Raw genomic sequence first — 71,427 nt, 5'->3', positions numbered from 1 at the left:
GGAAGTTATTGATCTTGGTATGCTGATTTTGTAAGTTGTTATTTTGCTGAATTTGTTTATTAGATCTATCAGACTTTTGGGTTTATTTATGTCTTCTTAGTATGGCATCATATCATCTTCAAATAGTAAAAATTTGATTTATTTTTTCCTATTTTTATCCCTTTATTTCCTTCTCTTGCCTAATTGTTCTGTCTAGAATTTCTAACTCCAAATTGACTAGGTGTGGTGAGAATGGACAGCCTTGTCCTGTTCAAGATTTTAAAGGAAATGCATCCCTAATAAAATAAAAGTAATTAGGCATGATGTACAATCTTCTTAAATGTCATCAAAGGCAATTTGACAATATTTTATCAAAGCTTTTCCTACCTATATCTTTTATCAAAGCTTTTATCAAAGCTTTTATCAAAGCTTTTCCTTCTATATCTTTAAAGATCTTACGGAATTCATTACAGAATCCATCTGTTCCTGGAATTTTCTTTGTTGAATTTTTTTTTTTTTTAACCACTTCTATCTCATTCCTCATTACTGGTCTATTTATCTTTTCTATGTCCTTCTGATCCAATTATGGCAGGTTGTATGTGTCTACATTTTTTCAATTCTTAGAGCATAAGCTTTCAAAATAGTACCTAATGATGCTCTGGGTTTCTGTGATATCTATGGTGATTTTTCCTTTTTGATTTATTATTGATGTGTGTCCTTTCTCTCTCCCTTTCTTTTTGATTAGCCTGCCTAAACACTTACCACTCTTATTCATATTTTCAAGAACAAAATATTTGTTTCATTGATTCTTTGTATTTTATTTTATTCTCAATGTCATTAATTTCAGCTCTGTTCCTAATTATGTCCTTCCTTCTCCTATTTTTGGAAATTGTTTTTCTTTTTTAAGGGCTTTGAGGAACATAATTACATTATTTACTTGGCATATTTTTTATTTTCTTATTTAGGTATTCACAGCTACAAACATTCCTCTTAGAACTGTTTTCATAGTATTTCAGAGATTCTGGTATGTTGTATTACTATTCTCATTAGATTCTAAGAGTTTTTAAATTTCTCCCCTCATTTCTTCTATCACCCATTTATTATTCAAAAGTGTGTTGTTTAATCTCCAAGTGGTTACATAGTTTCTGTAAAGGTTTTTTTTTGTTGTTGTTTTTAGTGTTTGTGTGTGTGTGTGTGTGGATTTCCAATTTTATTTCATTGTGATCTGATAAGATGTAGGGAATTGCATCTTCTTTTTTATATTTGCTAAGAGTTGCTTTGTGGCCTAAAATATGGTCTATTTTGGAGAAATTTCCATAAGCCATGGAGGAGAAAGTATATTCAGTTGTTGTTGAATAAATTGTTCTATAGATATCTGTTAAGTCTATTTGATTTATGGCAATTTTTAAAAAATTGTTTTTATTTTTTCTAATTAGTTTTACATGTCAGTAGAATGCATTAATGAGTTTTGATAAATCATACATATATGGAGTATGATTTCTCATTTTCTGATTGGACATGTTGCAGGATCACATTGGTCATGCAGTCATACCTGTACATGAGGTAATAATGCCTGTTTCACTCTACAATCCTTCCTACACCCATTCCCTCCCTTTACTCCTCTCTACCTAATCTAAAGTAACTCTACTTTTTAAGTCCAAAAAGACTTTATTGTGTTTGTGTGTTGATGATCTATATGTCATTGAAAGAGGTGTGTTGAAATCACCCAGTATTATTGTACTGGGATCTTTCTGATGTTTCAATTTCAGTAGTATCTCTCTTGTGCAATTAAATTCACCAACATTTGGGACATAACTACTTACTATTGTTATATTGTTGGATTTTTTTTTTCTTTACTAGTGTGAAGTGACCTTCTTTGTCTCCTCTGATTGATTTTGTTTTGGCATCTGCTTTGTCAGATATGAGAATAGCTACTCCTGCTTGTTTGGGAGCTCCATTCATATCATACATCAGTTTCCACCCTTTCACTTTCAGTCCACAACTGCCTTTGGCTATAAGATAAGTTTCTTGCAAACGACATGTAACTGGGTCTTGTTTTTAAATCCATCTGCCTGCCTATCTCTTTAATTGAAGAACTGATAACATTTACATTCAATATTATTATAGAGCAATGTTTGCTAATTCCTGCCACCTTCATTTATTTCTAATGTTTTATTTGGTCTTCTTTCTCATTTACTTAGTTACTTTCAAATAAAAGTATTTCATTTTTGAGTTCTGCAGTTTATTTTTTATTTGTTCTGTGTGAAGTATTTCTTTAAGTAAGTTCTGTAGTGCTGGTTTAGTGTCATGAATTTTTTTAGTTTCTGATTATCTTGGAAGGTTTTTACTTATTCTTTGATGGTGAAGAATAGCTTTTTCAGATAGAGCCGTTTTGGTTGACAGTTATTTTCTCTCAGGACTTGAAACATTACAAACTCTCCAGACTTTTAGAATTTGTGAGGAGAATTCAGAAATGATTCTGATTGGCTTGCCTCTAAATGTCACTTGATGATTTGTTCTTGAATCTTTAAAAATTGTATCCTTTTTCTGTATTTAGACATTTTAATTATAATATGTCATTTTTTATGTTCTGTTGGGAGTCATCATTTATTTGAATTCTTTATCTGCTATTTCATCCTCTTCAATGCCTTTGGAGTCAGTCGATGATGAATTATGAAGTTTAGAGGTATAACATTACTTGTTCTCTCCTTCAAACTTCTTGAATTCTTGTGTAGGCTTTTATGTGTCTGTTGAGATGGATTTCGCTTCCATTTTTATGTGTGGGCCACTTTAGAGAACAGCCTTCTCTTATCAAAGACCCAGTGATCCAGATTGAGACCTCCTCATAGTGTGGTATTCACAGACCTGGTGTTAATTCTCTCTGTCTTTGCTAGGAGTGGATGTGCATGGGACATGAGGGCCCACCCCTAGCCATTTCTACATGGGGCCTGATCATTAACTTGAGCTTTTGTCTCTTCTACTATTTGTATTAAAATGTAGTTCCAGTTTGAGTGTTGTTAATTTGTGTGGAGCATGATGTGCTGTCTTTTCACTGAATTTAGTTCAGCAGCAGAGCCTCTACCCTGTGAACTTGTAGTATCCTTGTAGATTCCCAGCATCTCATAGAAAAGGGGAAACAAAAAATAGCAACAAGCAATGCAACCAATATATAGCATTAAAATAAATATGTGGTGTCTACTGTGACATCTGCAACACTAATTACCACAAAAGGAAGAAGTGGTGGGGTCAGCACTTGCCAACAACAAAATCAAAAAGTAACCATCAACTAGATCTGCATTAATGTAAACAATAGGTGTCAACTATGTCATCCATAAGAGTAATAATTTCAACACTACTTGAATGGTGGTGGTAAGAGTTAAATAAACCAAAGATTTCTTCCAAAAAATGGTAGAAAAACAGTTTGTTAAGAAAAAATAAAATGTGATTGGAGGGTAGAAGAGAGTTAAAATATTCAAACAACGAACCAAGAGAATGCAGAGGAGGTGTAACAAGTGATGCTTATAATGAAGGAGGAGACAAAATAGGAAGAAAAGTAAAGGGAAGGAGAGAGAGCAAGAGAATCTGGCAATTAGTGGGAGAAGGGCAGAAAGAAAGAGAAACAAACACTACAAAAATAAAAATAAACCAACAAAAACTCTTAAAAGACAAGGCAAAGAAAACAACTATGTTCAAATAATGCTGAAAATGAGAAGAAAAAGAAACAAATAGATATGAAAGTAACAAACATATAAATATATATTTATATATCTGAATGAAAGATATGTATCCACAAATGAATCAGCATAGCATGTATGGAAGGAAGGAAGGAAGGAAGGAAGGAAGGAAGGAAGGAAGGAAGGAAGGAAGGAAGGAAGGAAGGGGGGGAAGATTCTTAATGAAAAATGAAAGGGTCATTTCCACTGAGGTGGTCAAAACTGTCAAACAAAGATGGTGGTCACATCTGTCCTTTCTGTTTCTTTGTGGGCTAGGTGCTGAGAGGGAGAAAAGGGTTGTTAAGCCCTTCCTCTTTTTGTGGTGCCCACCTAGCTGCCAGCTAGAGTGGCCTGAACCTGCAGCTGGTTGAAATAGTTCAGCTTCCTCTCACCAGTGTGAGGTATGGTGCAGTGGGAAGCACTGTGGATTGGAGGCTAGCCTGGACCACCCTCATCCATGTGCTTCCAGGGTGAGGTTGCTGCACAGTTCCAAGAGGGGAGTTCCAGACTTGGAGTTAGGTCTAATCAAGGCCCCACTGGCTTTGTTAGGTGGCATCTTCTCTAGAAATTAGATCAACACACCTCTACAGCCTAGCAGATGCCCATCTCTCCTGGGAGTCTGGGTCTCAGGAGTTCCCCAGAATTCTATTTGTGGGGCAGGTGCAACAGACTCCTCATGGAAGGTGGTAAGACCTTCCCCAGCCACACGGGTTCCTGGTGAAAGTCCTGGCAGATTCATCTCACCTGGAGACAGGTCCTCAATATATTCCCTGCCACTTGGCTGCTCAGCCCATCAGGCTCAGTGCTCCTTGCCTGTGCCAGTGCAAGTCTAATCCAGTAGGGGTGTCTCACCAAGCATGCACCCTTGCCTCACTGTGACGCGACCTTGATATCCGGTGTTTCCGATCACTTTGCAGACTTTGTCAGTGCTTGCTGCATGAGTAACTAGAGGTGTGATATTTTGCTCATGATGGATTTTTTGTGTTAAGTTTGAATTTTTGCAATAAAATATTATTTATCTTGATCAGTGTATTTTTGGTCACTCCTTAAATTTTGTACCAAAGATTCACACTGAGTGCTTTCTGCTCCAGCCCCAACCCTTAGCCTGATGAATAATACTAAAAGTACCAAAAAATGTCACCTTGATATCAAGTAGCTCAAAGGGAAATCAACTTTTACTTTCTGTTCGGTGCCTTTATCCACAAAATTTAAAATGTCTTCATTTTTACATGAAAGAAAAAAGAAAGAAAGCTGAAGAGTTGTACCAGGTTATTCCAAATCCACACATAAGTATGACAGGAGCAATAAGCTTCCTAAGTAAGTTTTCCTGTCAGATGTGGTTGAAGATCACCAATCAAACCACGACTCAGTTTTTTAAGGTCTCACTAAACGTTTGGTTGCTCACCGCCTCGTCCGTTTAAGGGAAGGGAAGCATGGTGGGCCTAGGATCTCTTTGACCTGGGGCCCCTGCAGTCAGCCCAGCTAGGACCATCTGAACTGAGGCAGAGTGCGCCTCCGTGGGCCTCGATACCCAGGCGGGGGCTTGTCCTGGGAAGAAGATCAGCACCCGACCGTGGCCTGGAATGTGAAGGACAGAGCACGGTCAGCTGTACTTCCTCTTACACAGTAAATATTTTTCTGAAAATGTAAATTCTACTCTATAGGCATTACGGAAAAATACATTTTAGGGTCATTTTATAGGGAAAGTGGTTTAACCCACTTTGTTTATTAAAATATTACATATGGACTTCTTTGTTCTGGAAGAGATCTTTAAAAAGCAGGCCCAGGTAGATGGGAAACCGAGACTCAACAGGAAAGGTCGGCTTTCATCCATAGGATCTCCCCAAATGCCCTTCAGCATTCCTCCGTGGCCGCCGAGCGCCTGAGTGCAGGCACTGGCCCCACAGAGTGAACTCCTGTGTCAGCAAGCTGGTGAGCGGAGCTCAGGGCGGCCCTTCCTCCTGCCACCGTCCCTGCTGGGAAACTTGGCAGTGGCTTCCTCCATGAACGTGGCCCTTCCTCAGGGAAGGGGGCTGCACCTTCAAGGTCCCCTTTCCACGAGGTCACATTTCACCAGTTAGTATATGTCCCATGACTTCCTGGTAGTAGTCAAGGATTCAATTATGCTTCGTTTCTTTATGTAGGTTTTTACTCCACAAAAGCATTAAGTGCTCCAAAACACTAATGCCTTTATAAATAAAAAATTGGGCAGATCTAGTTCATATTGATCACTTAAATTCAGTTTCTGTTTTAGCAATTTAATCACAGTGATTAAAAAATTAATGGGCCAGACGTAGGAAAAAAAAATGCCATAATGCCAGCTGGTCTGAAACCCAACGCTTCTATTACTAAATTTCCCCCAGCACTCTTGGGAGCAATTTGTTGACTGCTTCCCAACGTTTCTGTTTTAGGTACTTCAGGGTGGTATCCCCTGGCCAGTGTGAGTGTGCGTGTTTGCATGTACATATACACACAGGCACATGCATATATACTCTGTTATATTTTACGGGGACATCTATTAACACAAACATTCTTACTGTGAGCTCTCTCAGTAGAATTTAAGGCTGCTATGCTCATCCACGCTCCCTGGCGTAGGAAAGCATAAGGTTGCAGACTGTGAACTCCGTGGACCCGAGGAGTTGCCCAGCTGTCTCCTGGCATGCTCCTCCGGGCCCCCGCTGCTGTCCCTGGTGCAGAGCTGGGCTCTGCAAGCTTGGAGGAGATGCAGGTGGGTGGAATGGGGTAGCAGTGACAGGGCCTGCCTCCAGGTTGGTGGCCAGCACTTGCCGTTTAGAAATTCAGCTGTGAGAACGGAGGGATAGACACCGTCCCTGCACACTGCGTCTCCATGGGTCTCAACACACAGACTGCTGGTCGGCATTTAGCTAGATTCATGTCAGTGAGGAGTGATAAACCATGACTGATGCCAGGGTTTACGTTTTCAACAGTGAACACAACCGGACTTATTCAAATGTTGGACCTTTCCTTTTCTCCAAGATTTGTAGTTGTAAACCTAAGTATCACAGACGTGAGTTCTTTCTTTTTCATTTAATTATCTTTTAGAACTCTGGGGTGCTATTTTAAGGATGCTTAAGGTAGAGCAGTTACAAAGGAATGACTGGGAACGGCTCACCTGGCAGGAGGCGGCCACCTGTGTGTGTCAGGATTCCCAGGCCTGCCTGCTCCCTCCACCTCTGCCTCCTGGCCTCCTGGGCCCCTCCTCCCATCCTCCTCCCTGCCCCATGAGTGAAGGTCAGGGAGGGCATCTCACCTCTGGCTGCCCCATTGCCTGGGTCCCAGGCTGGACTTTGGAGGGCCCTCGTCAAAAGGGACCCCCTTCACAGCAGGACATGCTTTGTCCAAGTAGCTGGGCCAGTAAGGAGACCCTGGACATGTGGTCTGCGGCTCAATACTATTGGAAAACAGTAGCGTTCTGGTAGCAACTACCAAACCAAAGGCCTCAGCCATTCATGCCAGCCTCCCTGCTTCCTGCCATCCCTGTTTGGAAGAGACTCATAGACTCGGTGACCAAGGTAATCAGTATTTCAATGTGCTATATCTGTAAAAACCCAAAATGACAGCGACTTTACCTACAATGAATCGACGTGTTTGCAGGACACGTCCAGGTTCCTTGGCAGCGTGCTCTGTGGGCATGACTGGAAGCCCCCAGTCCTCTTTTTTATTTATTTATTTATTTATTTATTTATTTATTTATTTATTTATTTTTAAAATTTATTTTCATCGGAAACAAATGGGATACATGTTGTTTCTGATTATACATGCAGTAACAGCATACCATTTGCATATTCATACATTTATATAGACTAATGATGTTTGATTCATTCTGTTATTTTTTCCTACCCCCCTACCCCTCCCACCTCTCTTCTCCCTCTATATAGTCCCTCCTTCCTCCATTCTTGCCTCCCTCCCACCCCCAATTATGTGTCATCATCTGCTTATCAGTGAGATCATTCACCTTTGGGATTTTTGGGATTGGCTTATCTCACTTAACATGATATTCTCCATTTTCATCCATTTGACTGCAAATGCCATAATTTTATTATTCTTTATAGCTGAGTAATATTCCATTGTATATATATGTACCACAGTTTCTTTATCCATTCATCAATTGAAGGGCATCTAGGTTGGTTCCACAGTCTGGCTATTGTGAATTGAGCAGTTATGAACATTGATGTGGCTGTATCTCTGTAGTGTGCTGATTTTAAGTCCTTTGGATATAGGCCAAGGAGTGGGATAGCTGGGTCAAATGGTAGGTTCATTCCAAGTTTTCTAAGGAATCTCCACACTGCTTTCCAGAGTGGCTGCACTAATTTGCAGTCCCACCAGCAATGTATGAGTGTACCTTTTGCCCCACATCCTCGCCAACACCTATTGTTGCTTGTATTCTTGATAATCACCATTCTAATTGGGGTGAGATGGAATCTTAGTGTAGTTTTGATTTGCATTTCTCTTATTACTAAAGATGTTGAACATTTTTTCATGTGTTTATTCATTGCTTGTAGATCTTCTGTGAAGTGTCTGTTCATATCCTTAGCCCATTTGTTGATTGGGTTATTTGTATTCTTGGTGTAGAGTTTTTGAGTTCTTTATATATTCTGGAAATTATGCTCTATCTGAAGTATGAGTGGCAAAGATATTCTCCCACTCTGTAGGCTCTCTCTTCACATTGCTGATAGTTTTCTTTGCTGAGAGAAAGCTATTTAGTTTGAATCTATCCCAGTTGTTGATTCTTGCTTTTATTTCTTGTGCTATGGGAGTCCTGTTAAGGAAGTCTGATCCTAAGCCAACAAGGTAAAAATTTGGACCTACTTTTTCTTCTTAAGATGCAGGGTCTCTGGTCTGATTTCAAGGTCCTTGATCCATTGTGAGTTGATTTTTGTGAAGGGTGAGAGATAGGGGTTTAGTTTCATTCTGTTGCATATGAATTTCCAGTTTTCCCAGCACCATTTGTTGAAGGGGCTATCTTTTTCTCCATTGCATATTTTTGGCACCTTTGTCTAGTATTAGAAAATTGTATTTATTAGGGTTTGTGTCCGTGTCCTCTATTCTGTACCATTGATCTACCTGTCTATTTTGGTGCCAATACCATGCTGTTTTTGTTACTATTTCTTTGAAGTATAGTTGAAGTTCTGGTATTGCAATACCCCCTGTTTCATTCTTCCTGCTAAGGATTGCTTCAGCTATTCTGGGTTTCTTATTCTTCCAGATGAATTTCATGATTGCTTGCTTTATTTCTGTAAGGAACGTCATTGGGATTTTAATTGGAATTGCATTGAATCTGTATAGCACTTTTGGTAGTATGGCCATTTTGATAATATTAATTCTGCCTATCCAAGAACATGGGAGATCTTTCCATCTTCTAATGTCTTCCTTAATTTCTTTCTTCAATTTTTTGTAGTTTTCATTGTGGACATCTTTTACCTCTTTGGTTAGATTGATTCCCAAGTATTTTATTTTTTTTGAGGCTATTGCAAATAGAGTTGTTTTCCTCATTTCCTGTTCAGCTGTTTTGTCACTTGTGTATAAAAATGCTTTAGATTTATGCATGTTGATTTTATAGCCTGCTATGTTGCTGAATTCATTGATGAGGTCTAGAAGTTTTCTGGAGGAGGTTTTTGGATCCTGTAAATATAGAATCATGTCATCCACAAATAGTGACAGCTTAAGTTCCTCTTTTCCTATTTGTATCCCTTTAATTTCTTTGGTCTGCCTAATTGCTCTGGCTAGAGTTTCAAGGACAATGTTGAATAGAAGTGGTGAAAGAGGACATCCTTGTCTTGTTCCCATTTTTAAAGGGAATGGTTTCAGTTTTTCTCCATTAAGAATGATGTTGGCCATGGGCTTAGCATAAATAGCCTTTACAATGTTCAGGTATGTTCCTACTTTCCCTATTTTTTCTAGTGTTTTCAGCATGAAGGGGTGTTGTATTTTGTCCAATGCTTTTTCTGCATCAATTGAAATAACCATATGATTCTTATCCTTAAGTCTACTGACATGATGGATAACGTTTATTGATCTATGAATATTGAACCATCCTTGCATTCCAGGGATGAGCCCCACTTGATTGTGGTGCACAATTTTCTTAATGTTTTTGGATATGGTTTGCCAATATTTTGTTAAGGATCTTTGCATCTGTATTCATCAAGGATATTGGTCTAAAATTTTCTTTCCTTGATGTGTCTTTTCCTGGTTTGGGTATGAGGGTGATATTAGCTTCATAGAATGAGTTCGGTAGGGTACCCTCCTTTTCGATTTCCTGGAATGCTTTGAGAAGTATTGGAATGAGTTCTTCTTTGAAGGCTTTATAGAACTCAGCTGAGAATCTGTGTGGTCCTGGGCTTTTCTTGGATGGTAGATTTTTAATGGCTTCTTCTATTTCATTGTTTGATATTGATCTGTTTAAATTGTGTATGTCCTCCTGGTTCAGTTTGGGAGGAGCATATATCTCTAGAAATTTGTCAATGTCTTTGGTAGTTTCTATTTTGTTGGAATACAGATTTTCAAAGTAGCTTCTCATTATGTTCTGTATCTCAGTGGTGTCTGTCATGATATTTCCTTTTGCACTGTGTATTTTAGTAATTTGAATCTTCTCTCTCCTTCTCTTTGTTAGTGTGGCTAAAGGTTTGTCTATTTTGTTTACTTTCTCAAAGAACCAACTTTTTGTTTTGTCAATTTTTTGAATAGTTTCTTTTGTTTCAATTTCATTGATTTCAGCTCTGATTTTAATTATTTCCTGTCTTCTACTACTTTTGCTGTTGTTCTGATCTTCTTTTTCTATGGCTTTGAGCTGTAATGTTAGGTCATTTAGTTGTTGACTTTTCATTCTTTTCTGGAATGCGCTCCATGCAATGAATTTTCCTCTTAGTACCAATTTCATAGTGTCCCAGAGATTTTGATATGTTGTATCATCGTTCTCATTGACCTCTAAGAATTTTTAAATCTCATCCCTGATGTGTTTTGTTATCCATGTTTCATTCAATAGCATATTATTTAGTCTCCTGGTGTTGGAGTAATTTCTCTTTTTTATTTTGTCATTGATTTCTATTCTCAGTCCATTATGATCTGATAAAACACAAGGCACTATCTCTATTTTTTTTGCATTTCCTAAGGGCTGCTTTGTGGCATAACATATGGTCTATTTTTGAGAAGGTTCCATGTGCTGCTGAGAAGAAAGTGAATTCACTCGTTGATGGATGGAATATTCTATATATGTCTATTAAGTCTAGGTTATTGATTGTGTTATTGAGTTCTATAGTTTCTTTGGTTGGATTTTGTTTGGAAGATCTATCCAGTTGTGACAGATAAATGGTGCGTTAAAGTCACCCAGAATCCTTGTGTTGTGGTCTATGTGATTCTTGAAATTGAGAAGGATTTGTTTGATGTACAGGGACGCACCATTGTTTGGGGCATAAATATTTACTATCCTTATGTCTTCCTGATTTATGGTTCCCTTAAGCAGTATGAAATGTCCTTCTTTATCCCTTCTGACTAACTTTGGCTTGAAGTCCACTTTATCTGATATAAGGATGGAAACCTCCGCTTTTTTACTGGGTCCATGTGCGTGGTAGGTTTTTTTCCCATCCTTCCACCTTTAGTCTGTGGATGTCTTTTTCTATGAGATGAGTCTCTTGCAGACAGCATATTGTTGGGTCTTTCTTTTTAATCCATTCTGCCAGTCTATGTCTTTTGATTGATGAGTTTAGGCCATTAACGTTCAGGGTTATTATTGAGATATGATGTGTATTCCCAGTCATTTGGCTTATTTTCGATTATTATCTTGGCTTGGTTTCTCCTTTGAGTGGTTTTTCTCTAAGGTAGATCCTCCCTTTGCTGACCTCCATTGTTGTTTTTCATTTCCTCCTCATGGAATATTTTGTTGAGAACATTCTGTAGTGCAGGCTTTCTATTTGTAAATTCTTTTAACTTTTGTTTATCATGGAAGGATTTTATTTCATCTTCAAATCTGAAGGTTAGTTTTGCTGGGTATAGGATTCTTGGTTGGCAACCATGTTCTTTCAGAGCTTGAAATATGTTGTTCCAGGCCCTTCTAGCTTTTAGAGTCTGGGTTGAAAAGTTGGCTGCTATCCATATTGGTCTCCCCCTATATGTAATCTGATGCTTTTCTCTCGCAGCCTTCAAAATCCCATCCTTACCTTGAACGTTAGGCATTTTCATTATAATGTGCCTTGGTGTGGACCTGTTGTGATTCTGTGCATTTGGTGTTCTGTAAGACACTTGTATTTGATTTTCCATTTCATTCTTCAGACTTGGGAAATTTTCCGATATTATTTCATTGAATAGGTTGTTCATTACTTTGGATTGTATCTCTGTGCCTTCCTCAATCACAATAATTCTTAAATTTGGTCTTTTTATGATGTCCCATAGTTCTTGGAGATTCTGTTCATGATTTCTTAACCATATTCTCTGGGCAACTTTATTTTCAAGATTAAATATTTTGTCTTCATTGTCTGAGGTTCTGTCTTCCAAGTGGTCTAGTCTTTTGGTGATGCTTTTCATTGAGTTTTTTATTTGGTTTATTGTCTCCTTCATTTCAAGTCTTTCCGTTTGGTTTTTTTTTGAGAATCTCTATCTCTTTGTTGAAATGATCTTTTGCTTCCTGCAGGTGCTCTTTCAGCTTATTGGTATTATCATTCATTGCCTGCATTTGCTCTCTTATCTCATCCTTTGCTTCGCGAATCATCTTAATCATGTATAATCTGAAGTCCTTTTCTGACTTTTCTTCTAACATACTCTCATTGGATTCTATTAATATAGATTCTAGATTTGTTTGGATCATTTTCTTCCCTTGTTTTTTCATGTTGTTCATGTATCCTCCCCTCTAGCAGTGCAGATCTGGGGTATTGCAGATTTCCCCCTATAGGCTTATAGTGGCCCTATAGGTTTCCAAAACCCTTTCTTTAAGGGGAGATCAAGATTAGCAGTGCCCAAATTAGACACTATGCAATCCTAGACCAAATAGCCCCTATGGGGACAATAACAGAATTGTCATAATAAACCAAATGAGTTCAAATATTATCTTCAGTAAAACAAACAGATTTGCAATGAGGTCTGCAGTTTCTAATGGAGGACAAAGAGGATGCAGAGGATATAGAATGTGGCTGTTAATGGGATAAGAAAAGAATATACAGAAGTTCTAGATAATAGAAAAGATGAGAGTGTAATCAAAAGAAATCGGATGTTATCATACAAACAAGGGAGAAAGAGACTCTGAGGGAACAGGTAAACAAAAGGAAGAGAGCAAGAAAAGTAAAGAAATAAAAACTTAAATTTTTTAAAAAGGAGAAAAAAGAAAATCTACTGTATCACCCCAGTCCTCTTAAGAAGGGTGTTTGTGCCCGTCAGAGTCCAGGTGGCTCTGTGGAATTAGCAGCTCCCCTCCCCATATGCCAGGCTGCTGTCCCAGAGGCCCCCTCTGCAGAAGCCCACACCCTGAAACCCAGCTTTCCTGGCTGGGCACCTGCAGCGACCCTGCCAGGATTTGCCCCGGGGCTCCGGGGAGCCCTGGTCTCGACGTACAAAGTTGGGGGCTTAGTCCACTAAGTCATCCCCTCCAGCTATTTCAGGTCAGTACTAAGAGCATTAAGTAAATGATGTCCCTGGAGGAATCTGGGGAGAGAGCGATGCCGCATCAATCTTTCCTATGACTTAGGCCTTAAAAAGAAAGAGAAGAAATACGTGCACTAACCATCGAGTCTACAGAAGCCTTTTCTTTTTCGGTCCCCAGGCAATTGAAATTGCAAATGAGCACAGCTGCAGCATCACACCCCCAACGCTGAGCCAGCAGAGCAGCCTGTGAGCCCACGTAGCCGTTTACAGGTGACTGTGACAACTGCTCTCGTGTGTGACGTGCCCTACGCTCCTGCGTCTTTAGGGGTACACCTCGTGGAATCTCCCCATGAGCAGGGATGTCACTACCCACCTCGGGCTACAGTGGGAGTACCCAGAACGAGCACTGTGGCCTGTGCTGGCCCCTGGGGCCTCGCGCTCCTACTGCATGGTAGGCCCAGGACCGTCCCTGAGGGAAGCTCAACTCCTGGCCAGCGTTGCCACCCTCCTGCGGCCCAGCAGAGGCCCGCAACTCCAGACTCGTCCTCCCCAGGTGCTCTGGGCTTCGGATTCCATCCTAAGGGGCACTAAGGTAGACGCCTCCTGAAACCGCCCACCTGGTCACCTGGCTGCCGAGATTTTGAGAGAAGGTGTGCTCTTCGTAGCCTGAGCCATGTCTACTGCTCCTCTCAAGAGTGCTTGGATGCTGTCCGCGCCCTGCTAGTGAGCTGGCCCCCAGTGGCTTCCCGCGGCTTTAGTGACACAGGACCGCAAGCTGGGGCTTGGGAGCCACAGGGCCACTCTCACAGTGCCGAGGGTCAGGAATCCAGTGGCTAGATGGGCGGGGCCTGCTCCCTCCGGAGGCCCCAGGGCGGGGCACCTCCTTGTCTCTTGGAGCTGGCTTCCCGTGGTCACCGGAGAGCTTGGCTTTCTGTCTCTCACAACATTCTCCTCTGATCTTGTTCCCATGGCCTCGCACGAGCCTTCTAAAAGGATAGCACTCACGGGTGTGGGGCCTCTACGTCAGGATGCCCTAGTGTGATCTCGCAGCTGCAGTGGCTCTATTGCCAAGAGTCACAGCCTGGGGTGCAGACGCCGTGATCTGGGGGAGGGCAGCACACTTTTCTCCGATGCTGGAGAGAAGACGCAGGAGTCAGCAGTCCGGGCACCGTGTCTCTCACCGTGGAGGCCAAGCATGCAGGGATGGAGCCCTGCGTGGAGCACAGGCCTGGGCTGCTTTCTGTGGCTCCTGAGGGTTTTGGAAACTCATGAAGATAGTTTGATGTGCATAGAATACATTTTCTTCTTTCTTCAAAGAAGTCTCTTCTAGGTAGACAGACTGGGAAAGAAGGAGGAAAAAGCCTGAGGAGGGCGGCTGGAAGGATAGCTTCCCTGGCCATCAGGGCTTTGCCCCCGTCCTTCACCTTCCTCAGAGCCTCACGGGAGAAACCAGGTTCTACTTCCTGAGGAAACAAAGGGAACTTCCGGGGCCACTTGTGCCTTTGGATTTGGAAATGAGGTGAGCGAAATCGGAGACTGGATGTAACCACCCACCTCTGCTGTCCCTGTCCAGGGCCTTCTGGAAACTTCCTGAGCCTGTGTCTTCTCAAAAGATGTGGGAATCAGGGTGCTTCATTTCAACGATGTAAATTCCTCCTCATGACAGATTCCTGGTGTTCACTTGCTGTGCAAAGAGCTGAAAAGTGTAGAGATCTGTCCTCTTTGGAAGCCCTAGAGTGAGTTAGAACATCGACCCCTGCACCTTCACACGAGCCCGGCCTGGTGCTGGAGAATGAGCCGCTAAGCCAGCTTCCCTGACCTGCTGATAGGACCAACTCCCCTAATCCGAGGCCAGCCCAGGTCTCACGTAACCCACAGGGTAGACAATTTAGCAATCTTCCTCCCAGTGGGAGCATACAGACGGCTTGCTTCTGCGTTTGCAGGAACACGTGGATGCAGCAGCCCACGGGGGTCCCTGGGCCTGGGGTGGCCTCAGGCTGGGAGAGCCTCGTTTCATTCCTAGTGTCTCTGCTTCTGACTTTGAGCCCTGACCTTGAGCCATTCTCGACTTAGACACGCCTCCCTCTGGATTCCCACACAGGCATTGGAACCTTAAACCACACAAAGAAGCAGCCAGATGGTCCACCTCCATTGTCCCCATCCAGGCATCTCATCCCCCAAGAGCGTGGAGTGGAAGATTCCGTCAGTGCCTCCTGGAGTTAAGCCTGCAGCTTGTCCTGCTGGTGTCTCTGCCTCCTAGGAGAGCGTCGGGGCACACAGGGTGGGCACTGCCAACCCCACACCAGGGAGAGGAAGCACCCACACATGCAAGGAGCCTGAGGGGGAAAGCAAGTCAGTCAGAGCAGGGAGAAGCTCTGGGCACAGGAAGGGGCTCCCTGAGCTGCAGGCCATGAGTGCCGCTGGGGAGCATGGGAAAGGGACAATGGCAGGGACTTGCCCTGCCCTAGCCCAGGATGGGAGCAGGGTAAGGGACCCCAGGATCACAGAACCAGAGGGCAGACCAGGGACTCAGAGAGGAGTGCAGTCTCTGCCAGCGTCGCCCAGGCCAGACCCACAGAGCAGGGGACCTGTGATCACTCTGCAGCCCTGGAGCTCAGAAAACTGAGCATTGCTGGTCACGAAGAACAGAGAGCAAGCAAGGCTGCTCCGCTGGGTCTTGTCTTCCCCGCCTTCACCAGTAGCCACGGAACACACATGTGGACTCATCTTTGTTCCAACTGCTTCAAACTGCCATCTCATCGGCCAGATTCACACGCTCACATGTCTGATGTTCTCCCAGAAGTGAGTTCCTTTATGTCTCCTCCAAACCCCTGAACCCTGGTACTTAAGGTGCCGCTAGGTAATGTGTTGCAATGGGAAAGGCTGTGGGGTTAGGTGGAGGCGGGGCTCCCAGCATGGACAGCTCCTCTGCGGGCAGAGGCGAGGCTGCTAGCGAAGAGGCTCTTCTCAGACAAGTCTGCCTGACTTCCATCCTGGCGCATATGGCCACAGGGACAGCACTTTTCCTAAAAGGCACTGAAGGTCCTCGGGTGTTTTCCCAGAAGCCATAAACCCTCACTGTAACAGGCAGTCTATGTATGAGTAACCCTGACTGAGTTGTGGGTGCCCAGATATATGAGGAAGCACAACTCCTGGGTATGTCTGTGGGGGCATGTCTAGATGAGGTGAACACTTGAATCCAGAGACTGAGTGGGCAGACTGGTGTCCCCAGTGGGGTGGGACTCATACAATCAGTTGAGGGCCCAAGTAGAACAGAAGAGAAAGGGAGAGATCATTCTTTCTGGAAAAAATAACTCACCATATTAAAAATAATAGCAAATAACATTATCATAGAAGAACAAATAATATTTTTAAATAAGTAAATATTTTTGAAAACCTGTACTAAATTATAAAAGTTTGTGACGTCAATCTATTCAAAGAATTGAAACTGCTCAAGAATCTCAAAGCTAACAGGTGTCCACTGGCCTCTGGCTGCACCTGGGCTGGCATCTCGCTTCCCAGCAAGTTGCTTTCATTGAGACAAGTAGTGATGTTTTTCAGTGAATTGTACCATGTGAAAATGGATAATTACTTAAGACTGACAATAACGTCATCGGTGGATGACAGAAGACTGCCATACCATAAAGCAGGAAATGCTAGTCCTCTAGGAGGACACTAGAAGCCACTTGTGGCTGCTGGGAAAGAGCTGGCACAAGCCCGCCTCACCCGTTTGCCTGTGTGCGAGTGGCTCTGCTGAGGCTCAGCCTCCCTACCCCAGGTGGAGGCTACCCTCCCAGTCCTAAAGGACCACATCCTGCAAGGTCTGAGCTGGAGCCTAGGGGCACCTCACTCCCAAGAACTTACCTGCTTTCATTTTCTCTACGATTTAAACAGAGGTTGGTTTTTGCGTTCAATCTCTTAGATTACTTAGCTTCCTTATAATTGAATCAAACATGGGCAATTGATAAAAAACTAGATTATAAGAAGAAAAACTTTGTTCTGTTTCTAAATAGTGAAGTGAGGAAAAGCAACAGCTTGCTGATGAAAACCCCAGCTTCCCTGTCTCCCTGAGCCTCAGCAGGGATGGACTGTGAGGTCAAGGGTGGCAGCCAGATGTCCAGACACAGGACGGGGCATGAGACAGTGGGGCACCTGCCCTTGCAGCAGAGGCCCTGGGCTGTGAGGAGGGGTGGGAGGGTCCCTTCAGCTTGAGCAGCCAGCCAGCTCTGCAGGTGCACACCCTGGCCCCATGTGACAGAGGTTTCACAGCCTCCTTTACACACGTGGTTTGGGGCAAGACATGGAGCTACACCTAGATGCGCCAGAGACGTTCTGGAATCTTTCCCTGTCGGGGTCCAGCAGCTTTGAATGCTCTTTGCCTCTTGCAGGGAATGCCCTGCAGCAGCCTCTCCGCGGGACTTCATCCCACCTGAATTGTTTTTGTAAGCGAGACAGTGACAAAAATGAATGAAACGCACTTGAACAAACAAGTAGCTCATCGTGTTGTGAAATAAAAATAATAAGTAGGTATCAAGTAGCTGCTGCTAAGTCTTTCACATTTTTATAAATGTGGAGTTTACATTTTATTTCTGTAAAATGACATTTGAAAAAGTCTGATATTTGGAACGACCCCATTGATTTTACTCCATACAGCAAACTTTCCTAACCTCAAGTCGCTCTTCCCCTTTCGTGTACCTGTTATTACACCTGAACCCACCTCTGACCCTGGCCTCATGTCCACATCTGCATTGCCCTCCCTTCAAGCAGCCAGCTTCAAGTTGCCCCGGCTCGAGTTGCTCAGGTAGCCAAGATGCCTGCCTCTTGCTGCTGACGTCCTGTGGCTCAGGATGGCCTCTGTGCCTTTTCCAAGGTGTCAGCAGAGCTGACTGGGTTCCTAATGGAGAGCCCTGTTTGCACTGCTGGGACTCCACAGATAGGGCCGCGGGGGCGGTTGGCTGAGCACCTGGAGCTTGAAGCTGCACAGATAAGGCACCTGCGCGCCTGCAGCAGGGACCGGGGCCGGCCTCACGTCCTGTGCCCTGAGTTCCCTCCAGAGCTCCCGGCAGTTGCCGGGCAACGCTGCAGCCTGGTCGTGCCTGCTGCTGTTTAGCTATCGCTGTGGGGCCTGACCCATCGCCACATGCTCAGAAAGCCCCCGTTAGGACAACAGAGCCTCCCGAGGAAATAACTTCCTGCTCACCCACCGGTGCTGTGGCAGCTGGGTGCTGGGTTCTGCAGAGGGCTGGAGGGAACCTGCTTCTAGTGGAGCGTGTGACCGCTGCTCCCAGGTCTGGGTCAAGACGTGGGCCAGCCTGGGACTCTGTCGGTAAAGGGCCTCCTTCCCATGAAGTTCCATATTGCCATGGATGCCCCTGTCTTCCAGGTGTTCCAGAGACTTCCCCAAAGAGAAGAGTGAGCCTCAGGCCTGCAGCATCAGCTGCCCAGGCTTCCAGCCACCCTCCTGCCTGTGGATTTTAGGCCGTCAGTCCCAAGCTCCGTGAGTCGAGTCCTCAAGGAAACTTCCGCCTAATGACTGCCTCCTGCATATGTATCTGCTGGAGTGCACACGTGCGCTGTGCGTCCCTCGAGGACCCTGACTGCCTGTCATCCACATCCATGACTCAGGCAGGAGGGCAGAGCCCACACGAAGAGCAAAGACTCTGCCCTTGGGCAACTGACCTGTGAAGCCGGGAAGCACCGCTTACAGCCCTGTGCCTCAGTGGTGGCCACAGGTGGAGGGCGGAGGTCAGCCACGCTTTCTGCCTCCAAGGACACGTGGACTTCGGCCATTATATGATTTGATCAAGGGAGGGTCTGGGAGGACATAAGACAAAGGGAAGCAGACACTGCACTGCACATTCTAGAACGTTCCCTGCAGCCTTCAAGGATACCCCCAATACTCTGCGGCTCTTGGGACTTACCTTTCCTGCACACATACATGACAGGTGCCCACATGTGGACTGCCCAACAACTGGCTGGGCAGCTGGGCCTCGCCTGGTGACCCTGATCATGTCTGTCTGCCTGGCATGGGTGTCATCTCTTCCCAGGAAACCCGGTGCTGTCGGAGCACCAGGGCACCATCTGCGGATCTCCTCGTCCCGTGCAGGCCAAGACATTCTGCCTCCTCACGCATGGCCTGGTTTTATTTGAGAGAATGGGAAGAAGCCCTAAGATGAGCTGAGCAGTGGCTGAGGGAGCAGATGCAGCAGATGACCTGCAGCATCTGCAGCAAGTCCCATGAACTGGGTGGCTCGAAACAGTGGGGTTTGGGCTCACAGTTCTGGAGCCTAAGCGTCCCAAACCAAGGTACTGACTGGGCCGTTCTCCCTCTGGAACTTCTGGGGATATCTGCCCCGGCCCCTCCAGCTTCTGGAGGTGGCTGCCTGTCCTTGGCGATCCTGGGCTCAGGGAGCTTCAGGCCTGCTGCCTCCATCGTCACAGAGCTGTCCTGGTCTGCTGTCCTCTCCAGCCAGTGGTTCAGGGCCCTCCTTGCTCAGGAACACCTCATCCTAACATGGCCCCCAGGAAGACTCTATGTCAAACAAGGTCACATTCTGACATTCCAGGTGGACACGAATCTGGAGGGACAGTACTGGGTCCACCTTGGTGGATCACCTATGGTTCCTTAATTGTGGAGGCAAACCTGTGAGCAAGAGGTAATGAGAGCAAGGCTGTCTCGTGCAGAGTCCCTATCAGTCAGGGTGGGATGAGGAGATTTCCCAGGGCTGAGACCCTTCCCTGGGAACAGATGTCCAGTGCTAGATCTCAACAATCCCAGGTTAACAGGGACAGTTGGTCACAGTTGGCTCTTCTTAAGTAGTGTGGCCATAGGTGAGTCCCCATCCTCCTGGCCCTGCCCTCCTCAGGGTCTTGGCTTCCTCTCAGCCCTGTTGTCCCCTGCTCTGTCTCTCTTCTGCCCTCAGTCTCTGCCCTGTCTTCCTGCACCTGAGCCTCTGCCAAGCTTGGCTATTTGCTTGGTGGCATGAGATGTCCTTCCTGCAGAATCCTCTGCTGCTATTGGAATATTATTTGCTGCTTGTCTTAATCAATTTGTGGCAGCTCTAATGAAATACTACAGACTGGGTGATTTAGAGACAACAGAAATTTGTCCAGCTCACATTTTGGAGGCTAGGAAGTCCAAGACAAAGGTGCTGGCATCTGTGAGGACTGGTCCTGTGTTGTAGCAAGGTTCACAGGCAAACAAGCTGGTGAGACAGAGAAAATATGGCAGAACTCAGCCTTTTTATCATGAATCTGCTTCCATTTCCACTAACCCATTCCTGCATAACTAACCTGCTCCTGCGATAACTTGTCCACACCTAAGGTAACTAATCTACTCCCATGATAATGACAACGGCCCTGATCCACACAGGAGACAGACTGGCCTTGTGACCTGTTCACCTCTTAAAGGCCCCATCTCTTGACACCTCCATTAGCAATTCCATTCCACCATGAACTTGGAAGGGGCAACTGAATCCACAGCACCACAAGGTCATCCTACCAAAACCTCCATTGTTTTCATTTCCTTATTTCCTACTGAAAACTTTATCTCTGCATAACTCTAGTTGAGAGATTGATGGAGACCTCATCTCTCAACTCCTGGTGCTGGGCCGGATGCTGGGCCAGAGCACAGGACACTCCACACACCCCTACCCTGCCTTCGGAGGTCTACAGAAGGCTTAGTTTCTGAAAGGTGAGTTTTCATGGAAGTGAACGTCCTCTTCCTCCAGTGAGGATCCTTGGGGGAGTCACCCCCTGTTCTCTGGCCCCACCCCCCTGAGGTGTCAGGATCTGCAGCAGTGCACGGTGAGTTACAGAGTCTTCATCTACATTTTGGCCCATGACACGTGCCTGTGCTCAAATGGAACCACAGGACGAGGCTATAGGAATATCCAGTTCTCAGCTTCTGCGTGGAGACTTTTCCTGCCCTGAGGCTCATTAAGACAAGTTCCTCCTTGGTTCTTGGCCTTCACAGGCTCCTCCCAAGATTAAAGCCTTGCAGGTTAAAGGTTAAACCCTCCTAACGAATGGATGGTCTACAGCAATGTCCACATGGTACCGCCAGCAGGTCCGTCACATGAAAGTCTGTGTCAGCATTGTGCAAGCGAGTGGCTTGGGGAGAACCTGCTTAGGATGGGGGCAGCTCACCACCTAACAGGAGAGGCTGGGCAGGACCGTTGGGGACTCCTCATGGTGAAGAGCCAGACTCAGAGGCCCGACTCCTCCAGAGGGTGGAGGACATGGACCTGGGGTGAGAGAAGGCAGTGACTGCTCCAAGCAGACAGGCCTTTCAGGTCTTCCATGCCAAGGGCCGGGGCGTCTTGCACTGCCTGACCTCCTGAAGTTGGAGCAACTGCTCATGAGATGGAGTCACTGGCAGGGCCTGTGAGTCTCCCATCGCCTTCACCTGAAGCATCGTGAGCGCGGACTGTCTGCTTTGGCGTTTTCACCACTCCTGCTGACGGGTTCTCAAGAGGACTCGAGATTGTAGAAGCTTCCACGCTACGCTCACCCCTGGTTCTCCTGGCATCCGGTCCTTACAGAGTGATGCAGGTGTGGAGTGGGCAGCTGACCACCAGAGGGATGGTTATTAGAAGGGGACAGCCAGACCAGGTGAAGGCTCAGGGCAGTCACTGTGGAGGGAGGTGGCCACAGCTGGCCTGTGGTGTTCCCAGGGTTGGTTGTGGCAACGCACCCCAGGCAGGAGAGCCGGGCCCCGTCAGGACAGAGGCCAGCCACGCCTGCTGTGCAGAGCTGGCAAGGCAGGATGCAGCTTTCAAAGTCCTGCACTTGGCTCAGTCCTGCCTGAGGTTCAAGGCCTTCCTATCTGGGATGCCAGCAGCCCTTCAGACTGATGGCAGTGCTGACCCAGGTGCAGATGACAGTGGGCCACAGGGACCCAAATGGGCATTCAGACCAAACAAGCCCAGTGTGCCAGGGTCAGACCCAGCCCCTGCTCAAGTGGCAATGTGGCCACAGGACTCCTGGGCACCTTTGTTGATGTGCATTCCAGTCTCCAAGATGGGTGGGCTGCAGGGTGCTTTCCAAGTGTCCCTGCTGAACCCCGGTACATGGCTCCTCCAGGACCAGACGTCAGTAACTACCCTGGGATGGGCGCTCATCTCAGAGGGCAATGCACAATGCTGGGAAGATGCTGGGGAGGAGGATATCAGTGCACAGAGGACAGAAGGGAGTGGACAGAGCTGCATCGTCTTAGAAAGGGTGGCCCATACCAGACCTTCAGTTCACCATGTGCTGTAGGATGCTGTTCTGAACTGCAGGCCACAGGGCGCCTCCTGGCCCTCAGCAAGCCCACTTGCTCTTGCTGGTGCTTTTAAAATTCTCTGTTGCTAGCTTCATGAATGCATGTGCACACACGTGTACATGCATATGTGCAGGTGGGTGTGCACATGTGTGTGTGGACCCAGGAAGTGGGTACTCAGGATAGCCCAGGACTGACCTGAGAACCCCTGTCCCCACCCCACTTGCGTACACCAAGTTGGTCATTTAGGCCAGCTCTGGGTCAGCAGAGCCAGCCTGGACAAACCCTTGGCACTGACCCCTTCGGCTTAGCCCACGCCCCGCGGGGACCTGACACTGTCGAGAGTTGGCCAGTGTAGATCGGGTGCCTTTTCTAAATTTAGGGCAGTCTTCAGAGACTTAGATAAAGACAGCTTTGACATTTTTATCTTAATTGTCTCATTTCCACTAAGTTGTTTAAAACACTGCAATCAAACAGCGAATACAACAGTTGAGGGACTGGGTTGAATTGACAGTAATATAAATGAGTTTGTCCTTTCGGGGAAAGTCTAATTATTGAGGATTAAATACTCTGCTGCTTTCTAAAAATACTAAGCAGGATTCAGAGGGAAGATTCCCAGAATATTGTGACAACCGCTGACAGCGAGCTGGAGCCCCCTGCTTGCTTCAAGGTGTACCTCATTATAATGTGGATTCCTGGTGAACCAGGACACGCATCCCTGGAACAAGCACAGGCATAACTCAGCAGATCCTAATGAAAACGGAATATTCTATGAAGTCAAAAATCAATAGATTTTAGCCAGTCTTATGCTAATGAACCACTCAGAGTCCTTCATCCATCTCTGGGGGTTTAGGAAATTATAAGGCAGACCCTGGCCGGTGGGGTCAGCACTTTCCTGTTGGGGTCTTTCTAATGCTGCTTTTCAGACCTTCGCGGAGGCTGGACATGGCTCTAGCGCTGGGTCACGCAGTATTGATTCAAGGACGCGTTTGTCCTCATCTGCTCAGAAAGCCTGCCGAAAGCGAGCTGCAGCTCTCTCCTAATTGGATTCCGCATGTTTTGTATTAACTAATTAGGAGTTTGCCTTTTTTGTGCTCGATTCTTTTTTGTCCGCTCAGCTATTTTAATCCTCTTTATTCCGTGAAGCTAGGATGGAAGATTCATTATTTTCTTTTTAAATATTTGACGATACACTTTCAGCCCCATGGAGGTGACGGGGGATTCAGGAGAAGTACCCGCTGGATCCTCCGTGCCCTTCCTAGCGTTCTTCCTAAAACCTACCTGGGAGCTCCCCTGCCCCTCCTGCCTGCAACTCAGGAGCCCACAGACACACAGGCACAGGGCACGCGGCACACACGTGGGCACAGTTCCCAGTGACCTCAGGACACGTGTGCGTGTGGAAAGGCTCGGATCAGAACTTGCACAGATATTCCACGCACAGGGTACAAGGGCTTGCAGAGGAGGTGGCAGCCAGTGCAAGCCGCTCCCTGTCAGCCTCAGACTAAGCACATGACTGAGCGGTCCACGTGGCTCAGCCTCCAGAGGCACTGGGTCTGCGTGAGGCAAAGGTTCTGCCACTGCGGTCTCCAGCCCCATCCTGCACGGCTTTAGTCCTTGCTGAGTAACTGAGCCCAGGGCTTCTTTTGAAATCTGTGGACACCTGAGCTTGGGCCAGCCCTGCATTGAAGGGCGTGGAGGGCAAAGGCAGGCCTCTTTGCGGCCCTCTAGGAGGGGACACCTGAGAAGAAGCAGGACACACTCGGAGGTGGGGTGGGGGAGGGCCTTGTGGGGGAAGCGTGCACAGAGACAGACAGGGCTGCGCACGCAGGAGACCAGAGGCCCCCCAGCAGTGAGGGCGTGCTGTAGGCAGGCTCAGCCCATCTGACTGTCCGTGCTGGAAGCAAAGTTCTTAAAATGTAAAACTGTAGGAGCCTGGCTCTGCGCAGGTCACGTCCTAGGAGCTGTCCGTCCCGAGGCCTGATTGGAGGCAGCTTTGCAGTGGAGTACACATTAGGGCTCCACGTGGGCCTCTGGGGTCCAGGGACCTCTCTCTTCCAGGACTGGGAGGTGGCTCCCTTCCTGGCCAGCTGGGAGCTTGCTGGAAGATGCTGTGCCTTATGATCCCATCAGGGCGCAGGCTAAAAGCAACAACTGCCACCTCACAGAAACAGGGAGGCGGCTCTGCAGCCTCTTCTATTGCCTGGAGATCAGAAACTGGGTAGGGTCAGGCAGGTCAGGTGTGGGGGGATAGAGTTAAGGCCAGGGGTAGGTGTAGGACAGGGCTGGGCCTAAGGATAGAGGCGAGGTCAGGGAGAAGGACAGGGCTGAGGGCAGGGGCAGGGTCGGGCTGGCTCATGAGTTAGCTACGTCAGGACAGGGTAAGGTTAGGGTCATGCTTAGTCAGCTGGCCAGAGAGCCGTGAACGTCGTCATCATCACCCTGCTATCCATGTCGCCCGTCTCATGCTCAGCTCATCTGAATGCTGTGCCAGCTCCTGCAGTGGTGACCAAGCCCAGCCAGGTCATCCTTTTGATGTCTGAGTGGCCTGTACTGTCCGCAGGGGTCTAGTGGCTTGGGTGGTGAGGAGAGTAAGGAAGCGACCTCCCCTGGAGGCTGGGTGTGCACTCGCACCCTCCTGGCTCTGGATAGCAGCAGGGCCTTGTCCCACACTTCCACCTCCACAGCTGGCACCCTAAACGTGCTGCGCAGCCTTTACTGTGTTGGTCAAGCCAGTGGCAGGCTCTGAGGGAACGTGCCCCTTTGCAGGGTGTGCAAGGTGGGCCTTGGCAATCAGAGACCTAGAGCCCCTTCCCCTGGGAGCCAGCTCAGAAACCCACCAGCTCTGCACCTGCGTGCTCAGGGCCTCCCTCACTGGGCTGGCTGGCTTGAGAGGGCCTCCTGTGCTGGTGCAGTGCCCTCAACAGCTCTCTGAGCGGGCCGCCCACCACCCCACGGAAACTGCATCCATCTGGGGCAGCTGACCCAGCCCATGGCAGAACTGTGCTGTTTCCACGAGCCTGAGTGAAATAGCCCCCAGCCCCCTACAACCTCCCCACAGGCTTGGGTGGCTTGAAATCCCAGGGCCAGAGAAGGTAGGCAGACTAGATTCTGATCCCCACAACACCCGGGAAGAGGCAGAAGGCCACTCAGGAAGGCCACTTTCCGGCTTCCTTTTCTAACCGGTGTGCAAGCTGGGCCCCTGGGGTCCGCGACCTTGAAATTCTCTGGAGTTGTGGGGCCCTCACCCGAGTGCTGAGGCTCCTGCTGGCTGGCTTTCCTTCTCTGGATGTGTAATTAAGAGGCTCGGATATTCAAAAACTCAAATTTAGAAATCAGCGGCTCAGGCTCCAGGGCTTTTCCAGCCAATGTGGGATAAACTAGTGAAGCCATCTCTTGGTCCTCTGCCCAAGCCTCTGACCTGGGGGTGGTGATGACGTCTCCTCCCCAGGCCTGCGTGGCAGACTCCTGGCACCTGAAGCAGCCGTCCCTGTCAGGCTAGAGAGCACCTGCTCCGTTAACTTGGGTTCACGGTTTTGGTTCAGGGGAAGGCAGGGACTGTATTGATGTCTTAGTTTTTTCTTGCTGCTATAACAAAACACTGCTAGGGCCAGATGATTCATAAACAGAAATTTGTGGCTCACAGTTCTGGAGCTGGGAGGCCCTAATCAAAGAGTAGCAGGTTCAGGGGCAGCAGAGGACAGACTCCTATGGCCCACAGCCTCTGTGTCCTTCCTTGGCCACAGGAGAAGGGAAAAAATGTCTCTTCAAGTCCTTCTGTGAGACACTAATCCTGCTGACTTGGTGGTTAGAGAAGTTTTTTGTTTTTTGTTTTTTTTTTTACTTTTTCAAAATTTGTCTTAATTACTTATACATGACAGGAGAATGCATTTGTACATTTTCATGAATCACACTTAAATGGAATATCATTTCTCATTTTTCTGATTATATGTATTAGATCATATCAATCATGCAGTCATATGTGTACATGAGGTAATAATGTCTGTTTTACTGTATTATCGAGGTAGGAAGGATAGTAGAGAAGTTTCCACTCCTTTTCATGCTGGGACGGCACCGGGGATCAAATTTCCTTTGGATTTGAGAAGGACACAGGATCTGGATGAGAGAAGTGTCTTATAAGTTTTAATGACCTAATTCTTTCTTAGCTGGATTTCCCCTACTTCTCCTTCTACCGTCTTGAGAGGAGAACATCAACCGTGCAGAATCCTCTGCCTACCAGAACTCAGTGTTCCAGCTACTTTACAAAATCACAGGACAGCCCCGTAAGGATAAGGATGACCCGTGCTGGGAGGAGACACAACCCCAGACAGCACGGGGAGCAGGGAAGGTCCACCAGCCATCCCTGGGGGCTTTGGAGGGGGTGGTGAGGAATGAGGAGGAGAATAGACCAGCTAGTGAGGATTTAGGTTGCCACATTCACGGAAGTCCCACAAGGAAAAGAACCTTGTCATGGAGAAGATCCTCTGTGCAGCTGAGAAGAAAGTGACGCAGTCGCTGACGGATGAAATGTTTCCTAGAGTCTCCTCCATTCACTCAGGTTTGTTCAGGTCTGAGCAGTCTTTTCTTCATGTCTGAATGACCTGTTAGTGAGAGAGGGTTTTGAAAGAGCCCAGCATTGCTGTTTTGGAGTCTAACTGAGCCTTTATGTTGAGTAGTGTCTGTTTTATGGAAGAAGGCACACAGACATTTGGAGCATGGATATTTACAGTCATTACATCTTTTTGTTGGGCAGACCATATTTTAGGTCACAAAGCAAATCTTAGTAAACACAAAAGATAATTGAAATAATTCCTTACATCTTATTAGTTCACAATGGGAAATAAATTAGAAATCAATAATAAGATAAAAACAGAAATCCTTATAACACATGGAGATTGAATAATATACTTTTGAGTGTAGAATGGGTCATAGAAAAAATCAGGGAAGAAATAAAAAAATTCTTAGAAATTAACCAGAGCAAAGACACAACCTGTCAAAATCTCTGGGACTGTTTAAAGGTAGTTCTAAGAGGGAAATTCGTCGTATTGAGTGCACTACATTTAAAGAAGAAGAAGAAGAAAGAGAGGAAGGAAGGAAGGAAAGAAGGAAGGAAGGAAGGAAAGAAGGAAGGAAGGAAGGAAGGGAGGAAGTAAAGAAGGAAGGAAGGAAGGAAGGAAGGAAGGAAGGAAGGAAGGAAGGAAGGGAGGAAGGAAGAAGGAAAGAAGGAAGAAAGTTCCAAAATGAACAATCTGAAACTTCCAACAAATAAAACCCCAAGCCAGATGGATTCTCAGACCTTTGAAGAACTAATGCCAATGCTCCTCAAACTGTTCCATGAAGTAGGGATGGAACACTGCCAGATCTGTTCTATGAAGTATCAGTATCACCCTGATACCAAAACCAGATAAAGGCACATCAAGAGCTGAGCAGTGGCGCATCCCTGTCATCCCAGCAGCTCAGGAGGCTGAGGCAGGAGGATGTTGAGTTCAAAGCCAGCCTCAGCAATGACGAGGTGCTAAGCAACTCAGTGAGACCCTGACTCTAACTTAAAAAAACACAAAAGAGGGCTGGGAATGTGACTTGGGGGTCAAGTGCATCTGAGTTCCATCCCCAATACCCACCCCCCAAAAAAAGACACATCAAGGAAAGAAATCTACCAACCTATATTCCTGATGAACATAGATACAAAAGTTCTTAGTAAAATATTAGCATTCTGCATTCAAAAACACATTAACAATATTGAAAAAGGAGATATCACCACAGATATTTCTGAATTCCAGAGTGTCCTTTAGGAACTACGTTGAAAAGTCCTATTCCAATAAATTGGAAAATCTACAGGCTATTGACAAATTTCTAGACACATATAATGTACTCAAACTGAATCAGAGGATATAGAAAATGGAAAAGACCAATATCAAGAGAGGTTTTCCACGGCACTCAAAGATACTCTCTGAGATTTCCTGGAGGGTCTGATGAATTGGTGAGAGGTCTGACCTGAGAGCATGTGAAATGCCACTTCTCAGGACACCTCTGCTTTCTGTTGAAGAAGCTTCCCCTACAAGAGCCACCGTGTGGAGCCTACTGCTGAGAGGGACCCCTGAAGCCAGGCGAGCACAGGGCAGAGGGCGTGGGAGAAGGCAGGAGTGTACTCGCCCTGTGAACAGCTGCATCTGGACAGTCCAGCTCCTCTTGCTCCAACCGAGTCCTCCATCCCACCTGTGTAGGGAAAGACCCATCAGCCATCTCTCTTCCACCATGACAGAGAAACTAGAAACTGCATAAACATACATTGAGGATGCTGTTACCCCATTTTGAAAAACAGTCTTCATGAACTTGACCTTGAGGTCATATCCTTGAGGTCAGCAGACATCTGCGGAGGACCAGTGACTGAGACAAGCACCTGCCTCAGGGCGTCTCAGTACCTGTCCTGCTGTCCTCGCTGCAGGTCCTGGTGCACACTTGGACCTTCCTCCAGCTGGGCAGAGTGCGGCAGGACCAGGGCCCACGCTCTTGTCACCATGCAGCACATGTGAGGCTGGTTTGTTGAGCACACACATCTGAGCTACAGAAACGTCCACCACCACAGGACAGAGTCTCATTCTCCAACATAGGCACGTCTCGGTGAGCAGGCCCCACACGACTTGCTCCCTGTCTGGCTATGAGTTGCACTGTCCACTCTTCACCAAGAAGGCACAGGGCAGGAGTTGCTGACCAGGAGAATGGCAGGGGTCCACAGCTTCTGGTGGCCCATTCTGGACAGACATGAATGAGGACAGGCACAGGCACCAAGCAGAGCCACGCACCTGCGGCTGAACCCGGGAAGAAGAGTCCTGCGGATGTGGCCCGGAGTGTCCAGACGCGGGACCTACTCCTCATAACAGGGTGGCATCCATGGAATGGCAGTTCCGAAATCTTGCCAAAGACCCACAGGGATGGGTGCGACCCCGTGTTTCAGATCAACCTGTGGCTGGCATTGCCATCTCCTCGCACCAGCAGGGTTCTCGGCAAGACAGGGAGCGTGATACACTTCCTCCACCAAAGCAGACTGAGGGTAGGGGCAGGATGTGGCCTTTGACTCCCTCTGGCATCGGTGATGTCATTGCAAAGAGGCACCATCTTACACAATGCCTGTTATCATGTTATCCTCTCACGTATGACATGCAGATGTGAACAGTGTGCTACGTACTTCATCCTGAAACATGAAAAGGTGGTGCACAGGAGCGCTTGGCAAGGACCAGCTTGGTTTCAGGAGGTGGCGTGGGGAGGGTGGGTCGCGAGGAGACTGGTAGGATGGCAAATGCAACTGTCCCAGCCACGGTGACAATGCAGAGGCTCAAGCAGCAGCCCTGGGGCAGCGAGCTGCACCATGGCAGTCTTGGAGGCTCGGCAAGCATGTGGGGCCGGCAGGCCAGAGAGCAGAGGCAGAGAAGACAAGCTGGGGCATCGTTAGGGGTGATTCATGGATTTGAAACTTTAATGACACAAGAGACCTTCTCCCCTTGGGCCTGAATATTTCATCCTTCACAAACATAATTCCACCCTCTGTGGAGCGCCTTTGGACCAGCATCTCAAATTAGCACCCTTGTCTCTGGGCCCGTGGCTCAGATGGCTTAGCGCTCACATGCGAGCCTCCGTGGGTGTTTTCTGTATTGATTTATTTTTAATGTGTGCTTTTCTTCAAAACCAGCATATAAACCCCTCAAAGAGAGGAGGCGCCTCTTTCATCTTTTGTTCTTCAGCAGGATGCCATTGAAAGTGGTGGCCAAGTGGGCCTCCATCACCCCGGCTTCCTGCTGGAGCAGCACTAGTGACCCTGGGTTACTAGTGGGTTAAAGCTGCCGTCCACACCTCCGTCACCCTTTGGGCCTGCATGGCCTCCGGGTACCTCCACAGCCTCCTTTAGCTCGCTGAAGGGGTTGTTTAGCAGATTCGTTGTGCCAGTTCCTAGCAGGGGAAGAACAAGCCACTCTGGACACCCAGTGTAGGTCTTTGGAAGGTGCTGGCAGGGCCATTGCAGCCGCCCACACCTCATCTGGGCTGCTGCATCCGGAAAGTGGGGAGCCAGACCACAGCTGGGTCAGGGAATTAAACTGACCAGTGCCTGAGTGGCAGCGTGGTGGTGGCCCTGGAAGAATGGCCTCCCTGGCCCCCAGCACCTGCGAAGTCAGGCCTCTGGCAAAGGGCACTTGGCAGGTGCGAGTGAGGTCTGGACCTCCACACAGGCCACCCTGTGTCACTCAGGGCCTGAGGGCTGCTTTAACAAGCTGGTGGCAGAAAAGACAGAAGCCCCGTCCCTCAGTCTTGGAGGGTGGAGCACCAAGCCAGGAGGCTCCCCAGCAGGAGGCCAGGAGGCCGAGGGCCTGGGGTCCTAGGGGAGAGCTCTGCCAAGCCTCTCCCCTGTGCTGGGGACTTCTGGTAGCCTTGGAGGTCCCTCGACAAGGAGAAGACCTCCTGGTCTCTGCCTGGTTGTGACCTCTCCTGTGTGTGGGGCTCTGTCTCCATGTGCACATGTCCCTTATTCAGGGGACAGGAAGCACACTGGCTCCAGTCCACTCTGTGGACCTCATTCAACCTGATAGGCCCTCTCGCCACCTGATGTCCTGAGGGCAGGACGTCCCCTGGCCTGGGGGACAGGCATGCTCTGAGCAGGAGAGGATGTGCCCTGGCTGGTGTCACAGCTGTGTGCGGGAAGGCAGGAGATTTAACAGTGAGCACTCCATCAGGGTGGCTCTCGGGCAGGGAGACCGCCCTCCCAGCTCCTCTGCTCTCTGTGCCGCCTCCTGCGAGCTGCCTCCTGGGTCAGTTCCTGTCCCCCACCCGGGGCTGCGTGTCCCAGCCCTCCCAACAGAGCAATCTGGCCTTGGTTCTGACCTCTCTTATCATTTGTTCTCTGGGGATGGGGCATCAGGGAGAGAATTCACGGGGCCTCTGGTCTGGTCACCCTGGCTGTGGTCACCTATGGGTCAAGAGATGGTTCTTGGAGGCTAGGTCAGCGCCAGGGAGACTCTGCTTCCATGGCCCCCTGGTGTGGTGGAATAACTCATCCCTCGCAGCCACCAGATGGTCTGACTCTTTCTATGTTTGTCTACTTGGCATCCACTTATCACAGGGTCAATCATATTACACTGTTCTCTTATTGTTTTGGTCCCTATACGTGGGCGTTTGGGGTCCTCACAGGCCTGGGGACAGAGGGTACCAGGCTGTAGTTCTGAAGTAGCAAGGACTCCCAGCAGCAGCCTCCACATGCTAGCCTGCCCATCCTTGGGCCCTAGCCCAGTCATCTCCCTGCTGAGCCCCCACACTCAGGCCCAGTACTTCCCCAACATGAATTAACTCAGATGACTGGTGGGGACGGTCCCTGTGCCCAGGCCACCAGAATCCTTCAAGCCAGCATGTCCTGCTGTTTACTGTTTCCAGATGTGCCATCCTGTGACCGGCCTCCCGCTCCTGCCTCCTGACTGGCCTCTGCCTCCTGTGCCCTGTGCTGGTACCTCTCCCTACCGCAAAACAAGGGTCCCCTGTCAATGGCCCAGCGCTCTCCATGTCCTTGCTCTGTCACGCATTTCCAAACTGAGGCTAAGGCACGATTTTGGAGTCAGAATTCACAGCTACCTGCTTCTTCACAGCCAGCGCAGAGCCAGTGACCTCGTGTGGGCCTGCGGGGAGAGCCACCTGAGTGTCCGATGGCTGGTTGAGCTGCACAGGCCTCCCTCTGCTGCAGCCTCCGAGGCAGAAGCAGGTTGCCCAAGCTCCCCAGCCTCCAGAAGGGATCCACCTGGAGGTGGGGATTGCGGGGTCAACTCAAAGTTTCTGCACCCCAGTTGGTTTTTCTGGGTGGAAACCTTGTGAATTTAGTCAACAGTGGCACAATAGCGGGCGTGTATGTTTTTATGACCAGCGGTCTCTCTGGGAAGCTCCTGGGCCAGCACACAGAGGGCCCCCACCGCATGCTCCGATTGACTGGCACTCCCCGCCGCCGGGGCATGCGTGCTACCGCAGTGAAGGCCCAGCAGGCAGCTCACGCTGATCCAATGGGTGAGTGTCTGGCTCAGCAGAAAATTCATGTTGTGTCCACAGGTCAGGAGCACATCAGATTCGTTCTTGATATATATGGGCTCAAATGGTGACCCATTTTTTTGTCGGTGTTTATTTTTCCTATGAATGATTTATCTGCTTCAGAATGAACTGTGTCAACTACTGCACATGGTATATTAATTTCAGTGTGTTATGCAAACATTTCCTCAGTAATATACCTTGTTCCATCTTTATTTGCTCTCACTGGCAACATCATATCCTTTCTTTATTTGAATTAGAAAGCTTTTTCTAAGTCAGCTCTTCTCCTTGGGGCAGGGGAGAGGCAGGGCACTGAGCAGTTCTCAGAAGCTTCCATTTCCTCTCACATGAGAGCATTCAACACCTTAAATATTTTGTTGAAACCTTAAACATGCTGTTGTTGAATTTATAAAATTGGGTAACACATTTTATAGTTATACTCGAGGATTGCATTGCAGACATTAAAGAGTTCTTAAACTATTTAAAAAGAGGCTCCCAACACAGTGCCTGGCTTAATGAAGTCATGAAAGGGGGCGTGGTCATTCCTTCCACAGAGGAAGAGATCAGTGTAGCAAGGAAGAGCAGCAGCGAGGTCAGGAGTCCCTCAGAACGCAGCACTCCTCCCCGGGCAGAATCCCTGGCCACTGCTCCTTTCCCTGACCCATGATCCCAGCTCCCATGTCACCCTGGGAACTGATGCAGAACATCTCTGTGCTTATAAGGCTATGGCCTGGCCTGGAACCCTGACTGGGCACCAAGAAATGCCTAGTCAGGAAACAGGCAAGCCTCTGCTCTGGAACCTTCACCGGACACGGGCAAGCCTCTGCTCTGGAACCTTCACTGGACACCAGACATGCCTCTGCTCTGGAACCTTCACTGGACACAGGCAAGCCTCTGCTCTGGAACCTTCACTGGACACCAGGCAAGTCTCTGCTCTGGAACCTTCACTGGACATGGGCGAGCCTCTGCTCTGGAACCTTCACTGGACATGGGCAAGCCTCTGCTCTGGAACCTTCACTGGTCATGGGCGAGCCTCTGCTCTGGAACCTTCACTGGACATGGACGAGCTTCTGCTCTGGAACCTTCACTTACAGTAAGCAATGTCTCATTCAAAGCCCTAGCTGTCCACCACTCAGTGCCTGATCTGGAATGGCCACTGTGCACTGTGACTGCTGATCTGGTTGTATTTATAAAATTTAAGGATTTTTAAACATTTGAAAGTACCTTTAAGTGTGGACCCTTTGTCACTGCACAGCCAACATGCACAGTGACAGGAGGTCTAGAGAACGAGGTGAGGGCAGCGGGTATGAGAACACACGAGGCTCTCCAGAGCACCCGGGCTGGCATCGTGACGGCCAGCACTCCACTGGAGCAGTGCTCAGGCTGCACTGCGGCTATACGCAAGGCTCTGGGCTGACCAAGGACCAGCATTGCTGTCCTGTGCAGTTGGGAGCACACATGTGTGCATGCACATGCACACGCGTGAGTGTGGTGTGAGGTGCACACAGTGCAGTGCTCTGCTGAGCTTCCAGTGTGCCTTTCATCAGTTTCACACATGTATTGTATTTATCTCCCCAGAAAGGCCCTCGGGCCCCTTCTCAGCTTATCCTGCTCAACCCAGAAACAACCACACACTGACTTCCACCCATAGTCAATTTAGCCTTTTCTTATGTTTTAAAGTCAGTGGTGTTCTCCTTTTTGCGTTCAGTTTCCTCCTTTGAGCGTGGTGGTTTTGATAGCATCGCCGTGTTGTGTGTGAATCATGCTCTCTGCCTCCAGAGGGTGCTCGGGGTGTCCCAGAGGAAGCCCCCACTCTGGGAGTGCAGAGGGTGTCCCAGAGGAAGCCCCCACCCTGGGAAGAGCTCGGGGTGTCCCAGAGGAAGTCCCCACTCTGGGGAGAGCTCAGGGTGTCCCAGAGGAAGCCCCCTCCCTGGGGAGAGCTCGGGGTGTCCCAGAGGAAGCCCCCACTCTGGAGAGAGCTCAGGGTGTCCCAGAGGAAGCCCCCACTCTGCGAGTGCAGAGGGTGTCCCAGAGGAAGCCCCCACCCTGGGGAGAGTTCGGGGTGTCCCAGAGGAAGCCCCCACTCTGGGGAGAGCTCAGGGTGTCCCAGAGGAAGCCCTCACTCTGGGGAGAGCTCAGGGTGTCCCAGAGGAAGCCCCCACCTGGGAGAGCTCGGGGTGTCCCAGAGGAAGCCCCCACTCTGGAGAGAGCTCAGGGTGTCCCAGAGGAAGCCCCCACTCTGGGAGTGCAGAGGGTGTCCCAGAGGAAGCCCCCACCCTGGGGAGAGCTCGGGGTGTCCCAGAGGAAGCCCCCACCCTGGGGAGAGCTCGGGGTGTCCCAGAGGAAGCCCCCACTCTGGGGAGAGCTCAGGATGTCCCAGAGGAAGCCCCCACCCTGGGGAGAGCTCAGGGTGTCCCAGAGGAAGCCCCCACTCTGGGAGTGCAGAGGGTGTCCCAGAGGAAGCCCCCACTCTGGGGAGAGCTCAGGGTGTCCCAGAGGAAGCCCCCACCCTGGGGAGAGCTCAGGGTGTCCCAGAGGAAGCCCCCACTCTGGGGAGTGCAGAGGGTGTCACAGAGAAGCCCCCACTCTGGGAGTGCAGAGGGTGTCACAGAGAAGCCCCAACTCTGGGAGTGCAGAGGGTGTCACAGAGAAGCCCCCACTCTGGGGATGGCCTTTCCACTTTCAACTCCCAGGCTGGAGGGACCATGGCCGGGTTCCCCAAGGCCTCCTGCAGACAGGGATCCCTCCCCTGGGGTTAAAACCTAGGGACAGGGCTGCTGGGTCAGAAGAGGGACCTTGTGGGCATCTTAAGGAACTGTGAAACAGAGTTTTGGGAAGTGGGTTTAAGTATTTCAAGGGCCCGGGGCCAGTAAGGAGGAGCCGGGCAGCTCCATCCTCTCCAGGAGTTGCTGTCTCTGGTCTCTCACAACAGGAGTCTCCTGCAGGGATGGTGGCTGCAGGGTGGTCTGCTTTCCTTAGGGCTAAGGAGGTGAGTCACCGCTTCACTGGTCTTTTCTGTATCACATGTGCTCCTGATAGTTTTAAAGCCAATTTTATTGGTTTGTCTCTTTCTTCCTTCCTATTTCATTTTTTTCACTCTCGGATTTGTTCCTATATTCTGGATACGAGTATTTTCAAGTATATAATCTCTCATACTTCCTACAGTTGGTGGCTTAATGATCATGATGGTGTTTTTGGTGTGCTGAACTTTTTAACTAGGATTATTTTTTTAACATATTATTGTTTTATTTTGGACTCAAGCTTTTGGAACTCAGAGGCTGTTTTCTCAGGGCACCTCACGTGGGTGCCTGACCTGCCTCCAGTGGGTCTGGATAACCAGGATCCGCAGCTCCTTCCCGGGACAGGGTGGCTTCCCTCCAGACCATTTGCTGAGGAGATCTTCCTTTCCCACATTGTTTCTTTGGTTCCTTTGTTGAAAATCTCTTCCTTCCACGATATGAACCTATTTTGGATGAGTGTTGCTGTCCCGTGCCTGCAGTGCAAATCACTCTTGAACAACACAATCACCGTACCTTCGCACTTCCACTTGAATTTTGAATTCATGTAGAGTATATCCTTCAGTTTTGTTCTTTTTGGTGTGTGTGTGTGTGTGTGTGTGTGTGTGTGTGTGTGTGTGCGTGCGCGCATGTGTGTGTCTATTATTTTCATCCTTTGCCTTTCCAAACATTTCAAATCACCTTGTCAATTTCTAGAAAAAAATTATCATCTCAAATTTTTTTTGGCACTGCATTGATATAAGTCACTTTAGGGAGAGCCGACATCTTGGCCATATAAAGTCTTTCAACATGTGAAGTTGGTATCTGTTCCCTTGATTTAAACCTTAATTTTTCTCATTAGCATTTTTTAGTGTCCCCTGGAGAATCCTGCATGTCTTTTGTTATTGACATTCCTGGTGCTATCTTAAATGGCATCAGTATTTCAATGCCATTTTCTCGCTGTTCAGATATGTAGATAAAATTTATTGGCATTGAATTCTGCAACATGGAACTTCATCAGCTAGTTCTAGTAATCTTAGAGGTTCTGCAGCGTTTCTACCTACCCGATTAAGAGTTCCATGAAGAATCTGGGAATATCTCACCTCTTCCCAGTCTGAATACCTTTGATGGCTCATGCCTGGGCTCAAGCCTCCCTTTGAATGTCGAGTGAGGGAGGTAGAAGGGTCCTCCATGCCTAGTCCAATCTTGTGGAAAGCACTCAGTCCCGGCCATTCAGCATGGCGCCTACGTGTGTTGGAGTGACACCCTTTTCCTTGGGACAGTCTCCTTTATTCCACACCTGCAGAGTTTTACCATAAATGTTTTTAAATTTTGGCAAGTAGCTTTCTACATTTATTAATATGCTTCTATGATTTTTTCTTCCTTAATACTTTTTATGTATAGAAACAATGTTTTATCTTACACATGAATACATCATGACCATCTTGCTTATCTTCCTGAATTACTTTCTGATATCTTTAGAGGATGTTTGTAACTATGTTCATGAGGGACATTGAAGTTTAATTATGTTTTCTCATCAGGGCCTTATCTAATGACCTTGTAAAATAGAGTGGAAGTGTTCTCTCCTCCTCTGTGTTTTGAAAGAGTTGTTTAGGATTGGAATTATTTCTCCCTTCATCTTTGATAGAAATGCAACCAGTAAAAACCTTGAGTTAAGGTTTCCTTGGTATTGAGGTTTTTAATCAAGGACTTAGTTTATTGAATGAATACAGGTCTATTTAAGCTTTTCATTTCTTTTTTAGTGTTTTTAATGCGTCAGTTTCCTCTAACATACTTGATGTATCTGTGTTGAGTTTCATTATGTGATTCCTCATTATTTTTTTCTCTGTAGCAGCTCTCTTGCTGTTGGCCCTTTTACTCTTACTATGAGAATCATTGGTTTTTCTTTTTTCCTTATCCAGTTTTGTTAGAGGTTCATTGCTTTTATTTATATTTTTGAAGAAAAAAACTTCTGACTTTATTGAATTTTCCCATTTTTTTTTTCTTTTAAGAATTCAATTGACTTCTACTCTTACTTCTAATATTGCCTCTCTTTTCCTTATTTGGGTTTCAATCTGTCCTGTTCTTTCTCTTCATTCTTAAGGTAGAGGTTAGAAGAAATTGTTTTTAAACCTTACTTCATTACTAATATAGGTATTTAAGGCTATAAATGCAGCTCAAAAGACTGACTTTACGGCACTCCAAAATTTGGGTATGTTATGTCATTATTATTTAATTCAAATTACTTTCTTTCTCCTCTTGGGGTTTCTTCCTTGATTCATTGTTTATTTGATTTTGTAAATAGTTAATTCCTACATGCGAGATTTTTCTAATTGCTATTTCTTTCTCTGCCAGTACCACCTTTCAGGGAGTACATTTCATGTGATTTCAAGCAGCGCGGGGTCTAGGCAGGTGGACTTCCACGTGACTTAGAAGAAGGAGCTCCTTTTGTGCCGGGGAGAGCTTTCTGTAAATATTAGACTGCATTGTCCGATGACTTACTCTCTAGACCAGAGGGGCTTGTCCTTTGGGCCCCGTCCCTTATTGGACATCCCATGGACATCGGTGCAGACTCGGTCGAGGGGACGGCAGCGTGTGGTGAGCACCCCAGGAAGAGGAGCCGAGTTCGTGCGGGGCAGGCCTGCGTGGGAAGCCGGTCAGGAGCCTTCCTGCCCTCGGGAGAGAGCCCTGCTCCAGAGCTCAGCATCCTCCCTTTTCCTTCCTCCTTGCCTGATCAGAGGCCAGCTGCACCAACTAGGAACAGGAAGGACATAAAATAAGACAAACTAAGATGAATTCACTGGTCAGCTTTGGTAACTGAGTGAAGTGCAGTGATGCAGACGGTCTCTTATGGTCGAGGGATGGGAGGGTCTCCACGGTTACCCCGGAGGATCTCCAAGAGGGTCTGAAAGAAGGAGACGCTTTGTTATGGCTCCAATGTTGATGAAACCTTCAAAATTCACATGTGGAACCTAATCACCGTGTCACAGTGTCACCAAGCGGTGCCGTTGTGGGTGACTCAGCAGTGACGCAGAGCCCTCTGCCTGGGACTGGGCTTTGGAGAAGCAGCCTCGGGCCTCTTGCCCACTGTCCCTCACACTCCTCCTCCACAGGACACAGCCCCAGGGCTCCTTCTTGACAGCAGGGACTCAGCCCTTGCTGGCTGGTTCCTTTCCTCAGACTTCTCAGGCTCCAGGAGTGTGACAGACACACTTCTGTCCCTTCCAGCTTCCCAGTCCCTTTCCCAGCTGTACAACAGCTGAACCTCACTCTTACTGGACAACTCAATTTGGTAACAGGGTCATCTATCTTTGGGGGGTTCTAGGAGACCCAGAGGACCTTCAGACACAGTTTAGAAAATATTGATCCAAACTGTTTCTTCAAAAGCCAGCTCTCCTTTTTGCTCTTGGAATTCTAAAATTGGAAATTGCTCTGGTCCCTTGTGTCTTGTATATTCTAGAAATTCTTTTATCTGGTTTCTAATAGACCACCTCATGCAGCAAAGGCACGTCGCTCCTGAACAGGTTGGTCACAGAGGTAAACAAAGCTGCTGCTAGTTCCTTCCAGCTGATGTTTAAAGACCCTGCACACCACACATCCCTGCAGACAGCAGAGAAGGCTAAGGCCCTGAGCCCCTGAGCTGCTGAGGTCTAGTCGGTTCCTGGCATCTGCCTTTCACACGGATTTAGGTTTGGTACAGGTTTAAGGCAAACACGGCCTGAACTCCAAACTGCTCCTGAACTCACAACGACCCTGACTTTATTAGCAGTGGGATCCAGTGACATCATTTTCTGAGAGTCATGATCTTTAACCTGGTATGATCTAAACCAGACTCCTCAGGAATGATATCATTAAGGTAAATCCCTGAAAAGAGACCCCGTCACTTCAGAATAAACCGCTCAGAGGTGTTAGGTTACTGGGAATGACTTCAGCTACCCCTCCTTTTTCCTTGGGCAACACAGACCATGTGAAGCTGCGAGAGAGGCAGCAGATAATCGATGCTGTTGTTCCAGTGACACTCCAAGTCACACCCAGCCCTAATCACACACTGAAGTGTGGCCCGCCCCTTTTCCTGGTGGGTTTTAAGTCCCAGGCCATCTTCTCTGCGTCTTGCCTCACCGGGAGCGCCTGTGTTTGTGTGTACGAGATAAACATAGCAGGGTGCGTGGGAAAGAGCTTCCGGCTCTCGAGACACGTTGTACAACAGTCTCAAAGGATCTGTGTGTGAGCCGAGGTCTGTCCACGTGAGCGAGGAGGCCAGGTTGCCACCTCCCGCCTTCCCCACCTTGTCCACATCCTGGCAGTGCCGTTGGCCTCCTGTGCTGGGGTGGCCAGCTCCTCGTGGGCTGAGGGAGCTTCTCTACCGAGCGACAGTGCTGACCTGACGCGTCTCGGCTGGGCAGACCTGTGTCCCCCCGGGTGAAGCCAGCTGCTCTACAGCATCCGTCAGTGTTTATAAGGACACCTACACAAGCACAATGCTGTCCAGTCGCATCTGTCACCAACTGCTGAACTACTTCCAGTCGAGTCCATGAGGCAACCATCTCCGTCCACTTTGTCCTTTTAAACTCTCAGATGTAGCTCCCCAAACAGTCAGCAAACTCAGAGACACAATAGACCCCATGTCACAACTCAGGAAAGATACCTGTGCTCAAGGTCAACGGGACTGGCTCATACTGCAACTCATGGAGGACGACCTCGTGCACCCCTCAAGGCTGCTGAGGAAGAGAGATGCTGCCTGCGTGGGACCAAGCCCATACCTGGGGTTCATGCAGAATGCTTGTGTGACACCTTCGAGTTCATTCACCTCAGCTCTGCCTCTGGGTCCATGGGGACAGCAGACGTGGCCAGGTCCAGGGCCTGTGGCACCGGCTCTACCCCAGGAGCCTGGCAGGTTCTCCTTCACCCTGCGGCTCTGACTTGGCCCAGGTCTGTTCCCAGCCCAGCAGGTCGCAGAGCTGAGTCTGTGCTGTGCTTGCTCCGTCTGGCTGGTTCCCAGGCTCCTCTGTGGTCTGTGTGCAGATGAGCCAGCCCAGGGACTAACTGGGGAGGGCCGGGGTCCCAGCAGCCCTGTGAGCTGCTCCTGGTGAGGCGTCTGTCCATGGGAGCCAGTCAGAGCTGGCAAGCTGCAGTGTCCTACGTGCTGGTGCCAGGACAGATCAGGGCCCACGCGCTGTCTAACAGTTCCTGGGTGGGCCAGGTGGTGCCACCATCCAGCCATTAGGGCTCAGTTTTCTCATCTGTGAAATGGCAGCAAGGCCAACACCTCCTCCAAGACACCACCTGTGTCAGGGCCGAGCCCGGCTCAGACACAGCAGGCTGCTTGCTGAGATAGTGATGGCCTTCGCCTGATGACCAAGCAGAGGCACGGGGCGCAGGAAGCAGAGGCACAGCCAACACCCAGAGCACGGCTTGGTCTGCGGCTGGCTGCAGCTCCGGGGCCTGTCCACAGCCTGCCTGTGCCCATGTGCGCTCCCCGCTTTTAAAGCCAGGAGTGCGGAACCCTTGAGCAGAGTGCAAGAGGCAGCCACCTAGGAAGGGGCGATTTATGTCGCCATCACGGGAACATCAACAGCTCCGTCCTGGAAGCAAATCCAGGTTCAGACACGAATGTGAACGCTGATTACTTTGAACAAGTGCAGGAGGGAGGTGAGGGGGGCAGGCCTGCGTTTGCCCTGCCAGGCAGCCGGACGCGCAACGGCCTGAGTGGCTGCAAGGCTGAGCGGAGAGAGCACAGGCAGCATCGGGAGCAGCCCGGCCGGCTCTCCTGGCCCTTTGAAGTTCCCAGAGTGGGAAGCAAGGAACATCCATCTCCAACGTGTGCTGAGTCCCCAGGGCTGCTCGGGTTAGGGAAGGAATGTGCACGTTTTTGAAACCTGATCCCAGGTTCTCTAAAAACGTTGGCGTAGGCGGAGCAAGGAGTGACCTTGTAAATTTAGACAGCTGCTGGACCAGAGCTAGGAGCAAATTGCTGCAGCCGTGGAGATTTTCCTGAAGAGAAAAAGCAAAGGGCACCTCCTCAAGCCCTACCGGGTCAGCTTTCACCTTGAAGGCTACTGTGAGAACCGGAGCCACGGAGAATGAGGGTCATTCCCGCAGCGATGCTGAAGGACAGGCGAGCCGCCCGGCTGGCGGAGGGAAGCAGACACAGACCTCAGTGCACTGACCCTCTGTATGTGTGGGTATCTGTCCCGTGAGAGCCCCAGAATATGCCAGGCTCAGAGCAGCTCACTCTGAACGATTCTGCACTTGAGTTCAGATGGTTCCTGCGCAGAATAGCCCCCCAGGACGCTCCCCAGAGCAGCCCACACCCCTGCAAGCCGTCTTCTAGGGGCGTGCGGCTCAGTGGCCACGCACAGGCCAGCAGGCTCCAGAGTCCTCCAAGCACTTCTAACGGAGCCTCACATGGGGCCGAATGAAACCTTCTGTTCTAAGGTTTGAGAAGGGGGACAAGCCGCATCCCACAGGGACGAAGAGTCAGCCGTTTTAAAACGGGAAGGGGCAGGTTTCCCAGGGAAGTCAAGCCTGCAGCGGTACAGAAGTGGGTTTGTCCCGGTGTGCGGTGGAGCCAGGCTGTCCAAGTCCAGGTCCTCACTGGTAAGCCCCGCCTGACCTGTCCCTCCCGCGCTGCATCCCAGTCGAGCACAGGGAGGGCAGGCTATGGGCTCTGTGCCCCATCCTTCCGGAAGGCTCTGGGGATCGTGCTGAGGGAGGTGAGTCTCATCTCGGGCGCCAAGCACTCTTGGCACGGAGGGGATGTGGCAGGTTGACAGGGCCGGAGAGGGACTTCCTCTCAGGACGCGCCCTCACGCGCCTTCCGGACCTCGTGGCTGCATATCGCTCACTCAGACATCGGGGGAGAAGATGACAAAGGCAACGCTGGACCAACGTCTGGTGTTGGACTCGATGACCAGCAGTGTGGCAGAGCTGGGGGAACCCAAGGTGCAGAAGTCAGGAGCCCCTGGGGAGGAGAGCCTGGCCCACAGAGGAGGTGCCCCATGCCGTCGGCAGCTCGCGGGGGACGAGGCTACTCCGCAGGCTGGCGCTCAGTCCAGCCCCAGCCCCCGAGGCACAGGCTGCAGGAGCTGGGCATTCTGTCATCGAGCAGCGAAGACGCTGAGGGAGAAGCGCCCAGGACTTCTCCGAGAGGGACTTTAAAAGAGAACGTCAATACTGTCCATCCCAGGCCACCAGGTGGTGGTGAGGCACAAAGAAAAGTAAGCAGGACAGGGCTTTAGGAAGGACGTGGGGTCCTGTGGCCACAGTGACCAGCTTTAGGAAGGACGTGGGGTCCCGTGGCCGCAGTAACCAGCTTTAGGAAGGATGTGGGGTCCTGTGGCCACAGTGACCAGCTTTAGGAAGGGCTTGGGGTCCCGTGGCTGCAGTGACCAGCTTTAGGAAGGACGTGGGGTCCCGTAGCCACAGTGACCAGCTTTAGGAAGGGCGTGGGGTCCCGTGGCCACAGTGACCAGCTTTAGGAAGGGTGTGGGGTACCGTGGCCACAGTGACCAGCTTTAGGAAGGGCGTAGGGTCCCGTGGCTGCAGTGACCAGCTTTAGGAAGGGTGTGGGGTACCGTGGCCGCAGTGACCAGCTCTAGGGAAGGCACGGTGTCCCGTGGCCGCAGTGACCAGCTCTAGGGAGGGCACGGTGTCCCGTGGCCACAGTGACCAGCTTTAGGAAGGGCATGGGGTCCCATGGCCGCAGTGACCAGCTCTAGGGAGGGCACGGTGTCCCGTGGCCACAGTGACCAGCTCTAGGGAGGGCATGGTGTCACATGGTCTCAGTGACCAGCTCTAGGAAGGGCATGGTGCCCCGTGGCCTCAGTGACCAGCTCTAGGAAGGTGTGGTGTCCTGTGGCCTCAGTGACCAGCTCTAGGAAGGGTGTGGTGTCCTGTGGTCTCAGTGACCACCTTTAGGAAGGGCGGTGCCCCGTGGCTGCAGTGACCAGCTCTAGGAGGTGTGTGGTGTCCCATGGTCACAGTGACCAGCTCTAGGGAGGGCGTGGTGTCCCCTAGCTTCAGTGACCAGCTCTAGGGATGGCGTGGTGTCCCATGGCTGCAGTGACCAGCTCTCGGAAGGGCAGTGCCCCGTGGCTGCAGTGACCAGCTCTCGGAAGGGCAGTGCCCCGTGGCTGCAGTGACCAGCTCTCGGAAGGGCAGTGCCCCGTGGCTGCAGTGACCAGCTCTAGGAAGGGCATGGTGCCCTGTGGCCGCAGTGACCTGCACAGTCAGGCTCATCTTTGGTTCTGGAATCAGGAGTCCTCGGTCAGCGTGCTCAGGAGCTGCTCCCTCCAAAGCCCCCGACAAGGGAAATTCCTGGACCTTTCTCCTTCCAGTGACCACAGGCATTCGTGGCCAGCAGCCAGTCCCTCCAGTCTGGCCTCCTCTTCCCTCCGTCAGAGCTCCCTTTTCTCTCACAGAGACACTCGTCCTTGGACGTGGGTCTGCCTGGTGGTCCCGGGGGATCTCCCCATCTCAAGGTCCTTAGCATCAAGACAGAAAGACCCTTTTCCAGATAAGGTCACCATGCAGGTCCCGAGGTTGGGAGGCACACTTCCGTGGGGGCGACCCTCAGCCCCCGTGCTCACTGCAGGCGGTGCCACCCAGCTGCTGTCCATCCTGGGCTCTGAAGGTGAGCCACCAGTGATTCTCCCTGCTGCCTGGCAGGCCTGGCTGCAGCCGGCTTACTCCAGCCCCAGCCCCATGGGACTCCCTTCTGCTCCCTAGGGGACACATGCACCTGTCTTGATGAGGTGGGACTAGCTACACACAGGTCTTTGTGAAAGGGGTGACAGGGCCATGGCCAGCTGGTGTCCGTCTGTGAGGCCGACTGCATCCTGTCCGCCCTGCCTGTCCTATCTGCTCCCGGCTCTGCTCACCCTGAGGCTCACCTGGCCCATGGAGGAGGAGGGCCTCGCGGCCAAGGTGCCTCCCCCACCAGGGTGAGCAGCCCAGCCAGGCCCCTCCTCGGCTCTGCTGGCTTCTGCTCCAGGAACTGGACTTCCACCTTCCCAGGTCCCTCAGGCAGTCGGGTGGCTCCGTTCCATGAGAAGGCACACCGTGCAGATGGATCACGTGCCTGTGCAAGAGGAAGGTCTTTCCTGGCTTCTTCCAGCTAAGAGGATGGACCACAGGGGCGTCCAGGACCACTCTCCTGGACAAGCCCACTGCTGCACAACAAGGGCCAGCCTGAAGCTGAGCACAGCCCCCAGACGGTGCAGCCTGAGGACGAGGACCAGAGATGTGTCCATGGCTGGACGGAGTGCCCATGAGACCCAAGACTACCTGTGCCCTCCACTAAGGCCACGCCTGCCCTGATGCCGAGGAAAGACGTTGAGAATCAGAAAGAAGCGTGGAGAGAAAGACCCTTGTGGGGGACAGTGCAGCAGAAATCAGAGGCATGGTCATCCAGAGCCTGTGTCAGCAGAGACCAAGGCCGGGGCCTCTGAGCAGCTGGCAGGAGGCTGGGGTGGGACTGCGCTCGTTTGAGGGATGGGGATGGAGATGTCCAGGACGGGGCAGGATGGGCCCCTGATTCCCAGACTTCTGGCCTCCAGAGGCCTCCACCTCCCCGAGGCTTTCCAGGCCACCCTTGCCAGTTCCCAAATGTCAAACAGGTGGGCTGGGAGGTTCCTTTGTGTGGGCTCTGTCTGTTTCTTCAGCTGTTGTCTGAGATGGACGTGTCTGTGCTTTGCAGCTCAGAGCTGGCTGGCAGGATTCGTGCCTGGACACCAACTTCTCTCCGAGCCCCAGAGCCTAGTGCTCCTCCTCCCGCCTGGGGTTGGCTCTGCGGGCTCAGCCTGCGTCCAGTGCTGCGGGCCTCATGCCCAAGGCAGTTCCTCCCTTCCCTCTGGCTCAGGTCTGCCAGCGTTTCTGAAGGACAAGCCCTTGACTTTCAGGCACCAAGTCTTCAGATGCACTTACCATAGACGCCTGGTCCTTGTTTGGTTGAGGGAGCTTTTATTTTATTTTTTAAATTTTATTTAAATCTTTTCATTGATTTTTTCTTTGTTCTAATTAGTTATACATGGCAATAGAATGCACTTTGACACATCATACATAAATGTAGTGTAGCTTCTCATTCTTTTGGGGTTGTGCATGATGTACAATCACACTGGTTGTGTGATCATATATTCACATAGGGTGATAATAATGTGCGATTCATTCTACTATCTTTCCTGGCCCATACTCCCTCCCCTCCTTTTACTCCCCTCTGCCTAATCCAAATTTGCTGTATTCTTCCCTAGCCCACCCTACTATTGTGAATTAGCATCCCTGTATCAGAGAAAACAATAGGCTTTGTTTTTTGGGGATTGGCTTATTTCACTTAGCATAATATTCTCTAGCTCCATCCACTTACTGGAAATACCATCATTTCATTCTTCTTTAAGGCTGAGTAACATTCCATCGTGTATATATGCCACATTTTCTTTACCCATTCATCTCTTGAAGGGCACCTAGGTTGGTTCCACAGTTCAGCTATTGTAAGTTGAGCTGCTATAAATACCGATGTGGCTGTGTGACTTAGTATGTTGTTTTCAAGTCCTTTGGATATAAACTGAGGAGTGGGGTAGCTGGGTCAACAGTGGTTCCATTCCAAGTTTTCTGAGGACTCTCCACACTGCTTTCCATAAAGGTTGCACCGATTTGCAGTCCCACCAGCCACATGTGAGTGGGCCTTTTCTGTGCGTCCTCGCCAGCAGTGATCGTCATTTGTGCTGACTGGAGTGAGATGAAGTCTTAGGGTGGTTTCGATTTGCACTTCTTTAGTTGCTGGAGACAATAAACATGTTTCATGTATCTGTTGATCTGCTGTCTCTTCTGTGAAGTGTCTGCTCTGCTCCTTGGTTGAGAGAGCTTTGAGTCCATGTGGGCGTGTGGCCTCCTCCTGGAAGAGTCTGCTGGGAAACCATGGCCTGTCCTTCACAGCAGACAGGTCAGCACAGAGCATGCTGTGGGACGAGGTCAGCACGTGCCCCTCCCGGCCCCCAGGAGGCCTGCCCTTCCCGGCCCCCAGCTGCAGCCACTGTCCCATGGCCCCATGGCCCGCTGCTCAGGCCACCGGCTGGTGCAGGCGACCGCATGCTGCAGAAAGGTTCCTCTGCACTGCAGGCCCGTGAGCCACCTTCCTTCTGGACCTGTCTGAGGCCTCTTGACGGGTCGGGTGACCTCTTCTCAAGGCTGCATCTCATTCTCAGGGTTCCTGTGGCCTCAGGGTCCCATGGCTATTAGGCGCAGAAGTGCCCGATCCCTGTCGCTGCTTGACCTTCATGCCCGTGCCCGTCGGCCTCCACCTGGCCTGCCGCTCCTCTTTGGCAGGTTTAGAGTGAATTGTTTTCGGAGACTGCACCAGGTGACAGAGATTCAGGATCTGCCTTACCGCCTACAAAGAGTTGGCCGTGACACTGCGTGGCCAGGATGCAGTTCTGAGACGCATTTCTTCAAGTCTGAGGGTCCCACCATCAACCCCCCACCCACCTGTTCTGCATGCAAAGCTTTAGTTACTTCCTGCAGCCAGAAGCCATTTGGTGGAAAGCTCGAAAGGCTGCCGATCCACCTGAATTGAGTCAGGTCTGATGGCCGGGACCGGCCTGGAGACGCCAGCCGAGCAGCTGGGAAACTGCTCCTACAGTCTGAAGATGGGGGTCCCGCATAGCCTGCGTGGGCCTCTGGCCATGGGCCCTGCCACTGCCAAGATCCCCTTGTCTCACCAACCCTCAGCCTCTCAGGAGAGCGTCCTTGTCTGGTCTTCCAAGACGAAGGAGGAGCGACTCCTCTCGAGGGACTGTGCACACTCCCAGGAGGCGTCCCCGCTGGCTGGGCTCCCCTGGTGGAGGGTCTCCCTGCTGGCTGGAGGCTCTTGGTGGGTCTCACGTCCGCCGCCCCCCCACGTAGGGCCACCTCAAATGCTCTCATTGCCAACACTAGAGACCTGCGCGCGCTGTCTGCACCCAGCCTGGCACCCACGCGGGCCCTGCGGCCCTCTCGGGAGCGCCGGCACTGTCTCCATGGGACACAAGCCAGACGAGGCCTGGTTCTGGGAGGACGCACTCTCAAGTGGCAGTCACTGAGTGACCGACACCAGTCACGGCCTTGTCTATCAGGGCTGCTGGGAGACAGGGCACTGGAAAACAGATTCTCCCAGACGTCACCCACACTGTGCCCCGTGCTGCCGAGCAGAGCCAGCTTCTCACCGGCTGGAGGTCCGACTGTGCCATCCAGCTGGATGTCAGCAGGGCCAGCGCAGACACTTCATTTTCATGACAACTGAGCATACACGGCTCGGGGGATGCGGGGCGACTGTCTTCCGCCGCAAGCAGATGCGTTTACCGGGTCCACTCCCAAAGAACGGACGTGAGGTGCGCGGAAAGGCCTGAGCCCGGCAGGTGGGGGCGGGATGAGCCACCTCGGTCTCTTCCGATGGCTGGTGTGCGCAGTCCCACTGCCTGCTGGGTGCGGCAGCTGTGAAGCGGCCTTCTGCACGGGGCAGATGTGGTGAGATGGGCAGTGCCAGGCTGTGGTGCTGTCCTCTGGAGTCTGCTGGGTCCTGGAAGGAGGTCTTGGAGGTGCCCTGTCTGTGCAGAGCTGGCGGCCTGGGCATGCAGGCGTGACCTCTGCCTGGCTTACCTGAAAGGTCAGAGCAGAGGGAGGGCAGGAGGAGCTGCCCCTAGTGGGCAGCCTTGCCTTTCCGGAACGGCCTGGCTTCCCTTCACTCGCTCCTGCCTTAGGCAGGCTCTCTGTGCCCTGTGGCCAGGCCCTGGCATGTGCCTGGGTGAGGAGAGCAGGTGGACACCCAGGACAGGTCCTGGGTCAGCAGATGTTGCCAGAGAGCACTGAGAGCCCTGAGAAGCTGCAAGTTAATGTGGGTCAGAGCAGCCCAGGCCGGGTGGCCAGACTGGACCCTCGCCCTGCCCTGCACTGTGGCCGCGGCACCTCCTGTGGCCCCACTACCTCCGTCCCCTCGCCTGTGGAATGGACACTAGGAGTTCCAGCCTCCCCCAGCTCCTGAGTCTCGGGAGTACTTTGAGGAGGGCGCAGCCACACGGGCCCCTCATGGGCCTGTGGCCATCTTCCTCACTGTGCCCTGTGCTACCATGAGGAGTGGTGACCACAATGGTCATCCAGAGAGGGAGGGACAGACGCGGGAGCCATCAGAGGCCAGCAGGTATACAGGGCTGGAGCAGGCAGGGGCATGACGGTGAGAGAGGGGACACCAGCATCAGAAGGTCCCTGGGAAGGGGACATTGCTCCAAGTGACCAGAGGCTCCTGTTGAGGACCACCCTCAACCCCCTGACCCCGTCCACATCTGCTGTCTTCCTGTGTGAGTTTTTGGAGTTTGCTGTCTTCTGTTTTTCTTTGTTTCTTGTGACAAATAATAACTGCCTTACAGAGATAAGAAAATGACAGAGTGGAAGAAGAATCAAGTTGAGAAGCTTCAAACATTATATGAATTTCTACCATAAATGCCATCAATTTAAAATCCTAAATCAGAACCTTAAACAGAAGCCGCAGGCCCCCACAGTGCTGAGCCCTGGCATCGCCCTGGCCCCGGCTCTCCCAGAAGGAAGGGTCCTCCTCCTGCAGCCAGTTGACGAGACACCAGAGCAGACGGCAAGGTGCTGGAGTTGACGTGGACACTAGGCAGTAGCAGCAGCCCCAAACTGACCAGCCCTAGAGGCCGCATGCCCAATGGTGCCTGCTGGGTGGTAGACCTGTGTGTGGACCTGGCTGGGCCCAAGATTCCCAGCTGTTGGCTCACACATGCCTCTGGGAGTCTGCAGGTGTTTCCAGATGAGAAGGACACGGAAATCTGCAGGCTGAGTAGAGCAGACTGGTCTCCCCGCAGCTGGGCCTCACCAGGGTGCTGAGGGCCGGAATAAGGCAGAGGTTGACCTGAGGGTTGGAGGAGCACCTGCTTCTGACCCGAGTGGAAGCAGCGGCTGCCCTGGGCCGCCGCCTGGGGCCTGGCCAGCCCCGACACCAGCAGGCGCAGCACCTTCTGTGAGCTCCTGCCTCTCCCTCTGCTCTGCTTCTCTGGTGAAGAGCGACTGAGGCTTGAACCAACCACACGCCCCTCTGGAAAAGGCGAAGCTATGCGGACAGGAGAAAATCAGCGGTTGCCAGGGCTGAGAGGGGAGGGAAGGATGGAGAGGCGGAGCACAGGGGTCAAGGCAGCATCCTGGATGACGCTTGTGTCAAAGTCACAGGCTGCACAGTGTAGGCGTGAGCCTCACCTTGTCCACCAATGTCAAAACTGGTCTCCTGTTTCACCAAGAGCCCCAACACGGTGATGGTGGGGAGGCGGAGCCTGCGTGGGGACAAGGGACCCGTGGGAACTGTCCACTTTCTGCCCAATTTTACTGTGAACGAAAACTGCTCTAACAAGCAAAGATGATCTTTAAAAACGCCACTGCTACAGGGCGATGCGTGCACACCTATGATCCCAGCGACCCGGGAGTCTGAGCCAGGAGGATTGGGAGTTCAAAGCCAGCCTCAGCAAGAGCGAGGTGCTGAGCAACTCAGTGAGACCCTGTCTTTAAATAAAATACAAAACAGGACTGGGGGTGTGGCTCCGTGGCCAAGTGCAGCTGAGTTCAATCCCCGGTACCAAATAAACCCCCACAAACAAAACAAAACAAAACACAAAATAAAAACCCCGCCACTGCCTGAGGCCCATCAGTCAGACCACGGAGTGTGCGTGCCAGAGATGCCCTGAGGTGGAGCAGCAGGGCAGAGTGGCCTGGAACCAGGCGGTCAGCAGGAGGACAGCAGAGGGAGAGGCGGGTGAGGAGGGCAGGGCTTTGGACTTCCCCAAGAGAAGGCAGAGGCTCTTGGGCCTTGGAATTGGGAGGAACCCTGGATTCCTTCCAACCTGACCTCTTTCTGGAAGCACCTTCCTTCCTGGGTCAGTCATCTCAGTGTCCCTTAGACTCACAGTCAGTGACAGACAGGGCGAAGTGAATGTTTCAGAAACGCTTCCAAATAATTCTGTGAAGTTGAGTCTGGCTTCTTTTCTCTGCAGAGGTCGAGGCCTGAGTTTCGCATTCGAATCCTCTTTGGTTTCCGGTCTGTCCGCTGCTGGTCCCCGACTGTGGGGCAGCGCGCTGGGCTTTGTGTGCCTGCGGGATTCTGTCCTCTCCTGATTGGGCCGCGCTGGCACTCGGAGGCCACGAGCAGGGCAGATGGTACAGACGAGCTTCACTGTGACCTGGGTGACCACCACGCGTACTGATGGGAGCCGGCACAAGCCCCGGGCATGATGTCCCTGGTCCCCGCTTCTCTGGGAGGTGGAAAACAGCCCTGGGAAGCACTGCCGATTTCACCTTTTTGTAGTCAGAGTAGAATAAAGACGCACCGTTAACCGATGCACCATTAGCCAACGTGCATCGTTAGCTAACGTTCCCCACAGCCAAGCCGGAGAAAAAGGAAAACAATCGGATGTTGAAAGGACACACAAAAAACCAGCACAGCCACGCACCAGCCAGGGGCCACAGCTCCTGGCTCGCGTTTGAACAGCGCGCCCCATCAGCACAATGGGACGACGCAGACTTTCCTCACTGCCTTCTTCAAGTTGACTGTGATAGTTCTAGAACAGACGAGTGGCCCAGTGCCCAACACTCTCGCCCCCGCTCCGCCGGACAGACTGCAGTGTCCCTCACTGTTGTAACTGGAGCCCTCTTGCCACGTCCAGGCCTGGCTGCCCAGGGGGCTCTTCTACACCCAGGGCTCCTGCGAGCCCCGCCTGCTGCCCTCACTCACCCGGGGCAGATATTCCTGTGAGACATTCAGTTCTTGACAGGTGGCTTCTCACAGGCCTCCTCTGCCACTCGCCAGCCTGTGCCACCCTAGGGAGTGGCTTAGCCCGGCTGCAGGGCCCTTGTCCAGAGAGCCTCAAAGCAGGTGAGCTTGGGCGTCTGAGTGGAGTCTGCTCAAAGCTGTCCCGAGACATTGCGACCCTGCCCTTCTGGGAGCATTGGGTCTGGGGGCATGGGGAGAGTTCTGCTGGCATGCCGCACCTCCCCACGAGGCCCGGTGCTTGCTGCCGTGGCGTGCTGCAGGAAATGTCCTCTGACGGTGTCCTGTGGTTCTTACGAGCCAGCGCAGGCCGGCTGGGAAGGATGGAAACGGCGTTCCAGAGACACAGGGGATGACTGACGGGCACAGAGTCAGGGAGGAGTGGTACCACACAGCACAACACCTTCTACGTGCCTTCAGGGACCCGCAAGGAGGGCCTTTCACACACAGGGACCTGGCTCTGTGAGGACAAGGGCCTGGCCTCGGCAGAGCTGAGAGAGGAGACCAGATGCAAACTCCAAATTCCACTGAGCGCGTTCTGTCTGAGTACGGGCGACACACATGCAGAGTGAATTGAGGAGGGAAGGCCTTAAATTATTAACGTCCCATTAAAATAGATTAAAGACGATGCTCCTTATGGCTGTGGATCTTCTGAGTCCAATGCCTCTTCTTCATTAGTCCTGTTTAATTTTAGAAGTGTGGAATCTACCCTGCACGTGTGCTGGCTCTCCAGAATGTCATTTGGGAGGTTTGGGCGGTTCGTGGAGGGAAGGAGAGGGCTGACTGGCATGGGCTGGTGCCAGTGTCCTGTAACTCCCTCCCCTCACACCCCCACCTGGGCCAGCAGAGCAGAGGCGGGATATTTAAGGGGAAATGATAGGAAAACAAGTGTGTTAATGTTTAGTAGAGACCACTGGTTCCCAACTATTTTGTTCTGCAGTTGGCTGGTTGAACCCAAGACTCACAGCAAAGCATACAGAGGGCTGGCAGGGCAGTGACCCCCAGAGCTCTCTGACAGCCAGGCTCCACGACTCGTAGCCAGGCAGCTGCTGTGCTTGGCCATCGACTGCAGCGAAGATCGCACACTCTTGTCCCCGTTTGTCTGAGGAGGTCAGGTGCCACCTCGCCTGACCTCTGCTTTTTTGTGCAGGCTCCCTGGCTAGGAACGTATTTTCTGCCTTAGGAAATAAGGTCCTATGGGGTAGAGGTGCATCGGCTCAGGCTGTCCTGGAAAGGATCTGTGGGAAGTTTCCTCTGTGCCCACCTTGGTGGACCCCCCAAGGATGTTTTTGGAAGCCTGTTGTTTTGCTAACAAAGGGTCACACAATAAAACAAAAACCAAAGGAAATAATGCAGGTGCTAATGGAGCTCAGACGGTTTTATAACTAAACTGAAGCTGTTTTTACAGTGGCAGCTGAGACTGGTTTCCACTGTTTTGATATTGTTTCCTGACGTGGGGAAATCTGTCCGCGTACCGTGTTTGAAACGCGGAGTTAAATACGGCTGGGCTGCTGGCGCGCGGGGCTGTTCTGTGATAGTTCTGTTCCTCCTCCCCTCACCCGCGCGGTGGGTCAACATTTCTGAATTTATTGCATACATATGTCTGAGCTCTTGCTTCTCAGTGGGGAGCAACAAAATTTAAAACGAGGAAGCAGACTGCAGCTTTGGCAGGAGACGGGTTCCAGTCCAAGGGGTAAGAAAACACCAGGAGTCCTGTTTTAGAGAGAGGAACTTGTGAAGAGTAGGATTTTAATTTAAAAGCTGAGTTGCCAGAAGGGCTTATCTGAAAACAGCTCCACATTGCCAAGAGCCGCGTGGACCTTTGGTCAGCTCTGTGGGCACTGCCGGAATCCTCCAGTGCTGTGGGAGCATCCACAGGATGGGCCCGCGGTTCTTAGGTCTGACTGGTTGGTGAAAATGGAGTTCCTTGTGTGCACACCAAGGATCAGGCAGCACCGAGCACGTGAGCAGCTACTGTCTTCCTCCCCCGGATCACTGTGGCGACCAATTTTCATTCTGGTCTTTGAGTTTGGGGATGAAGGTCTGGCCCTTGTCTTCCAAAGGTCCCTGTGATCAGATGTCTGCGAGGCGATGCTGACTGAAGGGACTGTCACAATTGGTTGGAGGAGAAGATGAAATCCAGGAGAAGGCCATCAGTTCCCAGGGCTCTCGAAGCACAGGACGTCACCGGCCCTGGAGGGGACACCCACCCCCTGCTGCCAAGAAGGAAAGCTGGAGGAAAAGCCAACAAGGTCATGACTCAGTTGCGATTTTCTATGCATTTTGGCAATTTCGCTTGTTTCACAGACTCTTGTGGCTCTGTGGCGACGAGGCAGCCGTGTGTTCTGGAGACGGCCTGCGGGGCCGGCGGAGAGAGGAAACTCCCCTGTGGGAGGGTCCCAGGGCCTGCAGGCCACGGAGGAAAGGCAGCTCTCTCTGCTCAGAGGCCAAGGAGACAGTGGTGTGGCAGTAGCTGGGCAGCAGGGGACACGCTGGGCAGGAGAAGGCAGAGTGTCGCCTTGATGGGGTCGCCATGGACGTGCAACCCGGGTGACATATCAGCACTCTTCCTGCCCGTGAAGAGCCCAGGCAGGGACACTGGCTGAGCTTGGCTCCCGCACCGCACTGGGAGCAGGTGCCGCGAGCAAAGCTGGTGCCGGGAGGCACAGTGAGCAGAGTGGGCACCATGCAGAGGGGGCGTGCGGGTTGGAAGAGCAGCTGGATGGCCCCAGGCCCTTGTGTGGCCCTCAGAGGGACCATGGCTTGGGAGACACTGGGAGTGGAGTGGGGGGTGGAGGCTGTGTCTGAGGGGCATCAGGACAGCAGGATGCACGCGGGAAGAGTCGCAGGAACACCAGGAAGGCTGGTCAGGGCCGCAGAAAGGAGCCAAAGGCGATGCAGGGCACTGGGTGGGTTGAGCACGTGGCGACGTGCCATGGGGGCCCGAGGGGCTGTGCCATGTGGACACCCTGGACCTCCCGGCCACTGTCGCCTGGCCCAGAGGCTTGCAGCAGGGCGGCGCTGCTGGACAGGCCTTCTCCTCCCAGTCACACCCAACTCCAGAGGCACTGGCTAGGGCACAGGACCGTGAACTGCGCGTCCCTGAGCTCGGTCTCTTCTCCTTTTCTTTCCTTTTCCTTCCTCCCTCCTCCACTCTTCTTGCTCATTTGTGTTGTCCGGAGGTCCTGCCACAAACACTTCCCTAATAAACTACAGACCATGCAATTTCTTGCGAATCTGAAAGACCATGCTTTATCCCCTGGGGAGCTCTTCACCACCAACGAACAAGGAAGAGCAGAACTGAAAGTGGTGTTCCTGGAAGTTGGAGCCAGCCAGCCAGGGAAGCAGCATTTCGGTTGAGGCAGCCGTGCTCGGAGTTCCTGGGGAGGATCTGAGGGCCGCGTGGTCCACATGTAGATACTGCCCAGGACAGAGGCTCGGAGTGACCAGAGGAGAGACCAGGAAGAGCCAGAAGCACCTTCTGATGGTCAGATTAGGACAGTGAAGTGGAAGATGGGACAGAGAGCCGAGGAGCTTGCTGCGCTTCCTCCGCCATTGCTGGAGTGCCAGTCCACGCGGGCATCTCTGCTGACTGCCGCTTCCTAGCCTCATGGGACACGCTGAGGCGTCAGGGCACACCCCAGCAGGTCTGCAGGCCGTGTCTGCAGAGGCCTGAAGAGTGTCAGCGGGCGGAATACAGATGGAGCCACCCGGAGGCAGTCACTCACCCTAGCAGAGACGTGTGTGCCCGCATGACGATTTCCCTGTGACCCTCTTTATTTTTTACTTGCTGATAGGAAGAGACTTTTGATGAATACTTACGGGCACTTCAGGCTGGAGTAGGGTTAATCTCTTTAGTTCAGGTGAGTTCATTTTAGCCACGATTCACTTCATTGGCTATCTGTAATGATTATTAACAAGCTTAAAGACCTCTGGGAGATTGTGGATAAGAACGCAGCACCAGGGAAGGAGGCTATCATTATGCTAATAAGGTCGGGAGCATAATTACCAGGCACACTTTCCACAGGAATCCTTGGGAATGGCAGAGGTCACCAGGTTAGGAAATCTCCACCAGCTTTACATCCTGTGGACACACACACACACACACACATACACACACACGTCTAATCCTGGGTGGAGGGATATTAAACTCGTGCCTATGCACGTTGGTTTGCTATTGCACTTAAACAAATCCACCATGAGATGAAGGAAGATGTAAAGAAGTAGCGTGTGTTTCTCGAGCCTCAGTGACGCATTTCAATGGCCGAGCCCGGACTCGGCTGGGGCGTCTTGATGTGCTGAGGCACATGGCTGCTCTCCAGGCTAGCTTTGCAGCCGCCCATGCCCCGGGCGCAGGGCCCTGCTCTAGCTCACGCAGCACGATGCCCCTTCTCCTGACACGGTGCGCCAGCCGTGGGCACTTAATAGATAACCTTCTTTCTAATGAATGAGTTGTGTCTGAGTCTCCCACACCAGACCCCTCACAGGCCACCCAGGTTGGGTGCCGTGCACCTCAGGGCAGGTGACATTTGCCCAGGGGCTCTGAGGCCTGAGTGAGGAGCCAGCCTGCACACATACCTCCTCAGGGGGCCTGGCATCCATCCTCCGTGGCAGAGCCGCGGGCTGCTGCCAGAGGGGCCTCCCCATCCTGCCGACTGGGCAGCAGCAGTGGGCTCCACCTCGTGGCTCTGGCAGGCATCGGTGGGAGGGGCCTTAGAGAATGGTGGAGGCCACACGCAGCCCCTCTGCGCGGAGCTTGGCGGCTGGGGCTTGCTGCTGCACTCACTCTGGGAGCGGGGTGTGCAGCTCAGAGGGGCTCCTGGGATGGGCAGGTAGCTCCATGGGAGCAGGTGGCAGAGGTCCTCCCTCTGGAGGGAGTCGCTTTGCGCATCCTGCAGTGACAGCGCTGGGAGCCAGGTCCCTTGGGAGGAGGCTGTCAAAAAGTAACAGCCCTGTGCTTCAGTTTCACAGTGCCTCCAGGTACCCGGGTCTGAAAGCTCACTAGTCAAAAAGTGGGATTTAGTTGGGAAAAAACCACTGCCTTGCTATTTTGTGAGTTTGGCTCCATTTTTAACTGCCTAGCTTATCTGCAGCTCTGAACAGACAGCTCGGGAGTTCCCACGTCTCAGGGGAAATGGCTCCCCGGCTGCTGTCCTTAAAGGGCACCCAAGGTGTAGCCTGCCATCTGCAGAGGACCAGAGAACAAGGGCTTGGGGCTGATGTCCATCAACATGACAAGCTTGGGCCAGAGCCCATGCTGGCCAGGGTCTGTGGCTGATCTGAGAAGGGCAGAAGTCCAAGTACAGAGGGAGTCCAGCCCCTCACACACACCCTTTTTCTCCACTCCATGGCCCTCAGCAGAGTGGCCCAAAGGATGAGAAAGCCAGACGCTCAGGGGTCCTGGGCGTGGCACCTCAGGGACACAGGCCTTCAGATCAACTCAGGAAGGAGCCTCTCCCATTAGAGCTCCGGAGGCTGAGAGGCAAGGTCACCTAGAGTGCGATGCAGTCAACACTGGCTCTTCGGCAGGCACGTCTCTGGCCTTTGGTGGACACCCAAACCAGGCTCTCAGTGGGTGCTCACGTGCAGTGGCCCTGGTGACGGATCATGGGGCGTTGGTGCTGCAGGTGGTGACTGGGTGGTATTCAGAGTTGGTCTGCAGTGGCTGGGGGCAGTACGATGGGCACTCAGACTCCATTGGGATGGTGCTTTGTGGTGCTGTCAACGGTCTTCACATCTGATCTTAAAAGCCAGAAGTGGCCAGTGGACCCAGGAAAAGCTCAGAAGAAAAGGGACGGCTTTCTAGGGTCAGCTTTTTATACTGCATTAATGGCAGGTCTTAAATCTCAATTTGGATGAGTTTAGCACTTGGTTTTCTTGCTGCCCAAAAGATGTCTAGTGAAAGCAACAAATTCGGGTAATTGGCTGGCTACTTTTTCTGGCTCAATTACAATATTTTCATGCACAACTAGCTAGCACCATCAGGAAGTCACATGCACCTGGTTATTGTAACTTATTTAGATTGTTGTTTCAAATGTTTAAACTTGAATGCCGGCTCCAGCAGCATTGGCACAGACCCTGGGGTCTCCTCCATAAGAACTCCAAGGCCAGCGGGCAGAGGAACGCCAGCTCTTGCCTGATTTCAACAGAAACACCTTAAAGTTCTCCATGGAGAATCATTTCTTCTTTCTCTTTTGATGCCAAGTGTAGGGCAAGTTCCAAAGCCAGTCTGGAGAGTCCCTTGTCACCTTGTAATAGTGGGGACAAAGGCCACATCAGAAAACAGTGTTGTGAGGGTCAGCCCAGTAGATGCCTCTACACACATCCCAGAGTGCAGCAGCTTCCACGTGCACTCAGCATGGCCCCCAGCCCTCCAGGGAGCCTGGCAGGGCTCGGACACATGCATGTTAACTCTGCGCATCATGCCAGAAAAGCGCACAGGAAGGGTCAGTTGCTGCTATTTTCGGGCATGGCAGACAAGTGTGACCTGAACTGCTTGAGGTGTGTCCACCTTGCACACACGCACCTTCAAGGACCCTCAGCCCTATCTCTAGCCCCAAGCACTCCAGAAGAGGTGGAATCTCTAAAAATATGTAAGTGAAATGTATCTTACATCATCCTGTAAACCTCTTAGGCTGAGCCTGAGGACTGAGGACAGAGAAGTTTGCTTGCTGCTCTGCAGAGACAAGGCTGATAAATTTAGGGGGTTGCTCAAGCCCTTCACTCTTCCTACACATCCAAGCAATGAACAATCGGGGGGGACATGCTTCCTAAATCTGTTCCTTATGCACTGCACCCTGTCCACCAGCATGACCTCCTGATGTACAGGATCCTCACACTTGTGCTGCCCGTCTCTGACGTCTCTCAGGCAAGCGCCCCCATTCCAGCCTACGATGACTCTCTCTCTCATGGAGTGCTGCAGGGAAAGCTAAATGGAGACAGCGCCTTCTGTCACATCCCTGGCTCTGCTTCCCATCTGGCCACCATCTCCCCAGATCAAAGGGTCTCAACATGGGCCCTGTGTCTTCATGGTTTGCTCCTGTGGCACGGGTCCTGGCTGGACGGGAATGCAGGGATGAGCACAGCCACCCTCAGACCTCAGGAGCACTTCCTTGGCCAGCCTGCAGAGCACCTGCAGTTCCGCACTGTGGGGTCCCGTCCGGGCTCCCCCTTGTCCTCTTCTCCTGCCTGTGTCAGAAGGAGGGGTATCTCTCTGGGTGCCCATTCTCTGGGAGTCCCCGGCTGCGTTTGCCTGATAGTGGGGACCATCAGCGGTTCCACACCCCAGGTCTTCCCTCTTGTCATCCGGTGCTGGGCTTACCTGCTGACCAGCCCCAGGGCTGGCCTGGCTCATCCACACCCTCCTGAGTCTGATGCGAGTGACTTGAAGTCCACCAGAGGTTGGTTGAATACTAGATATTTTTAATGTCATAAGCAAAGGTGACAGTATTGTAGGAAATCACTGCTTTTAGAAACATCCTTTTTTAAGTATTCTCACAAATATTAAATAATCTTATCTATAAAAATAACTTATCTTTAGAAAGAAACAATGTCTAAAGAATAGCACACACATACACATGTGCCTATGCACTAACGTACATACACATTTATGTACATACACACATACACATGCAAACTCACCTGTACATGTATGCACACAGCGACACATAAATGCACATGCACTTACACACATACACGCACATACACATATATCCATACACGCAAGCCCTAACACACACATACGTGCAGAGCCACATGCACACGTGTGCCAGTCTGGACTGATGAACGGGCTATGTGGGTGTGCCTGGGGAAGCTTCCTCCTTCCATGCTCATGAGCTGGGTTGGAAGGCACCCAGGGAGGTGGAGGGAGGTGGAAGATAGTCTTCCTGGTGGGTCTTAAAGGCACGGGCATCTACTCCACCCTTCTGCAAAGGCAGAGTAAGCAGTCGGTACAGTGTGAAGTTCACCAACAAAAACTCTCACAGAGGGACTCTGACGCAGCAGGCCATCTCACTTGTGAGGAGGTGGGACAAGGGGACCCAGCTCTGACCTCTGGGCCAAGGAAAGCTGTGGTACTCACTCACACGTTTGGAGGGATGGAGATTGTCCGCACCCCTGTGCCGTGGCCTATTTGCACATGTGTGGGCTCCACCCATTCACAGACATTTAGGAACGTGCACTCGGAGTCTCCTGGTTGATGATGACTCTTCATTGACGCTGAGTCTTGGCTGGAGAGTGGCACCTGCCCTTCACATCATGGACAGAAGGGATCTGTCATTCATCAAAGCACCTGAAATGCCATATTCCAGGTTTGGCCACATTTCAGAGTGAGCGGTTTTCATCTGCTCTGGGACATGCTCTGCGTACATGGGGAAGCGATTGATCTTCATGATCAATTATAAGCAGGCCCCTCAGGCACGTGTTCCCGCCAACGATCTCCATCCATCTGCAACTGTTCTCATAACTCCCATCCAAAGGTTCAGCCACAGAAGGACTTTGAGAAGGGCGTCTGCTGCCGGAGGCCTGGGTGCGGGATGAAAGTCCGCGTTACAGCACCAGGAGCAGTTAGTCCAGGGCCTCTCCTGCCAGACGGTGCTCAGGGGTGAGCTGCAGAGGGCCGGCTTCGTTCAGGCCACGTGGTGGGCTTGAGGGCTCGCTAGAGATGGAGAAGAGTTATAGAGCAGGAAGGGCGGAGGAGGTCTCCTGCCTGCCCCAGCCCATGGAACCCTGCTCCATGGTGGCCAGAGGTTGGCATCAAGGACTCTGGTTGTCCCCACAGGGTGGACCTGCCCGCTGATTGGAGCCCCTGAGAGAGCAAGCTACACAGGTTCGGGGCAAGCGACACAACCCAGAGCACTTGCTCTCCCTGATGAGGCCTTGCCCGGAGCACAAGCCCCAGCAGGTGGGGGTCAGCGGTCCTAGAGCTTTGCCCAGGGGGACAGTGCACTTGTCCCTACACCCATTTTAGGCACCTTGCCTGGCTGTGTCCTAATGCCTCAAATGCTTCCTGGAAATGCAGCTTCCAGGAGGCCCCATAGCCCCATGGGAGACGCATGAGCAGCCGCCACAGGGATCTGGCAGGGTGTCTCCTGGGTTCAGACAGAACGCTCCGACCCTCTCTCCCTTGGCTCCGCAAGACCCTGGGACCTGGAGTGCCATGCTGCCTCTGGAAGCTGGGTCAAGATGCATCAGAACCAGGTAGCGTTTCTGACACAGCCCAGGAGGCGAAGGGGGTTCCAGGCACGGCCCCACCCCACGTCCTCACTGACAGGTGGACGCACTAACACCCGTGCATCACAGGCCCGTGTGTGTCGTGCCCACACGTGGCTCTCTCTGGACATTCAGGTGGAAGAACAAAGCACCCTGACTCTTGTCTCTAAAGTAACCTGTTTCCAGAAAACTAGACTGTAATCAAGCAGCCAATCATTATTGTATTATTGATCATAACGATGATAAAAAAATTTTCTTTTACTCCCATTTTTAACAAGGAAAAATAAAAGAAGTTCTTATACCTTAATAAGAAGGTATAAGAACTGAGCAAAGAAGTGGAGTGAATCTTCAGCACCTGGGCCTTGGGGGTCATTCAAGAGCCAAATCACTGCAGCAATATAGATTCCCTTCCCTTCCAGACTCTGTCGGGAGCCTGCGATGGGTCCAGCGGAACCTGAGCGGGAGTGTGGGGGAGGAAGGAACAGTCGCACCTGCCTGCCGGAGGGGCAGTCTTTCCATGTACTGTTCAGATTTCATCTAGGAAACAAGATGTGGCCCTTTTCCTTTTTATGTAATTGTGAAACTTCCCGTAAGAAATTTCCTATGAATTTCTTCAGTCAATCAAATACATAAAGCCCGTTCCACCCACACCCTGAGGACAGGTGGGAGAGGCAGCCCTGGGCAGCTCCAGCAGGCACTTTCCTTCTCAGCTCCGACACGCGAGCCGATGCCCAGGTGCCACATTCCCGCGGAGGCGGCCGGGACGAGGCTGATCGCACTACTTTTGTTGGGGTTCCCCAGGGCAGAGTCCTTTCTGCCTGGCACTGCTGGTTTTAATTTGCGAGTCCTGCACTGACATCCACCAGCCCAACCTAGCTTTTGGTGACTCTTGACCAGAACTGGGTTTTGCTGCTGGAATTTGAACTCAACTCTGAGCTTGGCTATTGGGATTTTACCGCTCAGCCGAGCGGTTCTGCAGAATGCTCGCTTCGGCCGGTGACGTTTTGTTCAGAGGTGGACACGGGCTGCACAGCCCCGCCGGAGGCGAGCCGGGCACTGTGCTTCGGGAGGTGCAAATGAGCCGTAAGTGTTAGAAGCGCCGTCCTGGTCCCCGACGATGTTTTAAACAATTACAGATGGCGGAGGGCTGGCCGTAATTGACAGCAGTGTCAGCACAGAGAGGAGGCTGACAGGCGTCGGGAACGATGATTAATTGCCGCGAGCCGGCTCGGGCCCTCCGTTTCCTCTCTGGCAGCTCTGGGCTCGCGTGGACTCTGTGGCTCTGGTTACATCGTGCCGCACAGGAAATGTGCTTTCATTGCCCTGTCCCAGGACCACTCAAGCCAGCCGCCAACAGGGGACCTGAGGGATGGGAAGCAGAGTGTCCCTGCCCCTGTGTGTGACGGGGAACTGACAACCCAGTGATGCCAACGACAGTCCAGCCAGCCGCTCTCCTGCTAAAAGAAGGGGTGCCGGAACAGGGCTGGCTCTGCCATGACCACCGCAGGGCCAGCTCTTTGTTGAGTCACTTTACTTGCACCAAAATTATCTTTGCGCTAGAGTGACAGGTCACACAGGGATGGTGTCCCTCTGTTCCTGGCTGCAGAGCTGCCCCTGCCGTCCTGCACTAATGCTGTCACTGTGTTGCTGCAGGGGGCACCTCTACCAACTAAGAGTGGGGGTGGGACAGTGCAGCCCCCACCACATGGGTGGTAGGCTGCTGCTCACAGTGTGAGGGGCCCAGGGCCTGCCACCGGGTCAAGGCAGGTGTGGTGACTGAGTCTTGGCCTTCTGCAAGGGGCTCTGTACAACTGCCCGACCCTCTTAGTGAGGGAGGCTTTGGGCCAAGACACCTTTTATTAAAAATCTTCACAGTCATGAGAGACCTCGAAGCCCAGTGTCTGGACTCACTAGGGAGGAGCGTTTCCCAGGGGCGTTTCTGAGAGACCCTGGTTGTCCTCAGAGGAGTGTTGATTACGGGGTGGGCAGGTCACAGGTCAGGGCAGTTTCCACCACAGTGCTCCAAAAGCAGCTCTTACTGTGCAGGGATCTCGCCCGATGCCAGGAGCAAGGAGCAGCCAGCCAGGCGACACAGCCTGTGGATGCAGGAGAGGCATGATCTGCTCAGGTCGCCACGTGGCTCCACCAGGCAGGGTGGGAAGCCCTAAGGAAGGAGCAGAGCAGAGACTCGCTTCTGGCTCTTCAGGACCCCACAATCCCCTCCTCCGCACCAGGCCCTGCCCGGGCCCACCCCTCCTGGCCGGGAGTGGCAGGCGGCAACCTCCCACAGTCACTCTGTGCGTAGACAGCCCTGGTGAGTTGGAACAAGGACAGCAATCCTGTGGTCCTGGTCACATGTCTCCCTGGCCGTCAGGGACCATGGAACCGAGGTGAAGTGCTCTAGTGCAGATGTTCCCACACCAAAGCAACACCAGCCCTGTGCCGCTCAGCCCAGTAGGAGAAGGCCATCGTCGTCCTGGGGGCCTGGTGCTGAGGTCCACCCTCTTCCCTTGGAGCCACCACCTCTGTACTCAGGCAGAGGCCTGTGGCACGTGAATCCAGACTCTCTGATATGCTCCTAGGAGTCCTCGCTCCCCAATGTGGGAGGAGAGCAGGCGCAGAGACCACACTGGGGAGCCCCACGCAATGTCCAGTGCACAGCCTGTGTGTGCCACGGGCGCATTGCAGGAGGACAGCCAGGGGCACTAACGAGGCCAACACTCGACAGCCCCAGCGTGCACCTAAAACCCTCTGCAGAGAGGAGGTGGTGAGAAAACCGATCAGATCCCAGGAGGGTTTCCCCAGACCTGCATGGAAAGGACACACCACCCTCCTGCCCTGGTGTAGCCTAGAAGCAACCAACCAGGGGGAAAGCGAGAAAGAATACGGGTCCAGCAGCCCGAAACCAGTAGTAGACGATACTCAACTCCCTCCTGGGGGAAGACAAATTACACCTCCTAAAATTACAATTATTCAGAAACCCAGCCAACCCCGCTGCTGGGAATGTGTGGACAGGAAGGGTGGGTTGAGGTCTGTTTTGTCCAGTGCTGGCTCCTTCCAGAGCTGGGCTGGAGGCCTGCAGCAGGCCGCCCTGGAGAGCCACAGCCCCGCTCACACCCAGGTCCCTGCAAAGACTTCAGCTCATCGGCCAGGCTGGAGGGCTAATGCAAAGTGACACCTGTGCGCTGGGCTCCCCAGGACCAGAGAGCACAGCATCCTCCCGTCTAGACTGCCCGGGGCACGGGGGAGTCTGCCCTTCTGTTATTTTGAGGAAACACACTCCGTGGTGAAGCAGCTCTTTTGATCACATCCTAACGCCCAATTCTCCACGGCTCTCGGGTTCTGAGCAGGCGCGTCCTGTTTCCTTCTCTGACAATTAGCATCCAGACCCTTACGTCAGCATCCCCAGAACTTCCCTGGCTGCGGCTGGTGCTGCTGCTGCAGGAAACCTGAAGCTCCCTGGGATGTCAACTCTGGGGCCAGCCCTGGACAGAGAGGCCCAGGTGGCCACAGCTCCCCCAGGCCACCTGAGGGGTGTCCCCTCCCTTCCCCAGGGTGACACCCCCCCAAGCCCAAGCCCAGCAGCACCACCTCATCAGAGCACTGCTGTCAGTGGTCTCTGGAGGGAAGTGTCCCAGCATTGAAAAGAAAGCTGGCATCTTCAAGGTTTGCAGGGTAACAGCTTGGACAACATTGTGTGGTGCTTGGTGTTTAGTTCTCTCCGTGTGGTTTTACTACACTTGGGCAAATTTAGGGATGGTGCTTGGGGAGATGGACCGCAGCAGATCCCACTTCTCCGGGCTCCTGCCTCCTGTCCCAGAAGGTGGCCACAGCATGCAGGGAGATGGCGCGTGCCGCTCACACTGTGGACGGAGGGCAGGAGCAATGGCGCTGGAGCAGGTCTGTTGCTGCAGCCTCATAGAATGAAGCAGGGATGCCAGCCCTGCAGCCGGGCCCTCAGCCTCCCAGCTGCGGCTCCTTCTCACCGAGCCCAGGGCCAGCACAGCACCCTCCTCCGAGCTGCCACCAGGGTGGACTGGCAACAGCTTAGGGGACCCTGGGTTTTCTACATGCTTCTCTGAGACTAAGGAGAGCTCCTTCTTTGTGTGAGTTGAAAACGTTTAGCTGACTCAACTCACTTGACAAACTAGGGGAAACACGCGCTTGGACCCTACAATAGTTGAAGAGTCGAAATGGAAATAGCTCAGGACTAAATATGGAGAAGCAGTGGTCCCAACATGAAAATAGACAAAGGGCATGCACAAGGTACAGAGAAGCAGGAGAAATTTCAGTGAGACCTGTACATAAATTTGTGACCTTATGATCGGGGCCAGTCAATGTCATCTAAGCAGAGCAGCATTTCTCACTGATGCGGTGAGCAGAGGTCTAAGAAATCGTCCTGCGCCATGGTGACAGTCGTGGGAGAGAATCAATCCCTTCGCCACACGCAGGGAGAACCCACAGTGGCAAGAGATTCTGGAGCCATTTGGCTATGTTTTTGCAAAGCCTCATAGATTTGCATGCCCAGTAGTGACTCTGCATTTAAGAAATCTCCCCAAAAAGTCACTGGAGAAGGTGGAAAGGTTTTCACCGAAGGATTTCATTTTGGTAAAGTTCATAATGGTGACAAATTAGAAATAGCTTAGATATTCAAAAATGCGATCCTGGTTAAATAAAGTGTGATAGTATTCCCATGGATTTCATATAAGATTAATATTTCATACATCACAGGTTTAATAGAACAATATTAAAAATTACTGAATCGTATGATTCCATGTTTTTAAATAAAAGTAAAGAGAAGAAAAGCCAAAGTCTGAAGGCAATAATATAGGACTTTGTGAAGATCATGTGGTTAAAGAATAAAGGCATCTGTCTCTTTTTTTCTGTGTTTGCTAACCTGCTTGGGTTTCCATTTCAATGGAAAGTTATTTTCATACTCGAGGGCGGGGGATGTAGCTTAGTGGTAGAGTCCTTGCCTCAAATACATGAAGCCTTGGACCCACAGCTCCAAGAGATTTTATTTTTATAATTTAAAAGCTATTGATTCCAGTTTCACAGGAAGAGATCTCCCTGTTCATGGCTCGTGAGGCTGGCTGGAGGTGGCTGCTCTTCCAGCTTCGGGAGGACTTGCGACCCCCCCAGCACTCTCTTCCACATCCTCCGTGGCAGGCTTGCCCTCCCACAGCCTTGCCGGATGCTCGGCCCGGCCAGCTGTTCTTCAAACAGATCATCTTTTCTCTCTCCTCAGTTTTCTCCTTTCTTCTAGAAGATGAAACATAGACTGCATTTTGTCTTCCTTTTGGGTACTGACAATATACTCTGTTTACGGTAGTAAGTCCGTTTGCAACGGTCCATTCTTAAAACATCACCAAATGCCTCTAAATATCTGTAGTCTTCCAGTTCTTCTTTGCAACAGTTTACTTCCTGAGTGTTTTCAACAGTCAGTATCTTGAACTGATGAAGTTTGCAGATCTCAAATGTCACCTGCCAGATGAGGCCCATTCTTCTTTGTGACTAAGTCCTCAAGGTGTGTGGTACTGGCTCTAATGACAAGAATCTGAGGTTTGTAATATCCCTCCTGCTGTCTTCCTCTGTCCCCAGGTCCAACCCAGGCTCCCACAGTACATGCAGTTGTTGAGCACTGTGAATTGTGTTCTACCAAACCCGTGTGCTGAAGCCCTGACTGTCAGACCCTAAGAAAGTGCCCTAATTTGGAAAGAGGTCCTTACAGGGGTAATCAGTTTAAGTAGAAGCTTTCGGGGGGGCCCTGGCCCCATACGACTGGGGTCCTTTCAGGAAGAAGACGTGCGAACACATGAAGAGAGCCCAGGGCCCACACAGGGCTGCGGCAGGGGACGTTGGGAGAAGGCACATCTGCAAGCAGGGAGTGGCTTCCAAGTAGCCAGCCTGCATGGCAGGGCCTCAGCCTGCAGGCCCCAGGACTGCAAGAAGCCACCCCTGTGGGGTCAGCCTGGGCTACGCTGCTCGGTTTGTGGCCCAGGCAGCCTGACATATTTGCCTTTCTTGTTCCTGACTAGCTGAGCAGTCCTGGTCAACTACATGCAGAATGTCCCTTATCATGGGAGCACCTGATGTTTTTAGGATGAGAAGCACATAATGAGTTTATGGTGAGCGTTCCACGGGCAGGCCTGTGTCTGCTGCAGGGGGTGGGCTTTGTCACTGTAAGCCCTGGCCCTGTGCCTCACTGTGGCTGTGCAGATCTTCACCTGGCCAAGGAGGCTGAAGGTACACCTGATTTCCTGTACTGTTTCCAGAATTTTCTTCTCTAAGTTAATATAGTTCAAAGTAGTATGTCGACAAGATGAAAATGGTAGAATTCCATACATCCAAGAGCTCATTGGCACATGGAAGGGATCAATGATTGTCCATAAAATCTTGGTGGTATCCCGAGGTCCAGGCACCACCCTAGGAGTGAACAAGGTGTGGGAAGGCCTTGCGGGGGATTATGCAGGGCAGCAGGCCAGGAGCAGAGGAGTGGAAGGCTTGGCAGTGTCAGGACATTGAGGACAGGTCTCCACAGTGTGGGACTTAAGCCAAACCAGGGTGACCAGGATGGTCGCCAGGGTTCATCCTGCAGAAGGGGCACCTTCCTGTGCCCCTGGGCCACCTGTGTGTGACTGTGGCTCGGTCATCTTCCTCCTGCCACTCGGACACAACTGTCACTAACAGAAGGCCAGACAGAGCACGTGCAAAACAAAGGAGGATGGATGCTGTGACCCATGTCCTGTGGTCCTTCACCAGGCCTCCACCCACTTGTCCCTGCCTGGAGGCAGAGGAGGTGGGTGCCCTGCAGTCAGGGTGTGGGCTCCCTGGTGCTGCATGGAGGTGGGCACTGGTGGGATCTGGAGCTTCCACCATCTGGCCATTGCAACTCCATTGTGCGTGTGTGTGTGCACACGTGTGTGTATGAGAGAGCGAGAGACAGAAACACACAAAGCAAGTCAGTGGGTTCGAGGTCCGGATCTGGGCAGTCAACGGACAGCAGCACATTCTGTCTAGGAACTCACGCATCTGGGGAACAGACCGGTGTGCAACGGCATGCTCCGAAAGCACAGGGCAAGGGTGGTTCCTGCAAAGGGGCATGGCGGGGTCGGCGGGTGGAAAATGACCAAGAGCAGCACCGGCGGTCGGCTGGCTGCCTGGGCCAATGCTTTCCGTGGCCGAGGTGGGCAGGCTCCAGGACCTGGCCTCACTGCCAGGTTATCAGTCCTCAGATCCTGCCGAGGCCAGGAGGCCAGCGTGGGGAATCAGTTAGCTGCATTCCAGAGCCCTTGTCTGGAGTCTGAGAGCTCGGACCACTGTTGCTTTTTGGGACGCTGGGGAGGGACAAATGCTGCAGGAGCAGAGACCTTCAGAGTGACCCACGGGCCCTGGCCGGGCACAGAGGCTGTGAGGCTCTCAGGACTTTGTCACCAGCCCTGGGCTTTGGGTTAGCTTTGGACTGAGGGCGCTTCACCCAGGAGGAAGGCCCTGGGACTCGAAGACTGAGCTTTTGGAAAATAGGGTGAGGGATCACCCTCACAGTGGCAGTCAGCCAATTTAAATTTTTGTTTAACTACTTTGTTATTCAATTATTTTCTTTGCTTTTTTAATGAAGGAAAGGACAAGTCCATATTTCTTGCATGATGTTGGCCACAGAAAGACATTAAATATATATAGAGACGAGGGTCAGAAGGAAAGCACAGGAGGAGGGAGCCATCGCCCCACGGGGCTCTGGGAGGCCAGCAGGTGGACAGAGCACAGGCCTGCAGCCCTTCCTTCCTCCTGTGCAGCCCAGGCCCCTCCTGCAGTAGGATATCTGTAGCCACGCAAGGACTTCTCCCTGTTGGAGCTGTCCCCGTGTTGTTTGGGGGCACGGAGGTGTCTGAGGTGATGTCAAAAGCCTCATTCATTCAAGGGTAGAGAGCAGTCAGTGTTCAGAAAGGTTTCACTGACATGACCCGGAGAGACACCCTGGGGATCCCACTCTGCACGATCCCCACAGCCCCGCGTCTTCAGGGGACAGTGGCTGTATTAGTACTGCCACAAAGCCTAACGTGGGTACTAACTTTTTCTCATTTATAAGAAAGTGAATGATAAAATCTCTAGAAACTCAACTAAAAATTTTCACTAATAACATTTCTGGAATAGAAAGGAAAAAGGAAAAACATGCATGACACAGGTTTTACTTGACATGAAGATTTCCTGGTGACACTGAGCTCATAGCACATGCTCCTGCTAGCTGTCTACCTGGGCAAATCTGATTTCCTGGGGATTATACATAAAGTGAAGCCAGATTCTGGATATATACCCCCAAAATGGCACCGTGTGTTACGGTACAATTTCATCTCTCCTCAAAGCTGTTCTTAAAAGATGACTATCTAGCGCCACTTAATTCTCCTGAATTCCGACCTTTGTGATTGCAGACAAATGGACACAGTGGTTGCTACTTAGAATCGCCGACAGGATGAAGTCAGTGGGTTAGGAGCGGCACGGTGACATTAGGGTCTCCTAAATAACACCAAGGATCACGTGATAGCCAGGGAATTTCAGCACTTCCTATGCATTGGCACTTTGCTGGAAGATTTTATACAGAGATCATCTCTTTAAATCTTTGCAGTGACACTGAAGCCTATTATTTCCATCTGCAAACCTCATCCTCTGAGACAGGCAAAGCCAGAAACTCGTCTCCTGGTTGTCGTTTCCAAAGAAGTAACTCCCCAGCCCCTCGCCAGCCCTGACTTACTCCTTCCTGGGGCAGGGGAGTTGGCAGAGGATCCTGTCTGGTTCTACCAGCTTTCTCCTTCTGGCCCCTTTCTGAACTACAGGTTAGTTGGGTGTTAATCTCTTTGCCAGGTGGTCGTAGATCTGTGAGCACATGGGAGGCAGGTGCTTAGTCTGTTTGGGGGAGAAGCACTGGTAATCCCTGAGGCTGCTCATCCAACACTCTTGTCTAAATCGACTGCATCAGAAATAGAGGTGGTATTTTCTTGCCTCCCTCCATGCTATTTCTTGATAGATTTTGAGTTCTAGAGAAAAAGAGGTTATGTTGATCCATCCAGTTTGAAATTGCAGTAGATCGACTTCTTATAGTTAGGCCTGAGTGTGTGAGGTGGGTAGCCTGAGGGGGAACAGCCCCTGGTTCCTCATAAGACCAGAAAACTGAGGCTAGAAAGGAGTGCAATTTATGGATGGTTCTTTGTAACTATGTAACTAAAATCTGATGATGTTTCCCCAATTACAGCCCACAGGAACCTCAGGGATCTGATTCAATGGTCTTGAACACCCTTTTTTATTTATGACGACTTCATCTTTCCCATGAATTTCAAAGCCTGGGCAAGTACATGGAAACCTACTAAGATTCTCTTTCTGCAGTTAACCCAATGTTTAGATAGGTAGGTAGAGATAAATAATAGATGAGTGATAGATGACTGATAGGTGACTGACAAATGGATGGATAGAAGACAGATAGATAACTGATAGATGAATGAATAGGTGATTGACAGGTGGATGAGAGGCTGAGATAGATAGATGACATTGATAGATGACAGATAAAGAGGTAGATGGCTGTGTGTGTATGTGTGCGTGCCTCAGACAGAGCAAAGCCTCAGTGTCCTGGGTGATCTCACGGGTTCACAGAACGGGAAAACCCACACTGCAGCTTACCTAGGTGCCACTTGGTTGGTTAGGCGGGAAGATGGATGGCGTCACCGAGGCCAGCCCCCGGGACTTTCTTAAGTAGCACTCAATAATGCAGAACTGTAAGGAACTTGAGGCATTCATTCCCAGATCTGCACTTTGAGATGTGGACACAGAGGCCAGTGGGTGAGGAGCACGTTCCCCTGATCTCGAGGCACGAGGTCGTTGGGGATGACGGTCAGTCCCTCCTCACTTGGCCAGCCCTACCCGCTGCAGGGAAGTCTTGACTCCCCTCTCTGTCCCCAGCCTGCAGCCTCTCCAACCATGTCAGGAAGCCTCCTGCAGCATCCTGGGCACCTACTGGGTTTACTGTCCCCAAGAAACATCTGCTTCCAGGCCAGTGGTGTCCCTTCAGGGCCCACAGCCCACCCCTTTTCAAAGGAACCTCTCCTGTGTCCCCTGTGATCACCACGCTCAGGAGGCGGCTGTGGATTGGAGACCTGGCCCTGCCTGGAGAGCTGTGGTACTGAGCGGGAGGTAGTCCACCACTGCACACCTGGGGACCCTGCCCAGCTACCCTGGCACTGCATGCAGCAGCAGTTCCATGAAAATCGTCACCAAGAGAGCAGATTCTGCCCGAATCCAGGGGTTCCAGGAAACTGCCACCGGCAGTGGTGTTTCGGTCCCCCACCTGGCTGTTCTCATGGCCCACGTGGCACATCACAGTCGGCCCCTTTCCCGGCTGGTGGCTCCACACGGGGCCCCTCGAACACGCCTGGGTCTCTGCAGCAAAAGGCTCATCCCGACTCTCCTCACGCATGCGGGCCTGGCAGGAGTCTGTCTCCAGGCCCCCAGAGAACTCTGCCCTCCTACCTGCTTTTCTCCGTTCTGCTTGGTTTGCGAGGAGCACACTCATTACGCAGCATACGCTGTTTGAGCCTGGGTTAGCACTCAGCCCGTTTTGCATTTTAAATCTGCCTCGTGGCCAGTAGCATTCTTGGCCCCAGCACCCTAGGAGCCTGCTCTCCTTCAGCGGCTCTCTGCCCTGTCCTCTTGCTCGCTTGTAGCTTAAATACACTTTAGACCATCTACAATCTTCTGGTTTCAATCTGTTCTCAGCTGGCTTGTCAAAGAGAGGCAACTGGTTTGCCAGAGTGCCCTGCGTAGCCGAATAGCATCATGGATACTGGACAC

This window comes from Sciurus vulgaris (assembly GCF_902686455.1).
Source record: "Sciurus vulgaris genome assembly, chromosome: 6".
Taxonomy (NCBI): domain Eukaryota; kingdom Metazoa; phylum Chordata; class Mammalia; order Rodentia; family Sciuridae; genus Sciurus; species Sciurus vulgaris.
Note: the sequence above shows the minus strand (reverse complement) of the source record.